Raw genomic sequence first — 72,089 nt, 5'->3', positions numbered from 1 at the left:
AGAAATAATTCAGGTGATGTGTGCATGCATGTTTGTATAAATTTGAACCACTCTGTTATGTGTAATTATATTAGTGCATTGTAGTTTAACATCATAATATAGTTCAGGATGATAAATAGAAACATAAAAATAGCACTTAATGAGCATTCTCCCAGCTCCATGCCTACTCTCTCCTCTCTCCCATACTTGATATTGAAATTGAAACTGGTAATTTCATACATGACATAATATTGTTGGGAGTGTTTTCTTTATTAATTATCTACCACCACCACCACTACATCCCTCTAGACCCTCCTCCATTGCTCCACTGGGGTTTATCCTTCATTATCTAAAGTCCCTCTTGTATCCTAATTACTCCCTAGCTTCCACATTTGAGAGAAAACATAGAACCCTTCACTGTCACTGACTGGGTAATCTCACTTAACATAATGTTCTTTAGGTCTTTTCTAAATACTGACAAAAGGATGAAAATAAGATAATTTCAAATTAAATAAAGATGGAGTGTATTCAAAAGGATAAAGTATTAGAAATTTAGTATATGAGGAGAATGTAATTTATAAAAAAGCATTGGAAATGATAAATGTGTGGAAAATAATGACATTTCCTTCATTTTATTAAACAAATAGATACTTAAAAATAATTTACTTTGTAGTTTATAACATATGGAAATATAAAATACAAAAATCACAATGTCTGATTGAGATCAATTGAAACTATACTGCTATAAAGCTCTAACATTATGTATGAAGTGACATGTCCATCCTATATCATGACAAACTGAGAATATGGATTTGGCCAATGAGAAAACTCTGGTGTGGGAGACTAGAAACAAAAGACTCTGGGGGAAATTTTTATTTATTTATTTATTTTGTGGTACTGAGGGTGGAACCCAGGGCCTATTCAACCTCCAGGCTATATTCCCAGACCTATTTTATACTTTGTTTGAAAACAATGTCTCACTAAGTTGCTGAGAGCCTAAGTAGCTGAGGCTGGCTTTGAACCTATGGGATCATCCTTTCTCAGCCTCCCAAGCAATGGGATTACAAGCTTGTATCACTATGCCCAGCTAGATAAAATTTTTAATGTTGAAGGTAAAAAACTGTGGAAAAAAATAGTCATAATCCCCCCAAGAAAGGTGCAAATAAATGAACACTAGTAGCAATGGAGTGTTTGATCTACATACATAGTTTTTCATAGTTTTGATAGACATAAGCCAACTAAATATTATAAGGAATGATTTGTCGCTACTTTAAGATACAAAACTACACCATAAAGCAAACAATTATTAAACTTGAAATAGCCTTAGTTGTAATATTTTAATAAAATTTCCCCCAATTAAGTATTTAAAGAAACAGCTTCCTTTAATTGGAATTGGAGACCCCCTGGAAATATTGACTGCCAGTTACTACCTAAGAGATACAGCATTAGTAGAATTTATACATTGTTAGAATTCTGTACAGATTTGTAAAGCAAAACAAAGTTTGGCCTCTCATATACATATAAAAGCAACTGATAATATTACTTTATGTCCTGCTGTACACATATTTTACACAGTATTCCTTTATGCCCTGCTATATACATATTTTAAATAATGTGAATATAATTTTATTGAAAAAATGAAAGTTTCTTATTCATTCTCTCTGAATTCAACCAAAGAAATGAAAACATGTCAGTAATTCCTACCATTGATTTGTCCATAAAGATTTGTATTTTCAGGATTCTTTTCAGTTGTGTAACATCTGAATTTTTCTGTGAATTCGAAAAATAAATAAATATTTTTGATTTTTTTATTATTTCTTATTTTTTATTTTTAAATTTTTTATTGGTGCATTGTAGTCATACATCTTAACTGGGTACAAGATGGTGGAGGCATACATGCACACATTACCAAATTTTTACATTTTAATTAAATGCTGCATATTCTGTACAACCACAGGGAGAAATACACACACACACACACACACACACACACACACACACACACACACATACATAGATATACAAATATGGATTAAAAATGAACAGATATTTAGTAAGAGTATGGCCGATCACTTAGCAGGTAAAATCCCAAATAAATCTTAGAACAATTTAGGAACATTTTATTTTATATTCTTAATAATTCGCATTTTCAAAAGTCACTGAAATAAAAGAGCAATACATTTTTCTTCCTCTCAAAGAATTCCTGTATGACTTTTAGGAAACTCCCAATGCAGGAAACTTCTAGAAATACAGATTTCCTTCAACTTTTTCATTAATGTTTACATTATCATATTAACCTTATTAATGCTTTCATCAGTGAAATACATTCATTTCATGTACATAGGTATATGATGTATAGCCGATGTACAGAATCACGTAACCATCTCCACAATTAGGAGAGGGAACATTTCCATCACTTTTCTTTCATGTCAATAGTTCATACTGCCCAAGAAAAATAGTTGACTTTACCCAACATAGTTTAGAATAATCATTTGTAGAATTTGCGTATATAAAATAATATTGTATATCTCCTTTTATATCTGATTTAATTCACTAAGCATTCTTACATATTGTTATGATTATTAGTAGTTCTTTAGTTTTCCTGAGTTGTATGTAATTTTAGAGATACTTGCCTGTTTGTACAGTACCCTGGTTAAAATTTATTTAGATTTTTTAGCCATTATCAAAATGAAAAGTCCAGCTTCCCTGAATATTCATATTCATAGGTCTTTTGTTGTTATTTTGTTTCCATTTTCTGAGAAAGTACTTAGAATTCCTTAGTTATATGGTAACTGTTGAGTGTGCAAAGACGATTGAAGAGATTAATGACTTTCCAAGGTAATTTAGTCATTATGCATTCTCACCAAAAATTACAAAGAGTTTCAGTTGCTCCACATCCTGGTATTTTGGTATTCAGTCTTTGGGGTTTTTTGTTTTGTTTGTTTGTTTGTTTGTTTGTTTGTTTGTTTGTTTGTTTGTTTTCAGGTCTGGAGATGGAACCCAGGGGCATTCTACCTCTGACCTACACAACCTGCCCTATTTTTTAATTCTTTATTTTGAAACTGGGTCTCACTGAGTTACAGAGGGCCTCACTAAGTAGCTGAGGCTGTCTGCGAACTGCGATCCTCCAGTCTCTCAGCCTCCGGAATGCTGGGATTACAAGCTTGTGCCACCACGCCCGGGTTGGTATTCAGCCTTTTTCATTTTATCCAATCTTTTTGTTCTGTATAGATACCTCACTGAGGTTTTATTTGCATTTCTCTGATGATTAATTATGCTGAACATCTATTAAAAACTTTTCTTGGTGCACTGTAGTACATCATAGTGAGCTCCACAGTGATATAATCATACAGCCATACATTTCTGTATATATTTCTAAACATTTATTATTTCACATATGTATGGTTCATTAATTTTGCTTCTCTTAAATTTTCTTCTAGATGTTTCTTTTAGTTTTGGCATTTAGCTATATGTTTAATTTAATTTTTGCACAAGAGTCATACTAGATTTTATTCTATAGAAATTTCCCAATTCCTCCCGTAATTCCCTTTATTTGTTAAAAAAAAAATAGTTGGCAACCATATGAAGAATCAACCAATTATTTAAAATTCTAACTTTGTTGTCTATTCTGTCCTGTTCTGTATGCATATCCTTATGTCATCAAACTCTGCCACTATCGTATACTAAACTGTTACTAGCTCTAATAAGCTTTGTTGCAAATTCTTAAGGGTTTTCTATGAGCAGGGTTAAATCATCTTTAAAAAATAGAATCACTTTTTCCTTTTTTACTTTTTTTGGTGGTACTGGGGTTCCTGGAAGCCCTACTACCTCCGGGCTACACTCCCAGACCTTTTTTTTTTTTTTTTAATATTTGGAAACAGCGTCTCTTAAGCCAGCGCGGCTGGCTTCGAACCTTCGCAATCCTCCTGTTTCCACCTCCCAAGCATGGGGATTACAAGTGTGTGCCACCACTCCAGGCCACTTTTTCCTTTTGAAACTGTGTGCCCTTTAGCATTTTCTTTCCTGTGGCACCATTTAAAAACTTTGGTAGGATTGATGAATAGAAGAATTAACGATGTATATCCTTACTTTTTCTAGGGCTTTTGTAACAAATATACATACAATGAGTGGATTAAACAACAAATATTTATTTTTCACAGTTTTAGAAATCCAAGGTCTTGGCAGATCCAGTATCTGAAAAACATACTTTTTCTGATTTGCAGATGCCTGTCTTCTCCTTGTATCTTCACAAGACAAAGAAAGAAAGAGGGGTTTCCCTTCTCTTTTTGTTTCTATATCAGAGTGTATTATATCATGAAGTCCCCCAAATTCTAACCTAATTTAACTGTAACTTAGAAAGACCCAACCTCCAAATACCATTGTGTTCAGGGGCAGGATTTCAAAACAGAAGTTAACTGACAAACAAGCATGCAGTCCATAGAGGGGCAAAGGTTGTCATTTGCCTTCATTGTATTATATGTCAGATTTTATGGTAAATGTTTCCAAATTAGATTAGAAAGATTTGTTTATATTCTTTTTAAAATTGTAATACTTGAATGTTTTTTATTGGAAATAAATGGTATATATTTAAACTGTACTTGGTGCCCTCTCCTCACCCCCCATTTTCCCTTCCCCTCCTTCCAACAATGAGTGTCCAGGGTAACCATACTATAGTCATATTTTTACACATATTCGAATGCAGCCACTCATTAATCAAGTTCAGCCTTCGTCCTTCCATTCAAACTTTACTGAGATTTCCCTTTGATTATCTGTAGTCCCTCTGGTATCCCCAATGCACCCTAGTTTGGGAATATTAGAGGAAACATATGTCCCTTCTCTTTCTGTCCTTTGCTGATCTCACTTGACATAATGCTCTACAGGACTTTCCATCCTCTTGCGAATGACATGATTTTGTTCTTTTTATAGCTGAATAGAATTCCATTGTGTGTATTTCCCATAATTTTGCAATCCATTCATTTGTTGATAGGGACCTGTGTTGGTTCCATATTTTGGCTATTACAAATTGGGCTGCTACGAACATAGTTATGCATATATTCCTGTAGTTTTCTAATTTTAACCCCTTTGAAAAATAACCAGGAGTGGTAGAGCTGGATCATATGGTGAATCTATTCCCAGTTTTCTAAGAAATCTCCACACAGATCTTCATAGTGGCTGAAACAGTTGGCACTCCAACCAACAGTGTAAAAGAGTTACTCTTCCCCCACATCCTCAGCAGCATTTGTTGTTATTTGATTTCTCTATGTTTGCCACTATGATTAGGGTTAGCTAGAATCTCAGTGTAGTTTTGATTTGCATCTCCCTGATGGCTAATGTTGTAGAACCTCTTTTCATGTATCTATTTACCCTTTGTATCTCTTCTTTTGTAAAGTGTCTATTCAGTTCAATTTCCCATTTCTTGACTGGGTTGTTTGTTTTCCTAGTATAGAGTTTTTTGAGCTCTTTTTATATCTGGATGTTAGCCCCCTATCAGAGTGGTGGCTGGTAAAGATCTTCTCACATTCTGTAGGCTTTCTCTTTAGGTTATTGATGGTTTCCTTTGATGAGAAGAAACTTTTTAGTTTGATACCCTCCCACTTGTTAAATCTTGCTTTAATTTCCTGAACTTTGGGGGTTTTGTTGAGAAAGTTATTGCCTGTACCAATATGTTGTAGTGTAGAGCCTATGCTCTCCTCTAATAGCTTCACAGTCTCTGGTCTAATTTCTAAGTCATTGATCCATCTTGAATTGATTCCTGTACACAGTAAGATGTAAGGATTTAGTTCCATCTTTCTACAAATGGATAGCCAGTTCTCCCGGCACCATTTGTTGAAAAGGCTGTCTTTTCTCCAGCATATGAGTGGATCTGTTTCTGTATCTTTTAGTCTGTTTCACTGGTCAGTATTTCTGTTATTGTGTCAGTACCAAGCTGTATTTACTACTACTGATTTATAGTATAATTTGAAGTCTGGGGTCGTGATGCCTCCTACATGACTCTTATTGCTGAGAATTTCTTTGGCTATTCTGGGTCTTTTCTTTCTCCATATAAAGTTCATCATTGATTTTTCTAGGTCATGAAGAATGTCATTGGTATTCGACAAAATCCAACACCCATTTATGTTAAAAACACTGCAAAAAATTGGAATAGAAGGAATGTATTTCAACATCATTAAGGCAATATACAACAAACCCAAAGACAACATTATATTGAATGGGGAAACCTGCAAGAATTTCCTCTAAAATCAGGAACAAGACAAGGATGCCCACTATCACCATTCCTTTTCAATTTAGTCCTTGAGACTCTTGCCACAGCAATAAGACAAGAGAAGGAAATCAAAGGAATTCAAATAGGAAGAGAGGAATTAAAATTATCCTTATTTCCATATGACGTGATCCTTTATCTAGAAGACCCAAAGAACTCAACCAAAAGACTTCTGGAGCTGATTAACAAATTCAGCAAACTTGAAGGACACAAAATCAACCTAAAGAAATCAGTGGCTTTTCTTTATGCCAACAATGAATCCACAATGAAAGAAAACAATTCTCTTCACTATAACCTCTAAACCAATAAAATACCTAGGAATAAACCTAATCAAAGATGTAAAATACCTCTATTACCAAAAATATAAAATATTAAAGAAAGAAATTGTGGAAGACCTTCGAAGATGGAAAGATCTCTCATGTTCATGGATAGGCAGAATAAATACCATCAAAATGACCATTCTGCCAAAAGTGATCTATAGATTCAATGTTTATATTCTGAATTTAATCATTAGTGAAAGTAAGTTTTGTGGAATTACCATTATGATTCTCTAGTTTCTACATATATCCATTTAATTATGTGACTCAATTGTTTTTCACTGTAGTGACTTAAATAATATTTACACAAACACCAGTAGACTTTCTCAATGTTCTCAGAACCTTTTAAAAAGTAAAAATAGCCAGGCGTGGTGGCTCACGCTTGTAATCCCCACGCTTGGGTGGCAGAGACAAGAGGATTGCACAGGTTCGAAGCCAGCCACACACGCGCTGGCTTAGGAGACCCTGTTTCCAAAATAAAAATGTAAAAATAGGTCTGGGAGTGTAGCTCGGAGGTAGAAGGGCTTCCAGGAACCCCAGTACCACCAAAAAAAAAATGAGTAAAAATAATGTTATATTTTAAAGGAAAATTAATAGATTTAAATAGTCATTATGCTTTACATCTCATAATGAAGCCATACTTGACTAACTTATAAGCTCTTCATTTTTCTAGTTTTTCTATATTTGAGAGGAGTAACTTTCTTTGAGGGTAAGACATCCATAAAATTATTTTTTCATTATTTATACATAAAAAGCATATATTAATGACATACTCTATTACTGTTTTATTAGGATTTCTTGAAATTTTTTTTCATTTACAAGCCTTATTTATTTCAACAAAGAAATTTCTTTATTAACTTGAGATATTTCTGGCGCTATTTACTCATGATAACAATTGTGAATATCTTGAAATTTTCCTTTTCTATGTATGAAAGTTCTTATAAAACATTGGATCAGATGATCATGGATGTTGATTAATCATACTCTGCAGGTGAGCCAACAGAGTAGAAATGCAGAAAGAACCAATGCTGCAGCTCCAGTTGAGTCCAAGGACCATTTATTGGATAATTTTTCTTGCTCAGGGAAAGATCAGTCTTTTTGTTCTATTAAGTTTTCAATTGATAGGTTATGGACATCCCACATTCTGAAGCCCAATAAAATTTATTCATAGTCAACAAATATTTATCTCACTTTCAAACATGAAATAATGTTTCTATAACTTTGTAGGCTTCCTGGCTAAGCTAAATGGACACATAATTAACTACTAAAAATTCAAAGGTTTAATTTACCTTGTGTTTTCTATCTCATCTTTTTCTCCATGTCTTCAAAAATTGACTTAATATTCCAAAGTGAGTTATTTAGTAGCATCTATAGTGTCATTCACTAGTTTTTCCTGATACTAACCAAACTGTTTTATATATTTTTTAAAAAGTCATTTTCCAAGAACTTCAGAGAACTTTTAAGAAGTTATGTAGGCATAGGACATCAGGGAGATAAATGGCATATATATGGGTTCATATCATTCTGATTTGCATTTACTGGCATCACTTAACAGAGTGGCTTCTATTTTGTTTAAAGAGATTTTTGTTTTCTATTTTGAAGTGTTTCCAATAATTATTTCTAAAATTGATTAAAGTAATGGAATGACAAAATATATAGAAAGAGAAGATTATGTACATTTATGAAGCAGACCATGCATATGTAACAGGAGCAACTAAATCAAAACTAGGAAAGAAACTGACAAGGATTTAGTTAAATCACATTTGGCTTTGTGTGAAAAATATCTAAACCTATAAATTAAATAATTGAGATTTGGAAACTGCCTACTTCAAAATATAGTGTAAGTAGTACATACTTATAATCCCCATACTTTTGAGGCTGAGAAAAGAGGGTTTAAGGTTCAAAAGCAGACTCAGCAACTAAGCAAGACATTCTACAACCTATCAAGATCTCATTTGAAAGCAAAAAAGAGAAAGTTCTGGCAGTATAGCTTAGACTATAGACAGATGATAAAAAGATGATAGGTAGATATAGAGAGTAGTGTTTGATTTTTATTAAAAAAAACATAGTTTGAGAACAAATGTTTTCACAAGTGTTCTTAACCTATTGATATTTCCCTTTTTGGAAATGAGTAAATTTGGTTAACTGTGAATTATAATTAATATTTTGCATCAAAGAGGAAGAAAGAAATGCAAAAAAATATTTATGTTTTATAGTTCTGCCTAGGTACAAAATTAAGTAGTACAAATTATGTTCCTCCTCTTCTTAAAAATAAAGTAGCATTCATTGCCTTTTAGCCTGTTGCACTGCTGTTGGGAATCTGCATTCCATCTGAAGCTTGATCATGTATCAGGATTTCAATTTTATTATGTATAAGTAAAAAATAAATTTGAGAATTTTTCTTGAAATGCTTTGTGGTTGTTTTCAACTCAATTTTCTGCTAATTATTAGTGGAACTTTGATTATTGCATTTTATTATTCTTTTTCATTTATTTCTCTTAGTTCTCAAAATTTTCTCTCATTTGTCTTTATCCCTTACTTTGTGTCTATTGGAGTTTTATCTTTAAAGCTCCTCATTGAGTTTCTAAAATATTTTTATATATTTTTTTTAATTTTCAAAAACGCTTTACACTAGGAATATAATATTTAAAACTTTATTAAAACATTCACCTGGGCATGGTGGCACATGCTTGTAATCCCTGTGCTTGGGAGGCTGAGACAGGAGGATCACTCAGGTTCAAAGTCAGTCTCAGCTACTTAGAGATGCTCTCAGCAATTTAATAAGACCCTGTTTCCAAATAAAGTGTAAAATAGGTCTGGGAGTATAACCCAGAGGTAGAAAGCCTCTGGGTTCCACCCCCAGGAACACAAAAAACCCAACCAACCAACCAAACAAACAAACAAAAACACATTTGTGGCAGTCCAGGTGTGGTGGCACATGCTTGTAATTCCAGCATTCAGGAGGCAGAGACTGGAGGATCTCAGTTTGCAAACAGTCTCAGCTATGTAGTGAGGCCATTCAGAACTCAGTGAGACTCTGTTTCAAAATATGAAAATACTAAAAAGTATGACTGGGTTATAGCTTGGAGATACAATGCCCCTGGGTTTCATCCCCAATACTAAAAAAAAAAAAAAAAAAAAAAAAAAAAAATCTGTGGCCATATAGTAGTTTATGGACTAAGGTCCTTATAAAGTATAATTTTTTGGAATGTTTCTGTGAAAATTCTGCCTTAATATGGCAACTCTGCCTTCCAATATAACATCTAGAATGCCTAAACTTGCTTCCCAATGTCAAATGTGTCAATGTTATCAAAATAGTTTCATTATTTTTTTCACTTCTGTTATAACAGAAAGTGGAACATTTCTACTTGGCATAGTAACTTCAAAGATTGCCCCCAGACTCCGCCCTGGTTGCCGCTGCCTCCAGCCTGAGCCCATGCCCAAGCCCACACCCACGCATTCCCACCTGGGCAGCCCAAGGCTTGGCTATGAGAGTGTGGCCTGGCCCAGCTTATGACCCAAAACAGACTCAGGAATATGGCGGAAGAAATCCAGTAACTCTGACCTGCGATATTCACTGCAAAAACACACACACACAAAAGCACAACTGAGCTGTAAACCACTGGTGCCATATTGAGTTGCCAGCCCAAAAAGGATTTTTGGGCACTGCAATCCTGGCAAGCCATAGAGCTCTAACATCTTAAACTGCGAGTTCACCAGAGCACTTGAGGGGCACAGTTTGCGCACCAGGGGAGGCACCCTCAAAGGCGCGGGGAGACCTTCAGGTTCAGGGATCTGGACCAGAGAATCAGTGTTATATGGAAGAGCTCCCAGCCCTTCAGAGCCCAAGAATGGGGTGCCAGGTAACAGCGTGAGCTCAAATGAGCCACAATAGTCAATGCACACAGAGTGAGTGCCACCAGACACTGCGATAACTGAGGGTGCCACTGTGCACCCAGGGGGACACCTTCAACTCAATTGACACAGCAAGGGTGCTTAAGGCGTGATACATGCACAGGGCCACAAGGGATCGCTCCAAGCAAATATGAGACATTGGCATATACACCGTGTATTAGTAAAATAGTAGGACTGTTTTTTTTTTTCTTTTTTCACCGAATTTTGTTTTTGTTTTGTTTTGTTTTGTTGGTTTTTGGGGGGATTTGTGGTGTTTGGTTTTTGGGGGAGATTATTAATTTTTTAAATTTCATTTGGGTTCCTTGTTTGAATCTTACACTTCATATCAATTGGTTTATAGTTCATTTTATTTTATTGTATGATCATCCTATTTATTCTCTTAACACTTTTTGTTCTTTCTTGGCACTCTATTTTTGTTTTGTTGATGTTGTTGTTTATATGTGAATATAATAGTCTTTCTACCTTATTTTGTTACATTATGTTTGTGTTTTCTCTTTTCCCCACTTCCTTTATAAAAGTCTACAACTTAGCCTATCAGCTATCTTTCCTCAAAACTTTCTCTCTGTTCCTTAACTGTATCCCTTTGTTTAAGACACAAAGTTTCTCACATCACCATACTTAAATATTCTAATAAATACAAGAGTCCTACTATCTAAACATCTCCTACTCTCAACCTGATTCAACCTTATCATATTTAAATTCTTCCACAACCTAATTGTATCCTCTACATTACCTGACTCTTGCCCCCATCACCCTAGCTACTCCACCATCATCTTAACATAACCACTCTAAAAAGTACCGCTTACCTGTTGACTCCTCTAAATTTCTACTACTAAGACTTGACTAAACATAATACCCACAATTTATTGGAAGACATCAGAAAAACAGGCCTGAGAACTTTGAAAATATGAGAACTAGGAATAGTGGAGAAACAACAGAAGTCACGAATACTTACCTTCAAGAAATGCAAGAAGGGGAGTTCCAAATCTTGATCTACAATATGATGAAAGGATTTAAAAGAAGTCTAGAAGAGTGTAAAGATGAGTTAGAAACACTAAGAAAGAATCAGAAAGAGGTCTGGAATGAAATGAAAGACTCAATAAATGAAATGAAGACAGCAATAGAAAGAAATTCTGGGAGATTAGATGAAATAGAAAGTAGAATTTCACTGTTAGAAGACAGTTCATCTGAAACCAAAAACACAGTCAACAGTATACAGAAGTCATTACATCAACAAAACCTAAACACACAAGAAATTTGGGACAACATGAAGATACCTAAATTATGGATAAAAGGCATTGAAGAAGGAATACAGGTACAGACCAGGGTCATCTGTAATATCTTCAGAGAAAAAATTTCAGATAATTTTCCAAACATGGAAAGAGACTTGGATCTTCATGTCCAGGAGACATACAGAACATAATTAAGAGAAGACCAAAGAAGGACCTCCCCACACCACATAATAGTCAAAATGACCAACATAAAAGCCATGGAAGGAAACTTATAATCAGTGAGAACAAAAGGATGGGTGACATATAAATGCAGAACAATAAGAATCACCCCAGACTATACAACCCAGGCCATGAATGCTAGGAGACACTGATACAAAGTGAATCAGACCCTGGAAGAAAATAACTTCCAACACAAACTACTATATCCAGCAAACTACTATTCAAAATTGATGGAGAAACATAAGTGTTTCAAGATAAACAGAATCTCAAAAAATTCATGAATTCAAAGCCAGCACTAGAGAAAATTATTAAAGAAATAAACCGTAAAGAAGAAAAAAGAAGCAGACTTCAGAACCAGAGAAGAGAAGAAATTGATAAGGACGCTATTTAAGTAAAGAAGAAAGACCAAACTACCAAACACAAGACAGAATACAAAATGACAGAAAACAAAAATCATATTTCAATAATATGTCTTAATGTCAAAGGACTTAACTCACCAATCAAAAGACACAGACTGGCAATGTGGATTAAAAAAACATAAACCAAATATATGCTATCTACAAGAAAATCACCTTAGAGCCAAAGATATTCACAGACTGAAAGTGAAAGGATGGAAAAAGATACACCATACTACTGGAGACCAAAAAAGAGCAGGGATAGCAACCCTGATATCCAACAAAACACACTTTAAACTACAACACATCAGAAGAGACAAAACAGGGCACTTCCTTTTCTTAAAATAAACAATGCATCAAGAAGATATAATGATAGTAACTGTTTATGCCCCAATAGTGGGTGCAACCACATTCATAAAACAAACCCTTCTGGACAACAGATCTCAAATAGACCCAAATACAATAATTCTGGGAGATGTTAATATACCTCTCACACCACTGGATCGATCTTCAAGGCAAATGATAAGTAAAGACTCTTTAGAACTGGTGAAAACTATAAACCAAATGGACCCAGTAACATTTACAGAATATTTCATCCAGCAACTACAGAATACACATTATTCTCAGCATCCCATGGAACATTCTCCAAAATAGATCACATCCTGGGACACAAAGAAAACACCAGCAAATTCAAAAGATGTACTATAATTCCTTGCATCTTTTCAGATGATAATGGAATAAAAGTAGAAATCAACAACAGTAAACTCAAGAGAAACTATTCAAATACATGGATATTGAATGGTACACTATTGATTGATGAATAGGTAAGAGCAGAAAGAGGGAAGAAATAAAAAATTATGGAAACAAATAAAAACAGAGACACAATTTACCAAAATCTATGGTACACTATGAAAGCAGTATTAAGAGGAAAGTTTACTGCCTTGAGTGCCAACATAAGAAGGACAGAAAGTCACCAAGTAAAGAACCTAATGACACAATTCAAGGACCTAGAAAGACTGCAACAGTCTAATCCCAAAGCCAGCAGAAGGCAGGAACTTATTAAAATCAGAGCCAAAATAAGTGATATAGAGAACCAAAAAACAATTCAAAGAATCAACAAAATGAAAAGTTGGTTTCTTGAAAAGATTAATAGAATTGATAAACCCCTGGTCAACCTAACCAAAAAAAAAAGAGAATCAACTCAAATTATTAAAACTAGAAATGAAAAAGGAGATATCACCACAAATAGTGGAGAAATTCAAAGGATTATCAGAAACTACCATAAAAATTTATACTCCAATAGACTAGAAAACATGGAAGAAATTGATAGATATTTAAGCACAGTTAACCTACCTGAACTGAACCAAGAGTACATAGCAAGCCTAAATCAACCAATTGCAAACAAAGAAATAGAAATGGTGATAAAAATTCTTGCATCAATGAAAAGCCCAGGCCTAGATGGGTTTTCAGCTGAATTCTACAAAATATTCAGTGAAGAGCTCATACCAATACTTCATAACTTGTTCCAGGAAATTGAAAGAGATAGAACTCTCCCAAATTCCTTCTAAAAGGCAAATATCAAATTAATCCCCAAACCAAATAAAGATACCTCAAGAAAGGAAAACTACAGACAAATATCCTTAATGAACATAGATGCAAAAATTCTAAACAAAATACTAGTCATACACTTTCAAAACCATATCAAGAGAATAATACACCACCACCAAGTTGGTCTCATCCCAGAAAAACAAGAATGGTTCAACATATGCAAATCAATTCATGTTATTCACCACATAAGTAGAACCAAGAACAAATAACATATCATCATAGCAATAGATGTTAAAAAAAGCATTCGACAAAATTCAACACCCATTCATGTTAAAAACACTGTAGAAAATTAGAACAGAAGGAACGTATTTCAACATTATTAAGGCAATATAAAGTAAAACCAAGGCCAACATTATACTGAATGGGGAAAAACTACAAGAATTTCCTCTCAGGAACAAGACAAGGATGCCCACTATCACCACTGCTTTTCAATATAGTCCTTGAGACTCTTTCTGCTGCAATAAGACAAGAGAAGGAAATCAAAGGAATTCACATAGGAAGAGAGGAACTAAAATTATCCATATATGCAGAAGACACGATCATTTATCTGGAAGACTCAAAAAACTCAAACCAAAAGACTTCTGGAGCTGATTGACAAATTCAACAAAGTTGCAGAATACAAAACCAACCTAAAGAAATCAGTGGCTTTTCTTTACACCAACAATGAATCCACAATGAAAGAAATAAAACAATTCTCTTCACTATAACCTCAAAACAAGTAAAATACCTAGAAATAAAGCTAACCTAAGATTTGTAAAAGATCTTGACAACAAAAACTATAAAACATTAAAGAAATAAATTAAAGACCTTCGAAGATGAAAAGATCTCTCATGATCTTGTGTAGGCAGAATAAATATCATCAAAATGAACATTATGCCAAAAGTGATCTATAAATTCAATGGAATGCCCATTAAAATACCATCAACATTCTTCATAGCCCTAGAAAAAACAGTCATGAAATTTATAAGAAGAAAGAAAAGACCCAGAATAGCCAAAGAAATTCTCAGCAATAAGAATCATGCAGGAGGCATCTCAATTCCAGACTTCAAATTATACCATAGAGCAATAGTAGTAAAAACAGCATGGTACTGACACAATAAGGGGTATACTGACCAGTGGAACAGAATAGAAGATACAGAAACAAACCCACACATCTATATGTCAATTGATCTTTGACAAAGGGGCCAAACTCATATGCTGGAGAAAAGACAGCCTTTTCAACAAATGGTGCTGGGAGAACTGGCTATCCATTTGTAGAAAGATGGAACTAAATCCTTACATCTTACTGTGTACAGGAATCAATTCAAGATGGATCAATGACTTAGAAATTAGACCAGAGACTGTGAAGCTATTAGAGGAGAGCATAGGCTCTACACTACAACATATTGGTACAGGCAATAACTTTCTCAACAAAACCTCCAAAGTTCAGGAAATTAAAGCAAGATTTAACAAGCGGGAGGGTATCAAACTAAAAAGTTTCTTCTCATCAAAGGAAACCATCAATAACCTAAAGAGGAAGCCAAAAGAATGTGAGAAGATCTTTACCAGCCACCACTCTGATAGGGGGCTAACATCCAGATATACAAAGAGCTCAAAAGACTCTATACTAGGAAAACAAACAACCCAGTCAAGAAATGGGAAATTGAACTGAATAGACACTTTACAAAAGAAGAGATACAAAGGGCCAATCGATACATGAAAAGATGCTCTACAACATTAGCCATCAGGGAGATGCAAATCAAAACTACATTGAGATTCCACCTAACTCCAGTCAGAGTGGCAAGAATAGAGAAATCAAATAACTAATGCTGCTGAGGATGTGGGGAAAGAGGAACTCTTACACTTGTGGTGGGAATGAAAACTAGTTCAGCCACTTTTGAGATCTGTGTGGAAATTCCTTAGAAAACTGTGAACTGATCCACCATATGATCCAGCTCTAACACTCCTGGGAATTTTTTCAAAGGCATTAAAATCAGAGAACTACAGCAATATATGCATAACTATGTTTATAGCAGCACAAACATGAGCAGAAGGAAGGGAGGAGGGATTGGGGTGGAAATTGAGTAAGGGCTAAATGAGTGATGTGTGCATGTGTGCATCTACCAATTTGTACCCCATTAAGATGTTTGACTACAAAATAAAATTTAAAAAAATAAAAATAAGCAGTGCGCGGTGGCATATGCTTTTAATCCCCGTGCTGGGGAGACTGAGACAGGAGGATCACACAGGTTCAAAGTCAGCCTCAGCTTAGTAATGTTCGCAGCAGCTTAGTGTGACCCTGTTTCCAAATAAAGTATAAAATTGTTCTGGGAGTATAGCCTGGAGGTAGAATAGCCCCTGGGTTCCACCCCCAGTAGCACAAACAAGTTAATTAATAAAATAAAATATAATAAAATTAAAAAGCAGGCCCTTTATTATATCTTATTTGGCTTCTGGTTCGGTTTACCAACTATCATTATACTGAAGTTGATTTGTGTTTTAATTTTATATATGTAAAATATGCCTGAAATATAAAACCTTTAGTTTCCAATTTATTTTTAAAATGTTATATTGAAGATATTTAATTTGCTTATTTGTGCCTATAAAAGTACTTGTGCATGCATATATGCTTATTTAGGTGTATAGTTTCAGGCCTATTAAACTGATGTAAAAGGCAGTTTTTGAATTACCATTTGTTTTCTATTTTCTATAGTTTCCACATAAAAGAGAAAAAAGGACTCTTGGCTTTCTAATACTGACTCATATCTTTTTTTTTTTTTGGTGGTGGTGGTGGTACTGGGTCATTCTACCTCTGGGCAACACTCCCAGAATATATATATATATATATATATATATATATATATATATATATATATATATATATATATATATATATATATGTATTTTTTTTTTAACAGGGTCTCTTAAACTAGTGCAATCCTCCTGTCTCAGCTCCCAAGCATGGGGATTACAAGCATGCACCACCATGCCTAGCCTGACTGATATATCTTAATATAATCATCTCTACTTCCGTTCATTTTTCTGTAAAATACATTATTTTTTCTCCTTTATGGCTGAGTTAAATTCTATTGTATATTCCACAACTTCTTTATTAAATTATCTGCTGATGGATAATGAGGCGGGTTCTTTTTTTTATCAGTTAGGAATTGTGCTGCAATAAGCATAGTTATGCATACATCCCCATGATATCCTACCTTTAATTATTTGGGAAAATACAAAGGAATGATGTCAGTGGGTCCTGTGATGGTTCCATTACTACTCTTTTGAGGAACATCAACCCTGATCCACATTCTATTAATTTACAACCCACCAACAGTGTATAAGAATTCCTATTCCTCCAATTTATCACCAGCATTTTTTATTGCTTGTTTTTTTTTTGATGACTGTCATTCTAATTTGAGTTAGATAAAATCTCAGTGTATTTTTCATTTGACCAGTATGCCTATCTTCTTAGAACTTAATTTTATGAATTGAAGGTTTCTTTTTCAGTGAGTTGTGGTTGCTGTATAAAACTGATTGCTATTTATAAGTTGATTCTGTATCTGGCTACTTTGTTGAATTTGTTTATCAATTACAGATGTCTTCTAGTTTCATTTTTTTGAGTTTTCAAAGTGTAGAGTTGTATCATCTGGAAACAAATAATTTCTTTTTTTTTTTTTCCTGTTTGTATTTCTTTAATTTACTACTCTTGCCTAATTGTTCAGGCTAAAATTTTGAGTACTATATTGATGAAGAGTTTGGTTTTTGATTTACAGAAAATGCTTTTTTTGTGTTCAGTCAATATGGTGTTGATTTGGGGTTTATCATATATTGCCTTTGTGATATAGAGGTACATTTCTTCTATCTCTAAGTTATTCAGTGAATGTGGCATAAATGTTAGATTTCTCACATGTTTTCTGTTACATTTACCAAGTGTTATCTAAATAAACTATAATAACAATTTAAAACAAATCCTACAAGAGAAATTATTACATGCAATGAATATAACTTTAAATTTATTTTTTATTTTTAAAATATTTTATTGGTGCATTGTAGTCATACATCTTAATGAGATAAAAGATGGTTGGAGTCAGGCGTGGTGGTGCATGCTTGTAATCCCCATGCTTGAGAGGCAGAGACAGGAGGATAGTGCAGGTTCAAAGCCAGCTTATGAGACCCTGTTTCCAAATAAAATATAAAATAAGTCTGGGAGTGTAGCCCAAAGGTAGAAGGGTTCCATCCCCAGTACCACACACACACACACACACACACACACACACACACACACACACACACAAATATGGTGAAGACATATATGAACACATCACCCAGTTAGCCCTTACCCAATTCTCACCCCAATTCCTTCCCTTCCTTTTTCTCATGCTTGGTTTAGTGAGTGAATTTGATATGTTAAAGTACATCATGAGCATTAAAGAATTTTCCTCTTTTCCCTTCCCATCCGCTCAGGTCTCCTTATTTGTTCATCTATAGAATCTTCTTCTTTATCTAGAGTTCCTCCTATGACCAATTTCTCTGTAGCTTTCACATATTAGGAATAGCATCAAATTTCTTTTTTTGTGTGTGTAACTGACTACTTTCACATTGCACAATGTCCTCCAGTTCCATTCATTTCCCTGTAAATGATGTAACTGTGTTTTTCTTTATGAATGAGTAAATTCCATTGTGTATATATCTTACAGTTTTTTAATCCATGCATCTGTTGATGAATATCCTGGTTGGTTCCATAGGCTGGCAATGGTGAATTGTGCAGCTATGAACACGGATATGCATACATTAGTTTAGTAGTGTGGTTTCTTTTATTTTGGGTAGATACCCAGAAGTGGTATTGCTAGATTGTATGTTAAGTTCATTCCCATTCTTCTGAGGATCCTTCATAGAGATTTTAAAATTGGTTGCACTAATTTGCAGTGCCACCAACAATGTTTTAGAGCTCCCAGTTCTCCACATCCTTGCCAGAATTTTTTTTTTTTTTTTAATGATGGCCATTCTAGTTAGAGTTAGGTAAAATCTCAGGGTAGTTTTGATTTGCATCTCTATGATTGCTAATGATGTTGAGTATTTTTTTTCATGCAATTTTTGGTCATTTGGATTTCTTCCTCTGTGAAGTGTCTATTAAATTCACTTGTTCACTTGTTCATATTTTGATTGAGCTATTTGTTTTCTTAGTGCTGAGTTTCTTGGGTTCTCTCTGTATTCTACTTATTAGTCCTCTATCAGAGGAATAGTTGGCAAAGATCTTCTCCCATTCTGTTGGCTCCAAGTTGAGTCTTTTGTGTGTGTGTGTGTGTGTGTGTGTGTGTGTGTGTGTGTGTGTGGTACTGGGGGTGGAACCCAGGGGCTTTCTACCTCTGGGCTATACTCCCAGACCTATTTTATATTTGAAAACATGGTCTCACTAAGTTGCTGAGAGCCTCACTAAGTAGACAAGGCTGGCTTTGAACCTGTGTGATCCTCCTGTCTCAGCCTCCCAAACGTGGGGATTACAAGCATGTGCCACCACGCCCAGCTCTGGTTGAGGTTCTTGATAGTTTCCTTTGCTGTACAAAAGCTCTTCAGTTTCATGCAATTCCACTTTTAGTTTGTTGTGCCCTTTTGGTCTTGTTGAGAAAGTTTTTTGATTGTTTTGTTTGTTTGTTTGTTTTATCTGTGCCTATATGTTGCAATGTTGGACCTATGCCCTCTTCAAGAAGCCTTCAGCCTCTGGTCTAATTTCCAAGTCTTTTATTCATTTTGAATTGACTCTTGTCAGCTTTTCTGTACACCAACCATAAATCCACCAAAACAAACAAACAAAAAAATCCAGAAACCACTTTTACTCAAGATAGTCCACAAAATAAAATAAAATACTTGAAATAAAACTAACCAAGGAGGTAACAGACATCTACAAAGAATATTATAAAACAATGAAAAAAGAAATCAAAGAAGGCTTTAGAAGGTGGAAACATCTCTGTTTATGGTGGAATAAATATGAAAATGGCCATACTTCCCAAAGTGAAGTACAGATTCAACGTAATACCCATTAAAAATTATCAAGATCATTCCTCACAGACATAAAAATCAGTTCTTAAATTCATTTGTAACAACATAAAAGCCAAAATAGCCTAGTTCTCAGCCACAAAAAAACATGCAGGAGGAATCACAATACCTGATTTTAAACTATACTGAAAAACCACAGTAATTAAAATAGTAGGGTACTAACTTCCAATTTATTTCAAATCTCAAAATTTCAAAACTATATGAATTGTAACACATATAAAAATCATAAAAATTACTCACTTCTGATTTCACAAGATTCCTGTAGGACCCATCTACATATTTGGGTTTATAAATATTTTTTGTTATAGATGGATAGTCAAATATATGATTGTTTATTTGATAAACTATATGTTCATATGCAGCTGAAGATTCCAAAGGTTCTATTCCATAACTCATATTCTCTAACTGAAAATATCCCCTAAATTTTCAAATATAGAAACAATAAAAACATAATTAGTGTATATTTCCAACTGAGAAATTTAAATGAACACCATAAATATTTTATATAACTGTGATATTGTATTCTGTTAGTCAATATCTATGAATTATTCTTGCTTATGTAAATTCATATCCATCTTATGCTTATAATAGCACATAAGAAGAACTGCTTTTCTCATGTGGCTAAGAAGTTTAAAAACTTCATGCTCGGAAATTTTTCTCCAAAAATATTATAAAAGCAAACCATAAAGAAGATAAAAATGTAATAAATGGCCATGGAAAGGGGAGGAAGTAAAGTTATTATATTAGTAGAAACACAATCGATGTATCATCTGATCCCTCAAGAAGGTGCTAAAAATTAAGGGCTGACATAGATCTCAATGTTCACCTTGAGAATATGCTATTACCTGAGTCCAGAGCAGGTGTTCAGAGTCAAAACTGATTTTTTAATATTTTCAGCATGTCCTTGATAAAAGCAATAGCCCTAAGAAGGAACATAAGAAGATATATTTATAAGTGATTTCTAAATGAAGTAGTATTTTATCTTTACTTCTAGTATACAACCAAACATTCAGATTTAGTCATGATATTATTCATCAAAAGTTTCGTGTACTTTACTCTTTCATCTGAAAGTTCTTCCTCAAATCCACTTCTGTGCATAAATAATTATGACAACCTCCCTCAAATTCTTGCTACATTCTTAATTTTTGAGAAGCATATTTCAAATTCGTATCTTTTTACTACCAACCATATTTCATAAGTCTTTACCTATTAGCTTGTATTCAGCTGATTTCAACTGTGAATATTCTATTTTTTTTCCTGAGCTACCAATCCAAATGTTTTTGTTTTTATTTTATTTTGATTTGCCTTGTTGCTTTTTATTTTTTAACTAAGAATCAAATGCAAAGGCTTTCTATCTTAAATTCACACACTTATATTTTGAATCAGGGTCTCATCAGTTGCTCAGGGTTTCATTAAATTAATTAGACTAGTCTCAAACCTGCAATTCTTAGCCTCTCAAGCACTGGTATTACAGGTGTGTGTGACTGTGTCTGGCATAAAGTATCTTTATTGACATTTCCTCATGTTGATTTCTCTTTAATATATCACTTTTTTAATAATAACTGGCCATCTCGGTTCAAATGTTTTCTTCATTAATTTTTACTGTGCTAGTCTTTCCCAGGTCCATGCTTGCCTTTAATTCTCTTCATGTGAATTTATCTTGTCCTTCCCTTTAAATTTTAGTGATCAACTACGTTTTGATATTAGTCCAGTACTGTGAAAAAAGTAGTGTCATTACATTTTTTTCTTATGAATTCTTTAATATATTGTTAGCTTTCAGATATACACTGCCATCATTGGTTATTTACTATTTAAAAAATTTACACATAACCCTGACCCCTACTCACTGAGAGTGACAGGCAATACTATTCTCAGTGGTAGTCGGTAGAACCAAGGCAAACTATCCCATCACCATCCAACACTAGGTTGACAGCAAAATGCCTAACCCACCCATATCATCATGAATAACTGTCCAACACCAGGAATATCCATACACTGCTTTATGTTAAGCAATAGAAATAGCCACCTGAAACTCAACTAGTACAAGTAGAAATAAGAGCTATAAGACTGTCACAAAGAAGTACAAGTCTAATCAGGTCACAAACCACTACCCAGCAATAGAGAGCAACCCCAAATAAGTAATTCATTGACATGTTCTTAGTAGAAGTTGATTTTTGTAAGAGGTTTTTCTAATACCTGCACATTAAATGCTCCTGTGGATAGGAGCTTTCTTTTCCAAGGGACATAAGAAAAGATAGAAAGAAGCACAATTACAATCTTTGGGAGGAGAAAAGCTAGACAAGATGCTATAAAATTCTATCCATCCCATGAAGTTTTCAACACCCATGTCCCATATCAATACCATCTGGCCTAGGGAAGAAACATGTGTGCTACATTTGAGCCATTTAAGATGCAGCAAGAACTTCAGAGAAACAGAAGAATAAAGCACAATCCAATTAATACTGCAAGTCCTAAGAAAGCTAGGTTGCCAGATGGACTTGATGCCACATATCTTCAAATTCAGTACTTGGGAGACTGAGGCAGATAGATCACTGGTTTGGTGTGAACAAACTCAGCAAGTTAGCAAGACCATTATCAACTTAGATAAGACCATATTCTACAATTAAAAAATAAGACAGTCTGAGGTGTAGCTCAAGAATACCCTTCTGTTCAATCCTCATGTCATTCACAAGAAGATGGAAAGACCATGAGAACATTATGTTAAATGAGATCAGCCATAAACAGAATGAGAAGGGACATATGTTCTCTCAAGATGCCCAAACTAGGGAGCATTAGGAATACCAGATGGACTCCAGATAATGGAGGGAAAATCTCAGCAAAGCTAGAATGGAAGACTAGGAAAGAAAGAAGGCTGAAGTTGATAAATGAAGAAGCTACATCTAAATATGAGTAAAAATATGAATATAGCATTGTTAACCTGGACACTCATTATTAGGAGAAAAGGAAGGGAAAGTAGGGGGCAGAGGAGGGCACCAAGCAAAGTCTGAATGTATGCCATTTTTAATATGTTCCACATAAAAATAAAAAAAATTAAAATATAAATTAATGTGAAAAAAGGAAGAAAAAAAATTTAAAAAGAAAGAAAGCAAACAAGCTAACTTATCATGTAAATAGCAAAGCACACAAACCCTAAATATAAATTGAGTGACTGCTTTTGAAAATGAAAGACATAAATAAAATCAAGATTTATCTTGAGTAAATGTTATGGATAAAATAAAAATCACTAATTATACTCATTACCAAGAAAATCACATGGAGAATCAGTAACAAAAATCAATTGATGGACTTCCAGGAAAATGGGTGAATAAAAGAAGCAGCACTTATAAGTCCTGCTGACATATGATCTCCATTGCCTCAAAAACAGTTCTCTACAAAGCCAGAAAATAATATCATTAGAGGAATAAAAATGATAAAAACAAGGGACAGAGAAAAAGAAGATTAGAAGACCGACCAGAGAGCAGAAAAGAAACCCACTAGCCTCGTAGCCAAGGGTTCCACAGCAATACCATCTTGCCAGCAGCAGGCAAGTCCACCACACCCACAGGGATCCAGAACAGTGTGCACCAAAATTATAAATGAAACTGAGATCCCCACAGGAGAACTCTCAGCACTGAGCCACCAGGGACTCATGCAATCATAATAAACTCCCTGGGTCTGAGAATTTGAGGTTGAACTCAGTGAAGGAGCAGTGGTGGCAGAGATTACCTCACCCATCACAGATTCAGAGAGGCATTCAATAACACTGTAAGTGAAGTTATTTTATTCAGACTCTAAATTCTTTTCTACAGTTACATTCCTGATTTGACCTCCTCGAGATCTCTGCGATTCTGTGTTGTCCAGTTCTATAATTGTGGAATTGTGGGAGCTCATTGCTCTCTTGTTGTTCCTCCTTCTCATGATTTCAGAGGTTTGAATCTGTTGCTTTTGATAGATTTCTCACAGTCTCTAGCTGTCAGCTGGTATATCCAAGGGCAGGTTGTATTGTATTCAACAGTGAAGTTTGAGGAAGGAGGAAAGTGCAGGAGTAAATGGAAGAATAGGGTAAAGATTCAGAGAGGGTCAAATAGAATGAGCGTATGAGTTTGGTAAATAGTATATACTATAAATTACATAGTAAAAAATGTAGTAGTATTTTAGTAACAATGTAGAGTTTCTGGTATAGTAGTATGAAGTGGATTTGATCTAAGACAAGGGAGTGATTTAAAAAAGAACAAAGGTAGGAGAGGGCTAGTGAGGTGAGAGTTGGTATGTACCAAGGAAGAAGCTTGGGAGAGGGTTTGGGAAGAGGGTAAAAACAACAATAAAAAAAAAATCAAAGAAACAAACAAAACCCAACCAGGCATACACACTCACACACATAAAATAGAATAAAATACCAAAACAATCCCAACAATGAATAAATGCAACTCTAAAAATAAATGACTATTCAGCAGATAGGTTCTCTGCAGTTTCTCTCTGCAGATACCGAGTGTTACTGGCACCCTTTCTGCTTTGAGTTTGGTTCTCTGAGTTTTTCTCAGTCTATGCAGATGGTCGATATCACTGGGACTAGATCTAGTATTAATCACAGGTCACCCTCGACACTTTCCTCAGATTTGGAGTTTCAGTCTCCCCCTGCCACCATTGGTCATGTATGCCTCTGAGACCAAACTCAAAGTAGGAGTCTCTTTTCTCCACAGCTAGGGCTGTTCTGGTCTGACTTCTCTCAGTTAACCACGATTGGGAGGTCTTTGGTGATCCGGTAGCTCCTATTATTTGGGTCTAGTGTTAAGGTCCCCAACACTTTCCACTGATCAGAGCCTGTGTCTGTCTGAGCTTCTGTTATATCCAACATAGCCTCCACTCCCACTTTCTCCAGGTTGTAACAGAATGTCTCACGCTCGCGTTGTTTCTTGGAGCTGTGCAAGTCCCTAGAGGCACTCTGCTGGGCCTTTTCCCACAGGAACCACATCTTCACCTACAGTAATATTGAGGACCACTCTGGGTCTATGAAGAGTGTGATAGTATCTTTCACCACTACTCCTTCACTTGGTTGAACCTCAAGATTTCATACCCAGGGACTTTATCACAGCTGCAGAAGTCCCTAGGGGCACAGCACTGGAAGTTCTCCTGTGGAGACTGCAGTTTCACTTAAGATTTTGGTGCAAGCTGGTCTGGATCTCTGGCAGGCCTAGTGAATTTGACTACCATTGGCATGATTGCACCACCCCAGTGCCCTTGGCCAAAAGGCTTTCAGGTTTCTATTCTGGTGTTAAGTTTCATTCTGGATTCCTGGAAGGCATGCTGAGCTCCTGGATGTTGTTGCAGGTCTTTGGGTGGGAAGAACTGATGACTTACAACCCATGGATCTGCAGCTGCTCACTTTGAATCCTTGTTTTCCTTTTCATCTCTGGATTGTGGTGCTGTGAGTGAGGATTGTGCCAGTGCAGTGGCCATCACTACAAGGTAGGGTGGGTTTAATTTTTGTTGTTGTTCTCTGGTCGGTGGTCTAATTTTCTTTTCTTCTGCCCCTTGATTTTCTTGTTTTTATTCCTCTATTGATAGTATGTTGTGGTTTTGTAGAGTGCTGTTTTTGAGGCAATGGAGATTGAGTGTCAGCAGGACTCATATGTGCTGCTTCTTTCGGTCACCATCTTGGGCCCTCCTCAATACAATGATGACACACAAGATCAAAAAACCATTCAGACTTTGATGACAGATGCCCCCCCCTTATTCTTTTGATTGGGGAATTGAGGCCATTGAAATTCAGTATAATTTCTGAGAGGTAATATTTATTTCTAACATTTGAGTTTTTACTTCTGTTTGAGGTAGTGTCTGTTCTTAGCTTAGTTGTTAATTTGATGGAAACCATTTTTTCTCAATTCTGGCATTTATTTTTTATTTCTTGTTTTAGCAGAAAAACTTTATTTTTATCAAATTGGAAAGTATGAATCAATCTTCAAGCAAGATAACCAGAATGATCAATAATACAATCAAAAATTAGGATAGCATCTACAAAACAAAATACAGCATTAGATACTTTGAACTGAGCACAGGCCCCAAAGCAAGAGAGTTAACTGTCATAGTGAGCAAGAAGCACTGACTTATATCATAAATACCCAACTTAACTTGAGGTGAAATTTCACAGGACAGTAAACTGGAGATATCGACCATCATTGGGTTAAAACAAAACATAACAACAATAGAAACAACAAACTGGTTTGAACTTGATAGTGATAACAGTGAAATGCCATTTTAAATCAACAGTATCCCCAGATATCTGTTCATCTCTTAACCAATAATATAGCCCAGGCGGGGGTCACATGGGGCACGCCAGACCCCTGGAAAAAACAGGGCCCAGGTTGCAAGGCCCTGGGCCCCAGGCGGAGGTCACGCGGGGCACTCTGGACCCCCAGAAAAACCTGCGCCTGGGTTGCAAGGCCCTGGGCACGAGGTGGGAGGGCTTGCGGGGCACATTGGACCTCCAGAAGAAACGGAGCCCAGGGTCCTGCAGTCTGGGCCCCAGGCGGGGGTCGCATGGGGCACGCTGGACCCCAGGAAGAACAGGGGTCTGGGCCGCAAGGCCCTGGGCCCCAGGCGGGGGTCACCCGTGGAAAGCCGGACCCCTGGAAGAACCTGGGCCCGGGCCGCAGTGTTACCAAGTTCCTGATGCCACAACCTCCACAAACCATTCATACTGTCTCCTCTTATTTTAAAAAAAAGGGAAAGAAAAAGAAAAAAGAAAAGAAGAATATCGGAGAGGGGTCAAGAGGGCTGCAACAGTTGCCAGAATACTGGAGATGCAGACAAGACTAATCCAACTGAACTGGAACTTTTGGAAAAATTCCCTGCAAAGGAGGACTTTTTCTTCTCTACATCCTCAAGAATCCTGGGCATCACCTGTAAGGAGAGAGTTTAGTGGAGACCTAGGAGGAAGGAGGTGTTGAAAGCGGTCGCCATGATGGCGGTGGATATTTGTATTCGGGAGAGGCAGAAATCTGATCCTACCAACCTTATCTTCTGGAGAAATTACCCCCAAATGTCAAATGCTACCATCGCGCATGCTTAGGAACAAGGGACAACATGCAGAGTGGAAAAAGAGCTTGGGAAAGATTTGAAATGGTGGAGGCAGTGGCAATGGCAGAGGCCAGTACTCAGGGGAGGCAGAGATATGATGCATTACACCTGGAACTTTTGAAGAAATAACCCCAGAAGCTAAATGCTACCACCATGCACCCTCAAGAATGTGGGACAACCTGCTGGGTGAAGAGGGTTCTCGGATCAGAGCCTACTGAGGGGTGAGGCAGGTGATGGGGACAGCAAAGCCAGAATTGGAGCCTGCCATGAGGCAGGGCCAGTGCTGGGGCCTCCGAGGCCAGGATACAAGCCTACTGAAGGGTTAGGCTGGTGCCAGGGCCAGCGATGCTGGAATTGGAGCCTGCCATGAGGCAAGGCCAGTGCTGGGGCCTCTGAAGCCAGGATAGGAGCCTGCCGAGGGGTTAGGCTGGTGCCAGGGCCAGCAAATCTGGGATCGGAGCCTGCCGTGAGGCAAGGCCACTACTGAGGCCTCCGAGGCCAGGAAAGGAGCATGCTGAGGGGTTAGGCCAGTGCCTGGGCCAGCAAGGCTGGGATCAGAGCCTGCCATGGTGCCAGGCCAGTGCTGGGGCCTCCAAGGCCAGAATTGGAGCCTGCCGATGGGTTAGGCTGGTGCTGAAGCCAGCGAGACCAGGATTGGAGCCTGCCGTGAGGCAGGGCCATTGCTGGGGCCTCCAAGTCCTGGATTGAAGCCTGCCAAGGGGTAAGGCCGATGCCGGGGCCAGCGAGGCCAGGATCTGAGCCTGCCATGAAGCAAGGCCACTACTGAGGACTCCAAGGCTGGGATTGGAGCTTGCCGAGTAGTTAGACCGGTGCCAGGGCCAGCGAGGCTGGGATCGGAGCCTGCCATGAGGCAAGGATGGTGCTGGGACCTCCGAGGCTGGGATCGGAGCCAGCCGAGGGGTTAGGCTGGTGAGGGTGCCAGCGAGGCCAGAATCGGGGCCTCCCATGAGGCAAGGCCAGTGCTGGAGCCAGTGAGGTCAGGATCAGAGTCCTCCCACTGGACAGGCTACTACTGGGGCCATCAACAGTGGGATCGGAACTTGCAATGCGGCATGCACAGAGAAATATCACAGAAAATAAAAACCAAATGCTTCCCCTAATTAGCAAAAACTAGGAGGAAAGGGGTAACAGAAAGAGGTCGAGTTATAGAAAGGGCCGTATAGCGAAACAATTAAAGTGATCAATCAGAGGGGATGGGATGGGGGAAGATGGAACTTCTTTAAAATTCAGGAGGTATGTAAACAAATGTATCAAAGATAATCACCAATCAAGCATGGGATTGAGGGAGGAAAAGGGAATGGCATGGGGATTGGATGAGGGCTAATTATATTATGTGTGCTTGTATATCCTCTCAAGTCCTGTATTCCAATGTGATGTTTGATTACAATGCACCAAGAAAAATAATTTAAAAAAAATAAATAAAACAATAATCTATAAGAATCAGTAGTACAATTTCTCATAAAACTAGAAAAGCCCTCTGAGCACTAATATTTTTTGGTGTTTATAGAATGAATGAGTTCTCAGTTTTCTTCCCTTTATTCTCCTCTATGTTAAATACAAAATAGTTTGTTGACCAAGAAAAGTCTTCAAGGTGGACTGTTCCTTGGGAAAAACTGTTTTAAACAAAAAACCTTATATTTAAAGTGTGACACTGTACTTCCTAGAATAGCTCAACCATTACCAGAGAAGGAAGTTCATGTCCATGCCATATAAATTTTTGGCTTTTTCATTGAAAGTAAATGTTATACATTTAACCTGTATTTGGTGCCCTCTCCCCCCCCTTTGTTTCCCCCTTCTCCCCTCCCAATGCTTAATACCCAGGTTAACCTTGCTATATTCGTACTTTTATTCCTATTTGGATATAGTCGCTCATCAATCAAGTTTAGCCTCCTTCCTCTCTTAGTTTTACTGAGATTTCCCTTCCATTATCTGGAGTCCCTCTGGTATCCCCAATACTCACTTGTTTGGGCATATTAGAGGAAACATATGTCCCTTCTCTTTCTGTGTTTGGCTGATCTCACTTACCATAATGCTTTCCAGCCCTTTCCATCTTCTTACAAATGATGTGATTTTGTTCTTCTTTATAGCTGAATAGAATTCCATTGTGTGTATTTCCTATGACTTTGCAAACCATTCATCTGTTGATGGGGGCCTAGGTTGTTTCCAAATTTTGGCTATTAGAAATTGTGCTGCTATGAACATAGGTATGCATATGTTGCTGTAGTTCTATGTTTTCAACCCCTTTGGAAAAATACCCAGGAGTGGTAAAGCTGGATCATATGGTGGATCTATTCCCAGTTTTCTAAGGAATCTCCACACAGATCTCCATAGTGGATGAACTAGTTTGCACTCCCACCAACAATGTAAAAGAGTTCCTCTTTCCCCACATCCTCGTGCCAGCATTTACTATTGTTTGATTTCTTTATGCTTGCCACTCTGACTAGGGTTAGATGGAATCTCAGTGTAGTTTTGATTTGCATCTCCCTGATGGCTAATGATGAAGAACATCTTTTCATGAATCTATTGGCCATTTTTATCTCTTCTTTTGTAAAGTATCTATTCAATTTGATTTCCCATTTCTAGATTGGGTTGTTTGTTTTGCTAGTGCAGTGCCACCGCCCCTCCCCCTCAGCATATACGAGCGCGAAAACGCCATATTAATTGGCACGATCCAAGGAGGCCACGCCCAGAGGAAGGAGGTGTCATCTCTGGCAGAAATACTCCCTGCTCTTAGATGTCTGCACTCAAAAGCTCCAATGATGTAAAACAGGATCCCAAGAATTAGGACCGTGGAAGAAATTGAGTCCATGAAAGATAAATTCTCTAGTAAAGGGCAGCCAAAATTCAGGGGCTACAAAATTCCTTTTGGTCCCCCCCCACCCCAAGGCAAGTCCTTTGATCTAAAGATTACCTCCCAGCACCTCTCTACCAGCAGGGAAAGCTGCAAACCTACCTCTTGCCCCATTTCCCAAAGAGATGTAAAACTGTCTCTGGAACCTGGGCCATTTGTTTTTCCTCTTAAGAGATGCTAATAAGCTCTTATCTGGCTTTAACAAGCCTATAGTTAGGACTCAGCAGCAGGACAGTAAAAAAAACTCAAAAGTCTGCCCCAAAATCATGCATTAAAGAACAATTATAGAAATCCAATCACCTGTGTTATAATGTTTTTGCCCTGTTTTACTAACTGTGATATAAGTATTGCCTCATAGGGGATGGTGGAGCAGACAGGACCAGACAAATCTGCAATGCAGCCCATGGATCTAGATAAAGGAGGGCCTGGACTAAGCCCTAGCTAGAGACAAAAAGACTCTGGAAGGATCAAAGGAGATCCTAGAAGACTGAATTTCCCCAAAATGGACTTTGGGTGTGAACCCCCACTTTACAGATGCCTGCCTGTTCCTGATGTCTTTCAGGACTCCAGACCTTGCCCCCTAAGGCTCACCCAAGGCCAGAAACTTGATTCCAATGACAAAGGCCAAGGGGTGTGACTTTAATCACCTAGTCCCAGATGAATCTTAAACTGTGAAGCCATGGATTCTCTTTTATCCTGTTTATCTTGTTTACACTTAATGCCTGACTATTGTCCTTTAGTGCACACATGGGGTATAGGGTATAAATACTGGTGATGGAAATAAAAACTTTGTCAACTGCATAGAAGGCGGTTGTCCATGTCAATAATTATTTCAGATTTTTTTCCCGGAGAGGAAGCTCCACCTTTAGCACCGTGAACAGGAACTTAAAGGAGTTCATTTCATAAAAGGGAAAAATTGCTGCAGATAAGTGATGGCAGAACTGTAACTGACCATTGTCCATCTTTCTGAGGATCTCAGTCTCAAACGGACTCAGTGTCAGATTTCCCCCCAGGACTGAGCAAGATCATTTCTGCAGTGCAGAGTCTTTTGAGCTCTTTGTATATTCTGGGTATTAGCCCCCTATTGGAGTGTTGACTGGTAACAAGCTTCTCCCATTCTGTAGGCTTCCTATTTAGGTTCTTGATGGTTTGCTTTGATGAGAAGAAGCTTTTTAGTTTTATGCTATCCCACTTGTTGATTCTTGCTTTAATTTCCTGAGCTTTGGAGGTTTTGTTGAGAAAGTTACTGCCTGTGCCTATATGTTGTAGTGATGAGCCTATGTTCTCCTCTAATAACTTCACAGTCTCTGGTCTGATTACTAAGTCTTTGATCCATCTTGAATTGATTCCTGTGCATGGTGACATAGGGGGTTTAGTTCCATCTTTCTATAAATGGATAGCCAGTTCTCCCAGCACCATTTGTTAAAAAGGCTGTATTTTCTCCAGCATATGAGTTTGGCCCCTTTGTCAAAGATTAATTGACTGTAGGTGTGTAGATTTGTTTCTGTATCTTCTATTCTGTTCCACTGGTCAGTGTACCTGTTATTGTGTCAGTACCATGCTGTTTTTACTACAATTGATCTATAGTATAGTTTGAAGTCTGGGATTGTGATGCCTCCTGCGTGATTCTTGTTGCTGAAAATTGCTTTGGATATTCTGGGTCTTTTCTTTCTCCATATAAAGTTTATATTTTATTTTTCTAGGTCTCTGAAGAATGTCACTGGTATTTTAATGGGAATTGCATTGAATGTATAAAATCATTTTTGGCAGAATGGCCATTTTGACGATATTTATTCTGCCTATCCACGAGCATGGGAGGTCTTTCCATCTTCCAAGGTCTTCTTCAATTTCTTTCTTTAATGTCTTATAGTTTTTGTTATAGAGGTCTTTTACATCTTTGGTTAGGTGTATTCCTAGGTATTTTATTAGTTTTTTGGTTATAGTGAATGGAATTGATTGTTTTATTTCTTTCATGTGGATTCATTGTTGGTATAAAGAAAAGCCTCTGATTTCTTTAGGTTGATTTTGTATCCTGCAACTTTGCTGAATTTGTTAATTAACTCCAGAAGTCTTTTGGATGAATTCTTAGGGTATTCTAGGTAAAGAATCATGTCATATGCAAATAAGGATAATTTTAATTCCTCTCTTCCTATTTGAATTCCTTTGATTTCCTTCTCTTGTCTTATTTCTGTGGCAAGAGTCTCAAGGACTGTATTGAAGAGGAGTGGTGATAGAGGACATCTTTGTCTTCTTCCCAATTTTAGGGGTACTTCTTGCTATTTTTTTCCCCATTCAGTATAATGTTGGCTTTGGGTTTGTTGTGTATTGCTTTAATGATGTTGAGGTATGTTCCTTTTATTCCAATTTTTTGTAGTGTTTTTAACATGAATGGGTGTTGGATTTTGTTGAAAGCTTTTTCAGCATCTATTGCTACGATGATGTGGCTTTTATTTTTGATTCTATTTATGTGGTGTATGACATGTATTGATTTACGTATGTTGAACCAACCTTGTTTTTCCAGGATGAAACCAACTTGGTCATGGTGTATTATTCCCTTGATATGGTTTTGAATACGTATGGCTAGTATTTTATTTAGAATTTTTATGTCTATGTTCATTAAAGATATTGGTCTGTAGTTTTCCTTTCTTGAGGTATCTTTATTTGGTTTGGGGATTAATGTGACACTGACCTCGTAGAAGGAATGTGGGAGAGTTCCATCTCTTTCAATTTCCTGGAATAAGTTATGCAATATTGGTATTATTTCTTTACTGAAGGCTTTGTAGAATTCAGCTGGAAACCCATCTGGGCCTGGGCTTTTCTTTGATGGTGAGAATTTTTATTGCCATTTCTATTTCATTGTTTGCTATTGGTTGGTTTAGGCTTGCTATGTCCTCTTGGGTCAGTTTAGGTAGGTTAACTGTGTTTAGGAATCTATCGATTTCTTCCATGTTTTCTTGTCTATTGGAGTATACATTTTTAAAGTAGTTTCTGATAATCCTTTGAATTTCTTTACTATCTTTTGTGATGTCTCCTTTTCCTTTTCTGATTTTAGTAATTTGCATTGATTATCTTTTTCTTTTGGTTAGGTTGGCCAGGGGTTTATCAATTCTATTAACCTTTTCAAAGAACCTGCTTTTTGTTTTGTTGATTCTTTGAATTGTTTTTTGTTGTTGTTGTTGTTGTTGTTGTTGTTGTTCTCTATTTCATTTATTTCTGCTCAAATTTTAATAATTTCCTGTCTTCTGCTGGCTTTGGGATTGGACTGTTGCAGTCTTTCTAGATCCTTGAGTAGTGCTAATAGGGTCTGCACTTGGTGATTCTGAGTCCTTCTTATGTGGGCACTCAATGCAATAAACTTTCCTCTTAATACTACCTTCATAGTGTCCCAGAGATTTTGGTAAGTTGTGTCTCTGTTTTCATTTATTTCCAAAAATTTCTTTACTTCTTCCCTAATTTCTGATCTTACCCATTCATCATTCAATAGTGTATCATTCAGTCTCCACACATTTGCATAGTTTCTTTTGAGTCTCCTGTTGTTGATTTCTACTTTAATTCCATTATGGTCTGAAAAGACACAAGGAATTATATTACATCTTTTGAATTTACTGGTGCTTTCTTTGTGTACCAGGATGTGATCTATTTTGGAGAAGGTCCCATGGGCTGCTGAGAAGAATTTGTATTCTGTAGTTTCTGGATGAAATGTTCTGTATATATCTATTAGGTCCATTTGGTTTATAGTTTTCTTTAGTTCTAACGAGTCTTTACTCATCTTTTCCCTTGAAGATCGATCCAGAGGTGTGAGAGGCGTATTAAAGTCTCCCAGAATTATTGTATTTAGGTCTACTTGGGATCTTATGTCCCGAAGGGTTTGTTTTACAAACGTGGTTGCACCCACATTTGGGGCATAAATATTTACTATCATTATATCTTCTTGGTGTATTTTTCCTTTTAATAAAAGGAAGTGCCCTGATTTCTCTCTTTTGATGTGTTTTAGTTTAAAGTCTGTTTTGTTGGATATCAGGGTTGCTACCCCTGCTCTTTTTTGGTCACCGTTGGCATGGTATATCTTTTTCCATCCTTTCACTTTCAACCTGTGAATGTCTTTGGCTGTGAGGTGAGTTTCTTGCAGCCAGCATATATTTGGATTATGTTTCCTAATCCACATGGGCCAATCTATGTCTTTTGATTGGTGAGTTAAGTCCTTTGACATTAAGGGATATTATTGAAATACGATTTTTGTTTTCTGCCATTTTGTGTTCTGTCTACTCTTGGGTGGTTTGATCTTTCTTCTTTACTTAAATGGCCCACTTATTAACTTCCTCTCTTCTCTAATTCTGAAGTCTGCTTCTTTTTTCTTCCTTATGGCTTATTTCTTTAAGAATTTTCTCTAGCGTTGGCTTTGAATTCATGAATTTTTTGAGATTCTGTTTATCCTGATAGTCTTTGGTTTCACCATTGATCTTGAATAGTAGTTTTGCTCTATAGATTAGTTTGGGCTGGAAGTTATTTTCTTCCAGGGTCTGAATCACGTCATACCAGTCTCTCCTAGCACTCATGACCTGGGTTGTATAGTCTGGGGTGATTCTTATTGTTTTGACTCTATATGTCACCCGTCCTTTTGTTCTCACTGCTTTTAAGATTCCTTCTTTAGCCTCTATATTGGTCATTTTGGTTATTATGTGGCGTGGAGTGGTCTTTCTTTGGTCCTGTCTCAGTGGAGTTCAATACGCCTCCTGGACTTGAAGGTCCAAGTCTCTTTTCACATTTGGAAAATTCTCTGAGATTATTTCCTTGAAGATATTACAGATGCCCTTTGTCTGTACCTCTATCCCTTCTTCAATGCCTATGATCCGTAAATTAGAACACTTCGTATTATCCCATAATTTCTGGATGTTTAGGTTTTGTTGCTATAAAGATTTCTGTATATCTCTGACTGTGTTTTTGGTTTGGGATGTACTGTTTTCTAATATTGATATTGTTTTCCATTTCATCTAATCTTCCAGAATTTCTTTCTATTGCTGTCTTCATTTCAATTATTGCTTCTTTCATTTCATTCCAGACCTCTTTCTGATTCTTTTTTAGTGTTTCTATCTCACCTTTAACCTCCTCTATACTTGTTTTAAATCCTTTCATCATATTGAACATCAAAATTCTTTTTATTTATTTATTTATTTTTAATTGGTGCACTGTATTCATACATCATAGTAGGATACATACTTTTGTAGACATACATGCACACTTTTCCCAGTCAGCCCCCACCCAATCCCCACCCCATTCTCTCCCTATCCCTCCCTCCCATGCTTGGCTTAGTAGTTGACATCTAGTATTATGGCAATTTATCTAATATTAAAAATGATAATCTCACATAACAGTTTCATTTGTCTGATACCAAGCTTTTGATGACTTAAAGATAACATTTCAATATTTCTTTTTGCTTTCTTTCTTACCAGAGAATATTTTTTTTCTATTTTTTAGGTGAAACTATCATATATTTATATATTTATTTTTCAGAAAAAAATCTATCCTAATATGGAATATGGATTCTAGGGAATATGTTACTCCAAGCCCTTCTGGCTCTCATAACTTGGTTTGGGAAGTCTGGAGTGATTCTAATTGGTTTGCCTCTGAAAGTCACTTGGCCCTTTGCTTTTGTTGCCTTTAAGATTCTCTGCTTGGCTTCCACATTGGTCATTTTGACAATTATGTGGCGTAGGGATCCTCTTCTCTGATCCTGTCTAAAGGGAGTTCTATAAGTTTCCTGGACCTGTGTATCGACCTCTTGCTCTATGTTTGGAAAATTTTCTGCTATTACTTCCTTGAAGAGATTGTTGATCCCTTTGGTTTCACTTTCTTTTCCCTCCTCTATTCCAATTATTCTTAGGTTAGCTCTCTTAAAATGGGCCCATATTTCTTCAATATCAGATTCCTGCTGTCGGATATTTTTTCCTAGATTAGAAACTATGCATTCATTTTTGGATTGCTCATCTTCTAAGAGCGAGATTCTGTTCTCCATGTGTTCTAATCGGTTGTTTGTGCTTTGAATTGAGGCCTTTACTTCATTAATTGCATCCTTTATCTCTTTTTGGCTCTCTCTGAGTTCTTTTTGAAGCACCTCTATTATTTCTACAGTTATTTTCCTGATTTGATCTTCTAGAAATCTCTGATTTTCTGTTTTATCGGGTTCTGATGTTGTGGGGTTGTGTGCATTCATTGCTCCGGTATTATTCCTCTTTCCCATGATTTCGGAAGTTTGTGCCTTCTCTGGGTTCTTCCCTTGGGTCACTATGACTTCGCTTAAGGTGTTCTGGATCTCGAGTCAGTAGTATCTCAGACCCCACTACTCCTTTACTGGGTTGTATCACAGAGTCTCCGACCCAGAGAGTCGATAGAGGCTGCTTTAGACTCTGGGGGGTGCCAGGTTGCACGTTCTCCTATGGTGTGATATCTCTGCCACTGCCCCTCCCACACTGGGTCAAGTCCCAGGGAGTACAGTACTGGGATTTCTCCTCTTTGGCCCGCAATTTGACTCACTGTTCTTGAGTACGCAGATGTAGCTGTACTGGCCTCGCTGAATTCGGTGCTGCTGCTGCCGCCGGTAGCAATATGGCGCCGCTGCTACGCCCTCGGCTGTGGGGCTGGTGTTTTTCTTCTTGGTTTTGATTTCCACTCTGAATCCCTGCAGCTTGTGCTGAGCTCGGCCACTGGGAGCTTTAGATGCTCTCTGCTCGGAGAAATCCCGCCTGGCTGTTCTGCAGTGGCTCACCTCGGCTTGCTGTAGCCGTCCCGTGAATTCGCCGGTGCCGCCGGCAGTATGACATTGCTGCCGCGTACGCCGTGTCCTCGGGCGTGAGGCCGGTGTATCTCCTCCTTGGCTCTGTTCTCAGTCTGCTTTCTCTCTGGAGCCTGGTGATTCTTTGTTTCACTGGTGATGGTGTTTTCTGGCCATGAAAGGCGCTGATTTTGTGGTAATGGAGATTTGTTGTTAGCGGGGCTCTTAAGCCCCGCTTTTCTCAGTCGCCATCTTCCCGGAAGTCCAACAATTGAACATCAAAATTCTGAACTCCCCTTCTTGCATTTTTAGTAGGTCAGTATTCATGATTTCTGCTGTCTCTTCATAATTCCTGGTTCTCATATTTATAGCATTCTCTGTCCTGTTTTTCTGATTTCTACCCATCATTCATGAGTATTATGCTTAGTCCAATCTTAATATTAGGAGTTTAGGGGTATTGGAAAGTCAGCAGAGCCTTTCCAGTGTTGAGGGTGGGTGATGTGGGAGGAGCTGGGGTGATGGGTAAAGGAGTTGGATTAGGTAGAGGATATGTTTAGGTTGAGAAAGACTTTAAGTATGATAAGGTAATATCTTGCTAGGAATGAGAGAGAGTTAACTAGTAGGACTCTTGTTGTTAGTAGAGTAATTATGGATATATGAAATACTTTGAGTATTAAACCAGGAGGTATATTATGGGGAAAAGTTTTGGGGGAGAAAAGTAAGTAGGTTAGTGTGGGAAGGTTTGTAAATAGGGGTGATGGTAGGAGCAGACAAACATAACAAAAAAAAATCCATACAAGATACCAAGACTATTATGTAATCCAAGAAAAAGAAAGGAAAAACCAAAGGAGGAGAATGAAAAAAGGAAGGAAAGAGGAAGAAAGAGGAAAAAAGAAGAAGAATAAAATAAAAGGAACTAGCAGCTGTGTGAAATCAGAAAATAAGGCAAACTATCAAATATATATATATATATATATATATATATATATATATATATATAATCAAGTAAAAGAAGTGTGGGTTAAGAAAAAAATATAAAACAGCAATAACCATACCAAAACAAAAGCACTGTAAAAGCAAAATAAAACAAAACTTCCACATTAAAAGTAAAACAAACAGTCCTACTTATTTACGAATATGGGATCAGGTCCATATAATATGTGCATATCTGATTGCTTTGGTAGCTTTCAGAATATAATCCAATGTCTCTTAGTTTTCTTTGTACTCTATTTTTATCTTCTTAGGTCACTCTGGGTGTTTGGACACCTTTCTCTCCTTTAACTGCTTTGGGTTTATGTGTCCAGTTTCACTGTTATTTGATTCTGTACAATTCACATGTTCTGCGAAATTCCAACCTGTAGTCAGCACCTCTGCACTCATCACCCTAGACTCCTGCCTGTCTCCAAAGTATAATTGGAACTTCCCTCTGTGGTCCTGTGCAGATATTGTGTCTTGACGGATTTTCCTGTGTCTCTGGAAATTCCAACTGGGCTAGCCAGTGTGGTCCCAAGATGTACCCTGGGCAAAGGGATGCCGGTTCCTGAATGCCCACACTTACTGCCAGAGCTCTGCCTATTCCCAGAGTGCAGGCTGGGTGCGCTGCTATTACTGGACCCAGGTGTGAGTGGATGCAGCTGCCTATTGCTGCTGCTATGTTCTTCCACGGTGTATTGAGCTGTGTTCTCAATTAGAACTAAGCATCAGGCTACCAGGTTGGTGGGAGCTCCCAGCGGTGGGCCAGGGGTACCGGATAGGTGCTCAAGGGTCCGGGTGCACAGGCAGTGCGCAGTGTCCAGCAATGATCTCTGCCTCCATCGGGACGTAGAAGCTGGGGGGGCCCCGAGGAGATTTCCGGGGCACACAGAGCTTTCGCCCTTGGAAGGCAGGCTCTGGCAAGGTGGCAGGGGCTAGACACACAAGGCAAGGTGGCGCAGGCACTGACTACTAGCAGGGGAACGAGGCATAGACAGGGTGTGCGAGGACTGTGCTGGGTTCCGAGGCTTGGGACCGATGCCCCAGGCCAGTGCTGGGGTTGGGGCTGGGGCACACGCTAGGACCCGCACTTTCCCTGGACGCACTCAGGTACCTGGCTTCCTTGGTTCAGGCTTCCATGAGAGTCTCTGTACTGTTGTGATCCAGTCACTGGTGAGCACACAGAATTCTGACGTGGGTGCTGCTCGCTGCTTAAGATGAGGTCCTATGTCCGTTTTCAGTCCCCGATTATCTTGCCGTGGTAATTTCAGGCAGGCAGATGCTCAGGCAACCCGCTGGCAGGCGTTCTGATTGTATCTGCAGCAGGTCTTATGTCCGATCTTTCCTCCTCCTCCTCCTCCTCCTCCTCCTCCTCCTCCTCCTCCTCCTCCTCCTCCTCCTCCTCCTCTTCTTCTTCTTCTTCTTCTTCTTCTTCTTCTTCTTCTTCTTCTTCTTCTTCTTCTTCTTTGAGTTCAGGGTTCTGCCGAGGTACCTGGATCTGTTTTGGTTCCTGGTATGTATTTATTTTGTTGATTAAGACACTGCTTTCTAAGTATTTGAACTTTATTTGTTTCAGCTACTGAGAAGTGCTGTGTCCCTCAGTTGCCATTTTAAGTGGGCTCCTACTTTGATCTTTATGTAAACTTTTACTCGTGATTTCCTCCACTGTTCACAACATGTCACTTAAATATTCTCAGTGTATACTTACACCTCGACTCATTTTTACCTTTTTTCTCAAACTTTTAATACATACAACCCTAGTTTAAGTGGTTATCCTTTTTGGATAAATTGTTCTAATGTTTAAAATTTTTAAATTCATTTTTTATTCAATGTCCTTTTTTAGAAATTGCTAGATTAGCCGGGCGTGGTGGCGCACGCTTGTAATCCCCGCGCTTGGGAGGCGGAGACAGGAGGATCGCGCAGGTTCGGAGCCAGCCGTGCTGGCGTAAGAGACTCTGTTTCCACATAAAAATGTTAAAAAATAGGTCTGGGAGTGTAGCCCGTGGGAGTGTATACCGGAGGTAGAAGGGCTTCCAGGAACCCCAGTGCCACCAAAAAAAAAAAAAAAAAAAAAAAAAAAAGAAATTGCTAGATTATCCTGAAAATAACACAATTTTATTCTTCTCTTTGGATGAGAAAAAATTATATTGTGTGTATATGGATGGAACTAAAAATATGCTAAGTGAGATTAGCCAGTTTAAAAAATGGATAAATATGATTTTTATGTGGAAACTAGATAGAAATTGATAAATAAGTGTTACATCAGATAGAAGAGCAGAAACAAGAATGGAGTGATGGAGGGTCTTTGAGGAAAAATGAGAAGGACTGGAGATATAAAGAATGTAACAGTTGAAAGAATGCTATTTACCTATATAAAACTACCATTTTTAATCTCAAAGACATGTACAGGGAAGGGGAAAGAGGGAGATGTAACAGAGTAAAGGACTTCAAGAGTTGTGTATAGATATGTACCTAAAAATATAAACCTCATTATGACATATAATTAAAACAAACATAAAAGTATATAATACAAAATAATAAAATACTGCATTTTATTTGTTTGTGATTTGATTTCAAATTAACACTGTGGACTACAAACCCATTTATTTTCTTCCAAATGATAGCATCTCAATCACATTAAAAAGTACAATTTGGCAGGTTAGAAACAAAAACTTACCTTTATAAGTGAATAATCTTTATGCAATCTCCCTAATTTGTTGTACGAATAGACCAGAAAATGTGGATGTAAAAATGACCTATTTTAAACAAGATAATAAAATTCCATTGTAATAATATCATTAAAAATCCAGAATAATAAAATATAAAGTTATTTACAGCTTTACAAGTCCAATCGTCTAAAAATTAAACTAAGTTCTCCACAATATTTTTCTTAATAGTGTATTATACACATAAAAATTAAAAATAACAATTATTAAAAACAATTATGGGTTCTGTGAAAAGTTCAAAATGATAAATCAATAAACAACAATAAAATACAGCTATATTTGGGCTTCCAAATTTCAAAAATCTTATTTTAGATCAATCATGCATCTTATGTATATATAAATATATGCGTATATTTATATATGCATATGTAAATATACATATGTGTTTGTGTGTTTGTGTGTGTGTGTGCATGCATGTGTGCGCATCTGCGCATGTGTGTGCGTGTGTGCGTGCGTGCATGTGTGTGCGTCTGCGCGCGCGCATGCGCGCGCGCGCGTGTGTGTGTGTGTGTGTGTGTGTGTGTGTATGTATTGCTCTACTGGGGCTTGAACCCAGTGGCATCTATCTCAGAGCTACACCCCAGCCCTGTTTTTTATTCTTTATTTTGAAACAGAGTCTCGCTGAGTTGAAAAGGAACTCACAAAGTAGCTGAGGACTTGTGAACCTCCTGTCTCAGAATTTCAAGTACTGGGATTACAAGTGTGCACCAACATGACCATCATAAATATTTTCATTAGTATTGCTAACAAGTATCATTGGGTTGATCTTATATTTTTATAAAATTATACTATTTTAAAAACAAATCAAAATCTTTAGCACCTTCAAAAAACAATGAGTGTCATTCACAAGTGTACTGAAGATGGAACTCCAAGTTTTCTTAATTGTGGATGTGAGGATCAGGCATGCCTCACCCTGGGACATGCATTTCTTGAAGCAGAATGGAGAAGAAATTGCATAAGTACTCATTACCTCAAAAAACTAATCAGTAAAAAATGTTGATGTTTCACTCAACTTTCTTAATTCAAACAATTTGTATAGACAAACAATATAAATGTGGCAGAGGCACATCATTTTCTTTCTATAAGACAGTGATTAGTGAATATTAAGCAGCAATCTACCTTCATTAATAATTTTTGAGTAACTGAGATTGTCTGAGGGCTCAAAACATCAAGAGACATTTCAAGGCCACAATAGAGCAGAAACTGCTGCACTCCTGAAGTACTCTTTTTTACCATCATCTCCCTTAATATCTGTCAAAATCTCTAACAACAGTTATGAAAAATTAAGTGACTCATATTAGAAAAAATTAATAAAAAGCAACCCAAATCACACTCATTCAAGAACACACTGAAACATAAACACACTGTAAAATATGCTGGAAAGTTAATTTAAGATGGAATATATAGAACTAAAAAAAGTTATAATAAAAAAATAACTAATCAATCCTATATAGTGCCAAGGTCTTCATTTATTAAAAAAAAAAAGGGAAATCTTCAGATATGCATGGACTCAAATCATGCTATTCTATTTGAAGAAAATAAGCTAAAAGTATTCTAATTAAACAATATCTACATTAGCATAAGAATCTGCAATGTGAAGAAAAATAAGAAAGGAACAGTAATACACAATAAAAGAAGCATTCAAAGATTTTGAAAATGCAATCCAGCTGTCCAGTAAAAAAAAACTGAAGATGGAAGTGTTGGTGCACCCTGTAATACTAGCACTTGGGAGACTGAGACAGGAGGATTGCAAGTTTGAGGCCAGCCTAAGCATTTTGTAAGATCCTCAACAACTTAGTGAGACCACATTTAGAAATAAAAAAATAAAAAGGGATTAGGATTTAGTTCTGAGAAAGAATGTCCCCCAGTCCAATCCTCAGAACCCATAGCCCTAGAAAAAAATAAAAGCATTATATTTTAAAAACAATTTTTGCTGGGTGTGGTGGCACATGCTTGTAATCCCCAGGTTTGGAAGGTGAAGAAAGGAGGGTCGTGAAGGTTCGAAGCCAGACTCGCTGGCTTAAGAGACCCTGTTTCCAAATAAAAATATAAAATATAGGTGTCTGGAAGTGTAGCCTGGAGGTAGAAGGGTTTCCAGGAACCCCAGTACCACCAAAAAAAGCAATTTTAAAAATAAATGACATAAATTCAAGATGTAAGAATTATTAGATGGTGATCATAAAATTTATAAATATATTTTTATTAAAACTTCATTTTATACGAATAAATCCTACAAACAAAATAAAGCAGTTAGTCAATAGGTTTTCCAGCCTAACTGGAACATGCAGAACAAATAAAGAATTAATATAAAAAGTAAACAAAAGTTTCACAAATTGATAGTGGAAAACATTTAAACCAATTGAATAAAAATGAATAAATCAAAGGCAAATGAAAATATATAACTGCAAAGAAAAAACAAATGCTTGGAAGATATAATTCAATTAAAATAGTGTTTAAACATTTTAAAGAATACTCTGTCTATAATAGCAAAGTGCATCTTAAAATAACTGAAGTTACATACTCTATACTTTAATTGGAAATAATAACCGAGTGAAATGCTTACTTGTTAGAAATGTATAAAACAAAATTATTTTTAATTGTTGGTGGCAGTAAAAAATAGCACGAACTCTTTGAAGTAAAATTTTGCAGTGTGTATGTGATTGCTGAGTTATGACCTATCATTTCCATGGGTCAGAAAGTCATGACCAAGAATATTCCCAGCTTTTCTTGCTGATGTGTTAAGAGATAGTCAATGTAGAAATTTAGGATGAGCTAACCAGTGCATTCTGGCTGTGCTCCGTGTGTCTCTGTCATCCAGCAACTTAGCCCAAATGCATTTTCATCAAAGTGACAGCCAAAAAAGATGCGAGCAGAAAATTACTAGCAGTTTTTCTTTTACTTCAAAACTCTAAGTTAGTGAATATCTCTCTGGCCACAATGAGTCGGTTAGTTTGAGGGACCCAAACTCAAATAAAAATGCAAGTCCACTTATTTAGTCATTAAGGCTTTAACTTTTTTTTGGTGCACTGTAATCATACATCTTAATGAAGTACAAGATGATGGAGACATGCATGCACACATCACCCAATTAGCCTTTACCCAGTTCCTGCCCAATTCCCTCCCCCTCCCTCCTTCTCATGTTTGGCTTAGTGATGGATATTTGTATGTTTGTACATCATATCCATTAGAGAATTTCTCTCTTTTCTACTCCCATCCCCTCAGGTTGCCTTGTTTGCTCATCTATAGTATATCATTCTATTTCTAGAGCTCCTCCTATGACCCATTTTCTTTCTAGCTTTCCCATCTGATTTCTTATTTTTTGACTGACTAATTTCACTTAGTATAATGTTCTCCAGTTTCATCCATTTTCTTGTAAATGACGTAAATGTGTTTTTCTTTATGGCTGAGTAAAATTCTATTGTGTATATATCTTATACTTTTTTAATCCATTCATCTGTTGATGGACATCTTGTCTGGTTCCATAGTTTGGTAATGGTTGATTGTGTAGCTATGAACATAGATACACATGCATTAGTTTGGTAGTTTGGTTTCCATTCTTTTGGGTAGATACACAGAAGTGGTATTGCTGAATCATATTTGTTCCCATTCCTCTGAGGATACTCCATAGAGATTTCCAAAGTGGTTGAATTAATTTCCAGTGCCAATAATGTAGTAGAGTTCTCACTTCTCCACATCTTTGCCAGTATTTGTTGTTGTGTTTTGAATGATCGCCATTCTAGTTGAAGTTAGTTGAAATCTCGGGGTAGTTTTTATTGGCATCTCTCTGCTAATGATGTTGAGCATTTTTTCATGCATTTATTGACCATTTGAATTTCTTCTTTTGTGAAGTGTCTATTTAGTTCCTTTGCCCATTTTTTTATTGGATTATTTATTTTCTTAGTATTGAGTGTCTTGAGTTCTTTGTATAGTCTAGATATTAGTCCTCTAATAGAGAAGTAGGTGCAAAAAAAATCTATTCTGTTGGTTCTCAGTTGAGGTACTTGATAGTTTCCTTTGCTGTATAGAAGCGATTCAGTTTAATGCAATCCTACTTATTGATCTTTAAGTTTCTTATGCCTTTGAGGTCTTCTGCAGAAAGTTTTAAACTTGTGCCCATGTATTGCAGTGTTCGACCTATGCCCTCTTCAAGTAGTCTTCATATCTCTGGTCTAATTTCCAAGTCTTTGATCTATCTTGAATTGATTCTTGTGCAGGATGAGAAAGTGTGATTCATTTCCATTTTTTCTGCATATGGTTAACCAGTTTTGCCAACACCATTTGTTGAGCAGGCTATGCTTTTTTCAGTGTATTTTTTTGCTCCTTTGTCAGAAATCAATTGTCTGTAAGTGTGCAGACTTGTTTCTGAATTTTCTGTTCTGCATCCTTGATCTATGTATCTGTTTTTGTGCCAATACCATGCTGTTTTTCTTACTATGGCTTTGTAGTGTAGTTTAAAGTCAGGTATTGTGATTCTTCCTCCATAATGTTGCTGAAAACTACTTTGGCTCTTCTGGCTTTTCTGTTGCTACAAATGAATTTAAGTACTAATTTTTCTGTGTCTCTGAGGAATGACCTTGGTAATTTAATGGGTATTGTGTTGAATCTGTAGCTCATTTTTTGAAGTATGGCTATTTTGATGATATTTACTTTGCCATTTATGAACATGGAAGATCTTTTCATTTTCTAAGTTTTTTTATTTCTTTTTTCAATGTTTTATAATGTTCTTTGTAGATGTCTTTTACCTCCTTGGTTAAGTTTATTCCTAAGTATTTTATTTTTTTGTAGAAATCCTGAGTGGAAGTGTTTTCTGGATTTCTTTTGCAATGGATTTATGACTGTTAAACAGAAAAGCTTTTGATTTTCTAAGATTGATATTGTATCCAGACACCATCCTGAATTTGTTTTTGTTGTTGTTGTTGTTGTTTGTTTGTTTTTTTACTGTTAACTGTAACAATTTTATTGGCCCAATAAGTTTCATGGCCAAGCTCAAAGTCCAATCACAGAGAAGCACTTTTCCTACCATGTTGCAAGGATATGGAAGTACAGTGTCAATACTAGAAAGGGAGAACTTGAGTTTGATGATATTTTTTAAATTTTTTATTGGTGCACTGTATTCATACATCATAGTGGGATACAAACTTTTGTAGACATACATGCACACATCGCCCAGTCATCCCCCACCCGATCCCCACCCCATTCTCTCCCCATCCCTCCCTCCCATGCTTGGCTTAGTGGTTGACATCTAGTATTATAGCAATTTATCCAAAATTAAAAATGATAATCTCACATAACAGTTTCATTTGTCTGATACCAAGCTTTTGATGACTTAAAGATAACATTTCAATATTTCTTTTTTCTTTCTTACCAGAGAATTTTTTTTCTATTTTTTTTTTTTTGGTGAAACTATCATATATTTATATGTTTATTTTTCAGGAAAAAAACTCTATCCTAATATGGAATATGGACTCTAGATACCCACACGATCTTGAAAAAGAACAAAGCTAGAAGATATATATTTTCTGATTTCAAACCATATAAAGCTACAATAATTGAAACAGTGTAGTACTGTTCTAAAGGCAGATATATAAACAATTGGAGTTAAATACAAGCCTAGAGCTAAACTCTTCCCTATTTTGTCAAGTTATTTTTGACAAGGTTTCCACGAACATTTGGTGGAGGAAATAATAATCTTTTAACTAAATATTGTTGAAAAATAATAATTACATGGAAAAGAATAAAATTGGACCCTTACCTAATCCCATATACAAGTATTAACTCAAAATAGATAAAAGACCTAAATATAAATCTTAAGACTATAAAATTTTAGAAGAAAATCTGGGTCATAAAACCTCACAACATTGAAATTGGCAGTGATTTCTTGGATAAGATTTCTATGGCACAGGCAACAGAAGAGTATACAAACTCCCTAAAAAATAAAAAAAATATATTGTATATCCAAAGACAATGTAAACAGAGTTAAAAGTTACTAATAGAATGGGATAAAATATTTCCAAATGCTATATCTGAAGGTATATTAATATTCTAACTAGAAATCCTAAAAATTAACAACAATAAAGGCAAACAATACCCTTTAGAGATAGGTAAAAGACTAACATAAATAATGAGTCTCCACAGATAACCAATCTTAGTTGTCTGTTGGATGGAAAATCTTATTTCTCTGGTTCTAGTGTGTGTTACCTATTTCTTCTTTGTAGTTAATCTCTTTGAGTATTTTCTCTAGTGCTGGTTGTGAAGACATAAATTCCTTCAGTTTCTGTTTGTCATGGAAGCTTCTTATTTCTCCATCTAATTTGATAGAAAGTTTTGCTGGGTAGGAAATTTTTGGCTGGAAGTTGTTTTCTTTCAGAGTTTGGAATATGTTACTCCAAGCCCTTCTGGCTCTTATGACTTGGTTTGGGAAGTCTGGAGTGATTCTAATTGGTTTGCCTCTGAATGTCACTTGGGCCCTTTGTTTTTGTTGCCTTTAAGATTCTCTGCTTGGCTTCCACATTGGTCATTTTGACAATTATGTGGCGTGGGGATCCTCTTCTCTGATCCTGTCTAAAGGGAGTTCTATAAATTTCCTGGATCTGTGTATCAACCTCTTGCTCTATGTTTGGAAAATTTTCTGCTATTACTTCCTTGAAGAGATTGTTGATTCCTTTGGTTTCACTTTCTTTTCCCTCCTCTATTCCAATTATTCTTAGGTTAGCTCTCTTAAAATGGGCCCATATTTCTTCAATATCAGATTCCTGCTGTCGGATATTTTTTCCTAGATTAGAAACTATGCGTTCATTTTTGGATTGCTCATCTTCTAAGAGCGAGATTCTGTTCTCCGTGTGGTCTAATCGGTTGTTTGTGCTTTGAATTGAGGCCTTTACTTCATTAATTGCATCCTTTATCTCTTTTTGGCTCTCTCTGAGTTCTTTTCAAAGCACCTCTATTATTTCTACAGTTATTTTCCTGATTTGATCTTCTAGAAATCTCTGATTTTCTGTTTTATCGGGTTCTGATGTTGTGGGGTTGTGGGCATTCATTGCTCTAGTATTATTCCTCTTTCCCATGATTTCAGAAGTTTGTGCCTTCTCTGGGTTCTTCCCTTGGGTCAAGTCCCAGGGAGTACAGTACTGGGATTTCTCCTCTGTGGCCCGCAATTTGACTCACTGTTCTTGTGTACACAGATGTAGCCGTACTGGACTTGGTGAATTCGCTGCTACTGCCGCGGGTGGCAATATGGCGCCGCTGCCACGCCCTCGGTTGTGAGGCTGGCGTATTTCTTCTTGGTTTTGATTTCCACTCTGAATCCCTGCAGCATGTGCTGAGCTCAGCCACTGGGAGCTTTAGATGTTCCTTCGCCGAGAAATCCCGCCTGGCAGTTCCACAGCGACTCACCTCGGCTTGCTGTAGCCGTCCGGTGAATTCGCCGCTGCCGCCAGCAGTATGGCGCTGCTGCCACGTCCTCGGGCATGAGGCCGGTGTATCTCCTCTGTGACTCTGAGCTCTGTTCTCAGTCCGCTTTCTCTCTGGAGCCTGGTGATTGTATTGTTTCTCTGGTGATGGTGTTTTCTGGCTATGAAAGGCACTGATTTTGTGGTAATGGAGATTGGTTGTTAGTGGGGCTCTTAAGCCCCGCTTTTCTCGGTTGCCATATTCCCGGAAGTCCTGAATTTGTTGATCAGTTCTACAAATCTTTTGGTTGAGTTTATTGTGTCTTCTATGTATAGTATCATGTCATCTGCAAATAGTGAAAATTTTAGTTCTTTTTTTCCTCTTTGTACTCTTTTAATTTTCTATGCTTGCCTTATTGCTATTTTATAGTCTAAAGAAGTGGTGATAAAAGACATACTTGTCTTGTTCCTATTTTTAGGGGGATTCTCACAGTTTTTCCCCATTTAATATGATGTCGGCTATAGACGTATTATAGATTGTCCTTATGAAGTTGAGGTATGTTCCTTCTATTTTGATACTCTGCAGTGCTTTTAGCATAAATGGATGTTGGATTTTGTCAAATGCTTTTTCAGCATCTATTGAAGTGATCATGTGATTTTTGTCTTTATTTCTGTTTATATGACGAATTGCACAGATTGATTTTTGTATGTTGAACCAAACTTTCATCCCTGGGATAAACCCTACCTGATCATGATGTATAATTTTCTTGATGTAGTTTTGAATGCATGTTGCTAGTATTTTGTTTGGCAGCTTTGCATCCAAGTTCCTCAATGATATAGACCTGTAGTTTTCCTTCTTTGAGCTGTCTTTATTTGGTTTTAGTATTAATGTGTTGTTGGCTTCATTGAATGTGTTTGGAAGACTCCCATTTATTTCTATTTCATGAAATAGATTGAGGAGTATCAGGATTAGCTCCCCTATAAAGGATTTATAAAATTCACTTGGAAAACCATCTGGTCCTGGGCTTTACTCTGATTGTAAGCTCTTTTTGCTGTTTCAGTCTCTTGGGTTGCTATTGATTGGTTTAAATTTTCTGTATTTCTTAACTCAGTTCAGAAATGTTGTATTTATCTAGAAAGTTGTCAATTTCTTCCAGATATTCCATTTTGTTGTAGTATAGTTTTTCAAAGTAGTTTCTGACATTTCTCCAGATTTCTAAACTGTCAGTGTAATATAACCATTTTCATCTCTTTTATTCATAATTTGGGTTGATTCTATTTTTTTGGTTAAGTTGACTAGTGGTTTATCTTTCTTGTTAATTTTTTTAAATAGCTTTTTTTAATTTTCTCTATTATTCCTGTATTCTCTACTTTGTTGATTTCTGCTTGATTTTAATAATTTCCTACCTTCTATTGGCTTTGGGGTTAAACTCTTTCTGTTTCTCTTGGGCCAACAAAAGAGCATCAAATTAGGTTGCTACTATTTGAATCTGAAACTATCCTCAAACATTCATGGGTTAAATGCTCAATACCCATCCTGTAAGCACTATCACAATGTGGTGGAACATTTAAGATACAGGGCCAGTGTGGAAGACTTTGGGTCTCTTGTCGTGTGTTCTCAAAAGAATTGTGGACCTAGTTTCTTCCTCTTTCTTTGGCTTCTATCTATCAAGTATGTGAGTTTCTCCACCATGTGCTCCCTGTCATGATATGCTGCCTCATCATGGTCCCAGAAGCAACTGGGTCACCAACGATGGACTAATTCCACCAAAACTATGACTCAAAATATGCTTTTAAAGAAAATTGATATATACCAGGTATTTGTTATTTATAATAAAAGGTTATGAGTTAGGTTTACAAATACCCCCCCCCCAAACTGCAAGTGGGCAATGAAAACAGGTTTGGAATCAGGATATAGCTGTAGGGAGTGAATCCCTGGTGATATGGCCAAATGGACCATAGTGGTCCTGGTTTCTTCCTCTTCTTCTCTTTCTGCTTCCTGGCTACTATGAGGTGAGGGTGTTTTCTACTCCTTTACCATGTCCTAATTTTCTGCCACTACATTTCCTGTCTTGGAACTGGTTGATAATGAACCTTTGATACCTCTTAAATTGTGAACACTAAAATAAATCTTTCTTCCTCTTAGTTGTGCTTTTTAAGTATTTTGGTCACAGTGATTAAAAAACTAAATAAAACATTTAGGTGCAGGGCCTATCTCATCGTAGTCACAGTGGAAGTGTAAATAAAAGAAATAGCTCTTTCATAGCTAAACTCAATGGTATTAGTTGAGAATCTGGACATATGAGTGTATGTCTGTGTAAACTCCACCTCTTAATAGAAATTTCAAAGTTTTATGAAAAATATACATAAAGATGTACAAATAATTAACTAAAGTCTTTGTGGCCCACCATATTAAAAGGTATAATTTGTGATAGGATACATAGTATTAAAGCATTTACATATATTTAAAGTAACTTTCAAAATAGTATGTTTTTATAAGCTGAGCATGGTGACTCACACCATTAATACTAGTATTTTGGAGGCTAAATAGCAAATTTCTGGTTCAAAATTAGCCTTAGAAACTTAGCAACAGACTCAGCAACTTAGTGAGACATTTTTTTCAAAATTAAAAAGTGAATCAGGCCTAGCGGTGAAGCTGAAAAGCAGAATGCCATTGGGTTTATCTATCCACTAATTCAAAAATATATTATGCTTTCATAGCTTTCCTATAAATTAATAATATAGAAAATTTGTATGTGATAGTTTTTCATCTCTGTGACCAAAATATCTGATGTGAACAAATGAGAAGATTTTAAAAGTTTCAGTCTTGACTGAAACTTGACTCAAGGTAGAGACATTATGAAAGAAGTATGTGATAGAGGAAAACAGATCATCTTATGGAAGCTGACAAGCAGAGAGAACAAAAAAGAGTCCAGGAACCAGATTACAGCTGTGGAATGAGAAAAGTGAATAGGGTAGAAGAGATGCTTAATACAATTTTACTATCATTTGCCATGTATGCTCTTTTTAATATATGTAAACAAAAAGCTACATATTAATGGTAAGAACTCAACTGTTTGTTATTCTTAGAATTCCCATTTTTCACTTTTAAGCATTTAAAGAAAAAAGCTACATAAAACATTGAACCATCTACTCCAATAGTCAAGCCTCACACAGAAAAATCCAGAGTGAATCAATGTTCAGGAAAATTATGTAGGCAAATACTAACTAAAGTTAGAAAAGTTAAGATAATTAAATACATAATGCATGTATTTAGAGATTCAATTATTGATATCATTTGAAAAATTACTTAATAAGGTTTATATAAAATAATATTAGCCAGACATCGTGGCACATGCTTGTAATCCCAGCATTCCAGAAGATGAAACTGGAGGCCATCTGCAACTTAGTGGCCCTGTTTCGAAATAAAGAATAAAAAATACTGCAGGGAGTGTAGCTTGGAGGTAGAATGTCCCTAAGTTCCTTTCCCAGACCCGCAAAAAAATAATTGCAATATTTAGAAAAAAATTAGTGTATTTTAAGATGTGAGCAATAAACAATGCTTGTCTTTGTAGTTACTTTAAAAATTAAAACATTTACAACATGTAAATTTCGAATATGCCTTGTAAAGACAATGTTTGATAAATTTCAGTTATTTTTGTTGTTGCTGTTTATTGTCTTTTTATTGTTACTTCATAATCCAGAATGAGAGAAAATCTATAGAAGCTATTAAACATAAGTATTTCTATGTAAGAATTTTTATTACAGAAGTTCATAGTGACCATAGTGACCATTCCTGGAAATAGTCAAGCCTTACACGAAAAATCCATAGTGAATCAATGTTCATATCATGTTACATATTATACAATACTAATATAGTAAAGCAGGTTATAAGATATAGATAGATGGATAGATGATAGAAAAAGAGAAATAAAAGTACACTGAACATTACATTATCTGTCATGTGCAGAGCAATGAATTAATTTGTGAAAAAACAAACATTTTTCAGTTTCTTTTGAAAATATGAAATTTACAATAGAAAAATATGGTAGGTTATATACAGACTTAGTACAATTGTTTTTCTCACAGAACAAAAGTAAAAGAGGTTTACATATGTAGGCCCTTTGCAACTCAATGAGAACCTATTTTAAAATAAAGATTTAAAAATACATGTAGCTCAAAGGTAGAATGCCTCAGGGTTCCATCTCCAGTACCACACACACACACACACACACACACACACACACACACACATGCATACACACATGCACATACACACACATATATATGTATGTGTATTTATATATAAATTTATTAATCTCTATATAGTAATGAGATATTTTACCAGAAAAATTTATGTTATAAGAAAAATTCTAACACAATAAAATTTTAAATTTTATCTGAATAAGAAGCATAAAATCAGGATGGTTCTGCAATGATGTTGCTAAGAAGCATTTATCCTGTAAACATGATTTGGAAATTCAACAGACTGACTGGTTAGTTATAACATTTACTTGTTTGGTTTACTTTGTTGGAAAGTCCCTGATCACAAAAGTATGTATTACCTTGCTGCTTTGAAATGGTTGAGGCTGCATTTGTTTTTTCTCTCTTTAAAGCATTTATCAGGAATGACCCAAGTTAAATGTTACTTATGTTTATAATTGAAGCCACATTCAGGCTGCTTTCAAGGCCTACCTATTTTCTTTGCTGAGAAATTTTTTAAGCATGATCTTCATTTTAATTTCACTTTAATATGTGTATTATCAAGTAATATGCTTAAAATCATAGCCAGGCGTAGGGGCATATGCTTATAATCCCAGCATTTGGGAAGCTGAGACAGGAAGATTGCGGTTTGAGGGTAGCCTCAGTTACTTAGTGAGGCCCTCTACAACTTTAGTGAAAAATAGGGCTGGAGGTGTAGCTAGGAGCTAGAACACCCCTGGGTTCCATTCCCAGTACTGCAAAAACAAATTAAAATACCCTAAGATCATAAAAATGTGTAAAATTATATATAAAAGTAAAAAAGGTTAACAAAGATAAAAATTATACCCGTGATTGCTGCACTCATGGTTATATTTTAAGGAGTTACATAGAATGTCTTTAGTCATCAGACATGCAGTAGTATTTATAACATTAAATAAGAATTTGGATTATTAGATTTAAAAATCTCATAATAAGTATTTGAAAATCATGTGTAACATAAATCTCAATGATGATATGGTATGTTAAGTCATTGAAATATTTATGCTGTTATTTAAGCTCACTTTAATGTAGCATTTACAAAAATAACTGGATAAAAAGAAACATGGCTACTTACTGCTTTTCAAGAAGTAAAGTGTATGTTTTCCCATTAATTTTGATAAAATAAGTCATCTGCAGCAAAGTAGAGAGAAAGTGGTTGTTAGGAATTTCAAATCCTTAAAAGTAAAAAATAAAAATGACATTTAATATTATTATACCCGCCGACAGTCATCACCAACCTGATAACGACTTTAGGTAATGAGGGTAGCCTCATAAGTCACTGATTGCTGAAATAGCCATAATTTAATTGAACTTCATTGAGATACCTTCATTAATAAGTGAATACACTCTTTTTGCATCTTGTTTGGGGTACTATTGGTTGAAGTAATGAGTTCTCTATTATTAACCAACATCCTTGACTCTTTTTGTATTTATTTTGAGACAGAGTCTAGTTAACTTCCTGAGGCTGTCCTCAAAATTGGGAGCATACTGCCTGAGCCTCCCAAGAAGCTGGGAAAAAAATCTTAGTAACTGCCGGATAGTAAATAAAGTCAAGATGATTCTGTTAACAAACATTTATTGGTGCATTGTAATTAGACATGATATTGAGATGCAGAGTGGTGCTTTCATAGATGCACAGAACATTATTTAGTCCATGAACTTTCCAGGAGATATCCTTTCCCTGCTCTCCTAATTCTCCTAATCATCTACTATTGTACTGGTCTCTCTTCTAAGTTTTATAAGGGATCTTTTCTGTTTTATTTTTTAGATTCCACTTTTTAAGCTGGGCGTGGTGGCACATGCTTGGAATCCTCACGCTTGGGAGGCTGAGACAGGAGGATCACACAGGTTCGAAGCCAGCCTCAGCTACTTAGTGAGGCTCTCAGCAACCTAGTGAGACCCTGTTTCCAAATAGAATATAAAATAGGTCTGGGAGGGTAGCCCAGAGGTAGAAAAGACCCTGGGTTCAAACCCAGTACCACCAAAAAATAAAAATAAAAACGATTCCACTTATTTAAAAAAAATCAGTGGTTCTTGGTTTTCTGAGTCCTGCTGATTCCTTTACTTGGATTTATTTTCCTGCATATTAGATAATTTTGTTATTCATGACTGAGTGAAATTCCACTATGTGAATATATACCCCATTTTCTTTAACCTCATCTATTGACAGCCACCTAAGATACTTCCATAATTAGTCTATTTTAAGTGGTGCTGCTAAAAACGTGGGTATGCATGTATCCATGTAGTATTTTGACTTTAATTCCTTAGGAAAGATACTTAGTAGTATAGCTGAGTCATATGGTTGTTTTATTTTTAATCTTTTGAAGCATCACTAATTTACAATCCCACAAACAGTGTATAAGGTAAGTTTTTTATGTTTTATGTATTTTAAATATTAGTATGAAAAATATCTGGCAAACGTTTTATCTTATTCTTGGGCTCTCTGTTATGCTCATTATTATTTTTTGCTAGGCAAAAGCTCTTAAATTTGATGCCATCAGATTTATTGATAATTTTAATTTTGTGAACTTTGGGGATCTTATTAGAGACGTTTATACCTGTGATTATAAGTTGAAGTATTGAACCTATGCCTTTATATAGTTATTTCAAAGTCTTTGGTCTAATACCCAGGTCTTCAATCCATCTTGAGTTGACTCTCATGCAGGGTGAGAGGTAAGAATTTAAGTTTTAAAATTTTTTACAAATTGGCTTGGTGTGGTGGCGCACACTTGTAATCCCTGCACTTGGAAGGTGGAGACAGGAGGATCACGCCAGTTCGAAGTCAGCCGTGCACTCTGGCTTAGGAGACTCTGTTTCCAAATAAAAATATAAAATAGATCTGTGAGTGTAGCCCGGAAGTAGAAGGGTTTCCAGGAACCCCAGTACCACCAAAAAAAAAAAAAAAAAAAAATTTTTTTTTTTTTTTTTACAAATTGATAGCCAATTTTTCACTCATCATTTATTGAAATGGTTGTCTTTTCTCCACTCCAAGGAATATTTTTGGTTTCTTTGTCAAAGGTCATCTGGCTGTAAATGTGTGAATTTGACTCTATGTTCTATTATATTCCATTGTTCTATGAGTCATTTTCTTATGCCAATATCAGGTCGGTTTCAACACTGTAGCTCTGAATTGTGATTTGAAATGAGTATTGTGATACCTATGGTATTGCTCTTATTTCTCAGGACTGTTTTGGCTACTCTGGCATTTTTTTCTTCTTCCATATAAAAATTTGGACTGATTTTTCTCATTATATGAAACATGCCATTGGTATTTTTATACAGAATGCATTAAATCTAGAAATTGCTTTTGTTAATGTGGCCATTTGACAACATTTATTCTTTCTTTTAATGTCTTCTACAATTTCTTCAGTGTTTTATAATTTTTATTGTTTAGATTCTTTAGTTTCTTGATTTTTATTTCTAGATATTTTTCAGAACTCATTGTGAATAGATTTTCCACATTTTTTTGCCAGCAAATTTGTTGTAGGCAGATTAAAAAAAACCCTATTTTTGTATGATGATTTTGTATCTTAATACATAGCTAGACTTGTTTTTCAGATTCAGAAGTCTTCCGTTTGAGTTTCCCGTGTTTGCTAAGTACAAGATCATGTCCTGTAAACATGTAATTTCATTTATTCTTTCTTAAATTTACTGTGAATTTTCTTTTCTTGTCTAATTGCTAAGGCTAAAATTTTAAGTAGAATAATAAACAGAAATAGTGATAATATATTTTACTTGGTTTTGTTTTTAGAGGAAATGAGTTCAGTTTTTCCCCATTTAGTATGATGTTGGCCTTGGGCTTGCTATACATTGCCTTTATAATAAAAAGGTAAATACTTCATATCCTTAATTTCTTCTATATGAATGGGTACTGATTTGTCTGAATGTTTTTAATGTATTTATTCAGATTAATGTGATTTTCTTTATTTCTATTTATGTGAGTAATTGTGTGTATTTATTTGAATATGTTGAAAGAAACTTGCATTGTGATGAAAAATCTTCTTGATGTAATTTTAAATTTTAATTGCTAATATTTTATAAAATTCTTTATATCTATGTTTATTGGTTATATTGGTCTATAGCTTTCTTTCCTTGATGTGTTCTAATTCAGCTTATGTATTATGGTGATACTTGTTTCATAGAACACATCTGAATTTATGTTAACCTCTTTCCCTTTCATGGAATAATTTGAGAAGCATTAGCTTTAGATTTACTTTAAAATTCTGTTAGAATTCATATGAAAGTGATCTGATTCTGGCCTTTTTTCTTTGCTAAAAGGCTTATTGTTACTGCTTCAATGTCATTGCTTGTCATTGATTAGTTTATGTTTTCTATATTTTCTTGGTTTAATTTAGGTAAGTTGTATGTTTCCAGCAATTCAATCATTTCTTCTGAATTTTTCAGTTTATTGGAATATAAGTTTTCAAAATAGTGCCTATTCTCTGTATTTGAGTTCTTCTTGATGATATATTCATTTTTATCTTCAATTTTAATAATTTGGGCCTTCTCTCTTTCTTTTGGTTAGGTGATGTTTTAGTCAACTTTTTCATCACTATGACAAAAATAACTGAGAACCACAACTTTTAAAAAGAAAAGTTTGTCTTAGTACTCATACTTTTAGAGGTCATTGTATGATCAGAGGGCTCACTGTAGAAACATTTCTATAGCGGATTTTTATGAAATGGGAGAAAAAAATCTGCTCTTACTTCATGGTATCAGTAGAAAGAGAGATGGAGTAAGGAAGAGAGAGAAAGAGACATTTGAGAGGGCCAGGTAAAGACACAGCCTCAAGCCCATGAGTCCAGTGATATGCCTCATTTAGCTGCAATGTAGCTCTGACCCTTGCTGCAGAGCATAACACATGAACTTCTACAGGTTATACCTTATATCTAATCTATAATACTCTCCCCAATGTCTTCAAAAGTTCCCAAAGTCTTAATATTTCCAAAATTTCTCAAAAGTCCAAAGTATCCTCTGCAACTTAAGTAAAATGTTTAGCTGTAAGCTTCTGTAAAAAATAAAATAAACAACATATTACATGCTTCCATCATATAATGGCACAGTAAAATCATTTAAATTCCAAATAGAGAAATTTGGGGCATGATAAAAATAGGACAAAATTGAGACCAAAAACCTAGTCAGGCAAGTATTAAGTCTTAATGCTCCATGTTTTGCATTTGGGGCATATAGTAGTAAGATGTATGCTCCAAAAGGTTTTGGTAGTTACACCTCTCTGGCCTTGCTAATTGAAGCTGTTGTGGCTGTTCTCTTAGTCTGGCTCCACCACCCACAGTATTTCACTTTCCTTGGCATGCATTACACATTCCACATTCTTAGTATATCTTAATTTCTGGCATTTGAAGTGAAGCTCTGGCTTGACTCTCACAGCTTCACAAACTGCCTTTTTAGATTATTCCTTGGGGATTTTGACCCTGATACATTTTTCCTGACTGCCTAGGCTTTCCTTTGAAATCTTAGTGTAAGCCTCCATAATCCCCTAATTTCAGCATCCTGCCTTTCTACAGAATGATCATCATGTTGGCAATACCAAGGACTGCCATTAGCTCAAACAGTAACCAGATTTCCTGGACTAGGGCTTCAGCAACCTTAGAGTGTCTGGGCAGGTTAGCACAGTGATATGATTTCCAGAGAAACATTTTTCTGGGAATTCCAATAAGAACAGAGTACTCACATAGCTTTTTCTTAAAGCAAGCCATTTTAATCTTCTATTGTTACAACCTTGATCCTGTGATGAACAGGGTCTTGTGAATTCCTGACATGCCCTTATTGCACCTTTTTTATTATCTCTGTACAAAGACAAAAACTTCTCTTCAACAAGACCACCTTTATTGGCCCTAATTTCACAAATTAATTTTGGGCTAAATGGAAAATTTCTTTTAAAAAATCTGCTCTGCTTTCTGCTTCCATTTTTCTCAGTAAACATTATTAAAAGCTGACAATAATATAGGCTACTACACAAATGCTCTGCTACTTTGAAATTTCTCCTGCAAGATAAATCAGTCCATCACCTTTAAATTCAGCCTCACATAAAATCTCATGACTTGGACAAAATATACAAATTCTTTGTCAGAATGTATTGCATGCATCATAATTATACCATGATCCCCTGAGCAGCCTTTGTTAGCATCTGAAATCTTATGAGCAGTTTTTATTTTTCACATCCCTATCTCATTTTGGCCTTCTGAGCTCTTATTATAATTACCCCAAGTGCAACTTATGACATTCTAAGAATTTTTCAACCTGCATCTTCAAGACTTTTCAAAATCTTCCCATAAACTAAATACAAAGTTTACTAAACCATATCATGATATTTATCATAGCATGGACACCACTTCTTGGTACCAATTTGTTTTAGTTAGGGTTTTTGCCACTGAAAGTACACCTAATAACACAACTTAGAGGGAAAAAAAATAGTTTACTGGCTTAGATTTTTAGAGATTTCTGAAGTTTCATGACTCCACAGAAGAATTGGCTAGGTACCAAAGCTGTAGGGCATGACTAAGAAAGAAAAGCCCCTCTCACCTAAAGTTGGTCAGGAAACAGAGAAAGACTGAGAGAAAGATTCAGGGGCAGATACAGTTCTCAATGACACACCTGCAGTAATCTACCTTAGAAATGTTCCTGTAGCTACGATTTTACAGTGGCTGTGTCAGGCTTTCTTACAGGTACTAACATATTGGACTATCCTGTGTTCTGGACCCAGAAAGCTAAAAGTATATAATCCCAGTCTTGTACTTAAATGAAACACAATTATAATTAATAAATAGAAAAAATACAAGGTATCAATTAACCAATTCTTTGAAAAAATAATCAATAATAAACACATTCCACATGTATCACAGTAGCTATGAAACCCTAGCTATATGAACTTACTAAGTTTATAATTGAATTCTGAGACAAGTATTTGAAATTATGCTTTATTACATACTTGGAATTCTTGATTTTTAGGTTCTATATATAGTGCTCAGAATAACCCAATACAGGCATAATTATAAAAAAAAGCTTGAAAAAGGAGTTGTGAAACCATACTTATAGAAACATTTCTAAGTAAAAGTGTTTTTATTGAATTTTGAGAGAATTTGGAATGATTACTTGCATTCTCCTAATTTTGGTGCTTGTTAGTTCCTGTTTTTCTAGGGCTTTGAAATGTATCATTACATTATTTATTTGGGATCATTCTATTGGGGGGACTCAATCCTATAAATTTTCCTCTTTTTAACTTTATTTTACTTATTTAAATCATCGATGCATTGTATTTATACATCTAAATGGAGTACAAGATATTAGAGGCATACATGCACACATCACTTTATCCCTTACCTAAGTGCCTCCCCATTCTCTCCACCTCCTTCCTGCTCACGTTTGGCTTAGTGAATGAAACTGATATGTTTGTGAATGTACAACATGTACATTAGGCAGTTTTCCTCTTCCCCCTCCCGTGACCCCTAATTAGGCCTTCATCTTTGATCATCTATGGTCTCTCCTTCATTTAGAGTTTCTCCTATAACCTTTTTTCTCCCTAGCTTGCACATATTGGGGAGAACATCCAATTTCTTACTTTTTGTGATTGACTGATCTCACTTACCATAATGTTCCCTAGTTCCATCCATTTCCTTGTAAATGACCATAATTTTGTTCTTGTTTATGCCTGAGTAAAATTCCATTCTGTATATATCCCATAGATTTGTAATCCATTCATCTATCAATGGACATCGTGGCTGGTTCCATAGTTTGGAAATGGTGGATTGTGCAGCTATGAACATAGATATTAATGAACTAGTTTTATAGTTTGTCTTTCTTTAGTAGAGGCTAAGAAGTGGTATTGCTGAGACATATGGTAAGTTTGTTCTTATTCTTCTGAAGATCCACCATACTGTTTTCCAAAGTGGTTGCACTAATTTGCAATCCCACCAACACTGTATGAGAATGTCTACTTCTCCACATCCTCACCAGCATTTGTTTTTCTTTGTGTTTTGAATTATTGCCATACAAATTAGAGTCAGGTGAAATCTCAGGATAGTTTTGATTTGCATCTCTCTGCTTGCTGATGATGCTGAGCATTTGTATATTTTTGTTGGCCATGTGAATTTATTATTTTGTGAAGTGTCTATTTAGTTTACTTGGACATTTTTTATTAGATTATTTGTTTTATTAGTGCTGAGTTTCTTGAGTTCTCTGTATAGTCTAGATATTAGTCATCTATTAGAGGAGTAAGTAGGTGGCAAAAATTTTTCTCCCATTCTGTCAGCTTTTTGTTGAAATTCTTGAAAGTTTTCTTTGCTGTACAAAATCTCTTCAGTTTAGGAGGAGATTAAAAAAGGTGACTCCTGGATGCAACACATCTCAGTAGCTGAAACAAGTAAATTTCAACTATCAAGAAGGCAGGATCAAGACAAGCAAAATAAATACAGCTTATGAACCAAAACATAAACAGGAACCATGGCGGAGGTATCCAATAACTGAACTATGAAATACACTGCAAAAAGCCCTGGCCACCAGCACCATCACAGGGCTCAGGTCCCAGGCCCAAACCATGAGCCCTTGTGTGGCAGCCTCAAGAAATCCAGATAAATTAAGTGCTTGCAAGTAGCCACAGACCTTTAACATCTTGTGGTGAGTGGCACCCAAGCCAAAATCCTGTGTACTCACCAAAGGTGGCACCCACAGCACAGCCCTCCAGAGACCTAGAGGAGCAACTGTGTGTGCCCAGAAAAGCCTCAGATCCAGCAGCACTGAAAGCCTTCCAGTGACCCAGACCAAGGCATCCAGGTAATTTTGTGTGCCCAGAGAAAAGACCCTGTGGGCTAGTCTAGCTAGAACCTTCAGAGTCACAGGAAACATGCTCCAGGTGCAGTACCTGCACAAAGTTACAGGAGGGGGCATTCCAAGTCTATATTAGACGCCCTATGCACAAATCTGTCAGAGGTAAGAGAAGGGATCAGGCAGAAAAGGAGTCAAAAGCTGACAATAGGATACAGAGCAAATAAGAGACACTGGAATATACTCCAGAATGTAAAAATGTACCAGTGATAAGACATACAAATATATGGCACTAGCCCCATATTTGTAAATTAGTAGGACTTTTTTTGTTTGCTTGTTTTTGTTTTGTTCTGTTTTTTTTTTCTTTTTCCTTTTCTTTCTTTTATTTAGTGTTTTGCTTTGTTGTTTCACATGGTCACTAGGTCTTGTTATTTTTTTTTGTTTTTGTCCAGTTTTTTCTTTTTCTCTTCTCTTTCTTATTCCTTTTTTCTTTTCTTTTTGTCTTCAAAGTATAATTATTTTGTATCTTGTTTTGTTACTTCATTCGTGTTTGTTTGCTCCTTAATCCCCATTCATTTTACAAGTTTCCTCACACTAGCCTATCTACTTTCTTATCCCAAACTTTACTTTTTCTTACTGTATCTCTGTATTTATATTCAAGGTATTTGGCCAGGCGTGGCGGCGCGTGCTTGTAATCCCCACACTTAGGAGGCAGACACAGGAGGATCACGCAGGTTCAAAGCCAGCCATGCTGGTTTAAGAGACCCTATTTCCAAATTTAAAAAAGTGTAAAATATGCTGGGCATGGTGGCACACACTTGTAATCCCTGCACTTGGGAGGCTGAGACAGGAGGATCACACAGGTTCGAAGCCATCCTCAGCTACTTAGTGAGGCTCTCAGAAACTTAGTGAGACCCTGTTTCCAAATGAAATATAAAATAGGTCTGGGAGTATAGCCCAGAGGTAGAAAGCCTCTGGGTTCCACCCCTAGTACCACCAAAAAAGAAAAGAAAAGAAATAAAGAAGTGGACTTCAGATCCAGAGAAGAGATGAAGTTGATCAGCGGGGTATCTAAGTAAAGAAGAAATAACAGGATACCAAACAGAAAACAGAACACAAAATGACTTGATATGACTTAATTCACCAATCAAACGATATAGACTGGCAATGTGGATTAAAACACATAATCCAAATATATGCTGTTTGCAAGAAACTCACTTTACAGCCAAAGTCATTCACAGACTGAAAGTGAAAGGATAAAAAAAAGATATAGCATACTAACTATACCATAATAATGCAGACCAAAAACGGGCAGGGGTAGCAATGCTGATATCCAACAAAACAATTTAATCTGAAACATGTCAGAAGAGACAAAGCAGGGCACTGCCTTTTGTTAAAAGGCACAATACACCAAGAGGATATAATGATAGTAAATGTATATGCCCCAAATGTGGGGGAAGCCACATTGGTAAAAGGAAACTTTCTGGACATCAGATCTAAAATAGATCCAAATAAAATACTACTGGGAGACTTCAAAAGACCTTTCACACCAATAGATTGATCTTTTAGGCAAAAGATGAGTAAAGACTCTTTAGAATTAAAGAAAACTGTAAACCAAATGGACTTAAGAGATGTATACAGAATATTTCAACGAGGAACAACAGAATACAAATTCTTCTCAGCACTTCATGAAACCTTCTAAAAAATAGACCACATCCTGGGCCACAAAGCAAGCACCAGCAAATTCAAAAGATGTAATATAATTCCCTGCATCTTTTCAGACCATAATGGAAAGAAAATAGAAATCAACAACAGGAAACCCAGAGAAACTATTTAAATGCTTGGAGATTGAATCATACACTATTGAACAGTTACTGAGTAAGATCAGAAATTAGGGGAGAAATAAAGAAATTTCCGGAATTAAGTGAAAATAGAGAAACAACTTACCAAAATTTAAGGCACACTTTGAAGTCAGTGTTAAGAGGAAAGTTTATAGCATTGATTGGCCACCTATGAAGAACAGAGATTCGTCAAGTAAACAACCTAATGACACATCTCAAGGTCCTAGAAAGATTACAACAGTGTAATCCCAAAGGCAGCAGAAGGCAGGAAATCATTAAAATCAGAGCAGAAATAAATCAAATAGAGAACAACAACATCAAAAATGCAATTTAAAGAATCAACAAAACAAAAAACTAGTTCTTTGAAAAGATTAATAAGTTTGACAACCCCCTAGCCAACCTAACCAAAAGAAAGAGATAATCAACTCAAATTATTAAAATCCAAAATGAAAAAGAAGGCATCACCACAAACAGTGGGGAAATTCAAAAGATTATCAGAAACTATTCTGAAAATTAAAACTCCAATAGACTGGAAAACATAAAAGAAATTGATAGATTTCTAAGCACATATAGCCTACCTAAATTGAACCAAGAGGACATAGCAAACCTAAACCAACCAATAGCAAGCAAATAAATAGAAACAGCAATAAAAATTCTGCCATCAAAGAAAATCCCAGCGCCTTATGTTTTTCCAGTAAAATTCTACAAAACCTTCAGTAAAGAACTAATCCCAATACTTCACAAATTGTTCTGAGAAACTAAAAGAGAATTCTTCCAAATTCCTTCTATGAGGCCAGTATCACATTAATACCCAAACCAAATAAAGATACCTCAAAAAAGGAAAATTACAGACCAATATCCTTGATGAACATAGATGCAAAAATTTTAAACAAAATACTAGCTATACTCATTCAAAACCATATCAAGAGAATTTTACACCATGAGCAAGTCAGTTTCATCCCAGAAAAACAAGGATGTTTCTACATACACAAATCAATACATGTTATTCACCTCATAAATAGAACTGAGAAACAAACCACATGACATATCAATGCTGAAAAAGCATTTGACAAATCCAACACCCATTTATGTAAAAACACTGAAGAAAAATTGGAATAGAAGGAACATATTTCAACTTCATTAAGGCAATCTACAATAAACTCAAAGCCAACATCATATTGAATGGGGAAAAACTGCACAAATTTCCTCTAAAATCAGGAACAAGCCAAGGATGCTCACTATCACTACTCCTTTTTTAATACAGTCCTCGAGACTCTTGTCACAACAAAAAGAAAAAAGAAGAAAATCAAAGGAATTTGAATAGAAAGAAGAATTAAAACTGACCTTACTTGCAGATGACATGATCCTTTATCTAGAAGACCCAATGAACTAAGCCAAAAGACTACTGGAGCCGATTAACCAATTCATCAATTCATCAAAGTAGTAGGGTACAAAATCAATCTAAAGAAATCAGCTGCTTTTCTTATGCCAAAAATGAATTCACAATGAAATAATTAAAGAATACAATTCCATTGACTATAACCTCAAAACCAATAAGATACCGAAGAACAAACCTAACCAAAGATGTAAAACACCTCTACAATGAAAACTATAAAACATTAAAGAAAGAAATTGAAGAACACCTTGGAAGGTGGAAAGATTAATTTTATTGATTATATTCTCTAATGCTAGTTTGGAAAATGAGTTCTTTCAGCTTCTTTTTGTTATGAAAAATGTTCATTTCCCCATTGAATTTTGGAAATTTTTTTCTGGGTAAAAAAATTTTCGCTTTCAGTTGTTGTCTTTCAGAGTTTGTTAGTCCAAGTACTCTTGGTTTTCATAATTTGGTTTGGGAAGTCTGAAGTGATTCTATTTATTTTGCTTCTGAATTCCACTTGGTCCTTTGGTTTTATTGCATTTAAGACTCTCTCCTTGGGGCATAGTGAACCATTTCTCTCATCTTGTCTAAAGAGGGTTCTATAATTTTCCTGTACCTGTGTATTGACTTTTTTTTTTACTATATTTTGAAATTTTTTCTGTCATTAAATCTTTTAAAATATTTTTGATCCCTCTGGTTTCATCTTTTATCCAATCTTCTATGCCTATTATTCTTAGATTAGCTCTTTTGAGATGGACCCATATCACTTTGATGCCCAATTCATGCTGTCAATTTTTTTTAATTTTATGGTATGCATTCATTTTTGTAGAGAACATCTAAGAGCAAGATACTATTCTCCATATCGTCTAATAAATTGTTTATAGTTTGTATTGATGGCTTCACTTCAATGATTGAATCCTTTATTTCTTTCAGGGTTTCTCTAAATTCTTTCATAAATCCTGTATTATTTCTAATGTTAAATTTCTGATTTGTTTGCCTGGCAATTTATGCAATTCTCTGTTGTCAGTTTCTGTTATTGTGGGGTTATTAGAGCTCATTGCTTCCTTGTTATTTCTTCTCATGATTTCATAAATTTGTAACTTTGTTGCCTTTGATATATTTCTCTCAGTCAGTAGGTGTTAACTAGTATATACAAGAGCAAGTTGTGATGTATTCAATGGTGATAAAATGCAAAAATAGGGTAAAGTCACAGGATCCAAAAAAAATGAGATTTTGAGTCTGAATAGGTAGTATAGAGATTAGAGATAGTGAATATATAGTAAGTTTCTAGCAATCAATGTATTTAATGTAGTGATATAAAGTGGATCTAATACATGAGAAGGAAGAAAAAAAGAAAGAAAAAAAGAAACAGGGCAAAGGAAGTATATACATTCAAGGAAAGAGATTTTGAAAGAAGTGAATGAGAAAGCAAACAAGCATACACACTCAAATACAAATTTAAAAAAAAAAATATAGTGCAACCCTATAAATATATGAATATTGATCAGACTTGGCTTCTGCAGTCTCTCTCTCTCTCTCTCTCTCTCTCTCTCTCTCTCTCTCTCTCTCTCTCTCTCTCTCTCTCTCTGCAGGCACTGATTGCTACCAAAAACTGTCCTGCTGCAACCTGGGTCTTTGAACTCTCAGAATAGACCTGTCTTTGAGACTTTCAGACTATGCAGGTGGTCAGTATCCTCAGCTAGGGCTGGGTTGTCTGACATCTCAGTCACTACAATTAGGTGATTTGTTGTGATATCTGGAGGTATAACTGAGGCTCTGAGCCCTTGGGATATTGACATTTTTGGCTGATTAACCTGAGGGCTGTCTTTCATTTGGAACCTCTAATATGTCAAACAGGAGACTTTACTCACACTCTCTCTAAGGTGAATTGAAAAAGTCTCAGACCCTGGGTGACTAGAGCTTGCTTTGCCAATCCCAGTGACCAGGCTGGGTGGTCTCCTAAAGAAACAGTCTCCCATGCAAATGGGGATTCACTTACAGTGTTGTTGAGTACTGCTATGTCTCTCTGGAGGGCAGTGTAAACCCAGTCACCACTGCTACAAGTTTTATCCTGTCAGCTCTGGAAGAACTGAAGGCTACAATTCTGATGAGCTGCTACCACTTACTTCATTTCAAGTCACTGGCCTCTGGCAGTCCTGGCAGTCCCAACTCAGGGAGGCAAGATGCCCTGATGGCACTAGCAGTAAAAGCCTTTGAAAGCAGAAGGGCTATTTTTCTTCTCTCTGATCTGCCTTCTAGTTTTTTTTTTTTTTCCTGCCACTTTTGTCTGTGCTCTGTTTAGCTTTATGCTGATTTCTTTTATTTGTCAGAAAGCTGACTTCATGGGGATAGAGTTCAAGTGTCATCAGGACTGATATGTGCTGCTTCCCTAGGTTGACATCCTCCCTGAAGTCTAAACTTTCCTCTTAAAATCATCTTCATACCAGAGATTTTGCTATGTTGTATCTCTATTTTCATTACTAAGACCATTTCTCAGTACTTTGTTTTGATAACCAACTCTCTGAATTTTGTCTCCAGAATTTTCTCCACCTCTGTATTTATAGATTCAGTTGTTAAAATTTTTTGAAAATATTATTAGCCTGTTTACTGATGGTTTCAGAGGTCATAGATTTATACATCTGTTGATGTAGATTTCTCATTCTCTTCTGTGTGAAATTCCTATGGGTTGTGCTAATTTCTTTATAATGAGTCCTAAGTGAAGGCTATAACTGAGTTGCAAACAACCTGATCTATAAAATCAGAATGTAAAATCAACTCCCAATACCTTTTTAAAAGTACATCAAGCTGGGCATAGTGTTGCGTGCTTGCAATCCTAGTACATGAAAGCTGAGACAGGAGGACTGTGCAAATTTGAAGCCAGCCTCAGCTACTTAGTTAGGCCCTCAGCAACTTTGTGAGACCCTATTTCCAAAAAAGAAAAAAAAATAGAAAATAGGTCTTGGAGTGTATCCCAAAGGTAGAAAGCCTCTGGGTTCCATCTCTAGCACCACAAAAAATAAAATAAAATAAAATAAAAGTACATAAAGTCTGGAACTTTAAATTATAATTTAAGAACAAACCATACATCCATATACACAATAAAAGAATGTTGCTTTGATATGCTTATCTAATTATTTACATATATCTAGTAAAATCATTGCTAGTCAAGTAAAGTATTTATAATTGTATTATTTTCCTCTTTCTCTAAAATGAGTAATATATGTATATATTTTATTATTTTTATTTTTATGTGGATTATATTGAAAATAGCATACATTCAGACTGCTTGGTGCCCTCTATCCCCCCTTTTCTCCCCCCAAACAGTGAGTGTCCAGGATCACCAGGCTACATTCATTCTTTTACATGTATTCAAAAGTAGCTCCTCTGTTAATCAACCTCACCTTCTTCCTCTCCTATCCTTCCATTCTAGCTTTGCTGAGGAAAAGGAACTCTTTTACATTGTTGATGGGAGTGAAAACTAGTTCAGCCACTATGGATTAGTGTGAAGATTCCTTACAAAAGTGGGAATAGATCTACCATATGATTTGGGTATCTTTCCAAAGGGGTTGAATTCAGAGAACTACAGTAACATATGCATGCCCATGTTCATAGCAGCACAATTCAAATAGCCAAAGTATAGAACCAACAGAGTAAATAATATTCCATAATTTATACTTGTGTCTATGGATACTTTACTTGTTTCTGTATTTTAGTATTATAGATAATGCTGCAATGAATATGATAATGCAGCTCTCTTTGTGAGCTAGCAATTTCACACAAGACTGAAGTCGTTCAGGGTGGTATAGAGAAATAGAAACACATACACTGTTGGTGTGATTATAAGTTAGTACACTAATCTGGACATCAATTACAGAGGTTCCTCAAAATATTTGAAATAAAATCACCATATGACACAGGTATACCACTCTTTGGTATTTTTCCAAAAGAATTAGACTCAAAATACTTTAGTGACATATACATTCTCATGTTCATAGCAGCACAATTCATAATAGCTAAAGCATGTAACTAACCTGTTTTATCTCATCAGATAGATGAATAAAGAAATCGTGGGATATATACACAATGAAATTTTACTCAGGCATAAAAAAAAGAACAAAAGTGTCATTTACAGGAAAATAGACAAAGCTAGAAAATATATATGCTAAGTGAGATCAGCCAGTCTCAGAAAGTAAAAGGATTCTGTTTTCTCTCATATGAGAAATCTAGAAGGAAAAAAAAAAACAAAAGAAAGTTCAAATTGTTGAAAAGATTATTAGAATAGTGGAAGGAAATGTGCACATGGTGGAGGGAAGAGAGAGAAAGTGAAAAGGAAGACAAAAATAAGAAAGAAAAAGGAAGCACAGGATAACAAGAGAACAGAGTAAATAATGTTACACTCTAATATCAAGGTATTACTACCAACCTAACTAGCACATACAGGGAAGAAAGAGAAAGAAAGTAGGGAAGGGTTTTGAGGGAAATGCACCAATTTAGGTGTGCGTGTATGTTTATAGCACTTTGACTCTTACTGTGATGTATAATTAAAATGCATAAAATTGTAGGATACTTTAGGTATTTGTGGTCTCTCTTGTGGGTCCTCCATTTCTGTGTAAAGTAATATTATTTTGGTCATTTCACTGAATCTATAGATCACTTGGGGTTGGATAAATATTATAACAGTATTAGTTATTCCAATTCATTAATAAAAAATCTTTCGATTTGTTTACATTTAAAAAAAACTCTTTCATCACTTTAGATTTAATGTATAAATGTATCACATTTTAGGTTAATTTTTATTCCTAAGTACTTTATTCTTTTTGATGCTATGGAGTACCCAATTTTATACAAGACTTTATGACCAAACTGCAAACTGTGAAGGCTCTCCAATTTGCTTTCTGCTTTGATAGTCATACTAGAAATGCTATATGCAAATAATATCATAATGCAGTCTTGATATTTTTATTTTTTGAGATTTCTTCCAATATGTCTATCAGTCCATGATCTCTAAATTAATATTTACACACATTTCAGGAAATGGGAAAAATACTGATAAGTTCATTGTCAGAATACAACACATGTGGCCTCTACTTCATTTTCCTATGGTGTCCTCTGCCCTATTAAATTTCCTGAGTGGGAAGAAGGGAAAAATTATTTGCTGACAAATCAGAGAAGGACAGTAAGTTAAGAGTTCAGAATCAAATCCTGGATGGATTCTCTTTGAACAATGAAATCAAATATTTTTAATATTTTTTAACAGTTAGCTTTTCAGGGTCACATTGGCTTATCAGAAGAGATCTATTTCATGTCTAAGTCATCTTAAATTTTTTTTTTTTTTTACTTACAGATGTCAGGTACTCTATTTTTACTTCTTTGGTGAGTAAACCAACAAAAGCCTGTTACTAGTTTACAAGAGGATGAAAGGAACAGGAGAAAATAAAGGAGGAAAAATGTTAGATTTGAAACAGACCATCTGTTAGAAACCAGGGTCAAATCAGGCCACACTTACATTTTTCCCACTGTCAATATCTACTTTTTATATCTATGAAATGGGCATACAGAAGAGATTTTTGAATAAAATGTTTTTACCTGTTGCAATTTTTCCTCCTGGACTTCTAGAGTTTGTTTCATCATGCATTTATAATGCAACAGAGAAGTAAACAGAAAGACACATATACAAGTGCAATAATAATTATGATTCTTAAAGCAATTTGGAAGAGTCCTATGCATCCCACTGAAAGATTTGAGTGGAGAAAGTGACCAAATACACAAAGGTCACCGTGATCCACAGCAGATTGAGCTTTTGGAAGACAAACTCAGCAATCAACTGCACAGTTTGAGGATGCCAATATCTGGACGACTCTAATCAAACTATTGTCCCCTTTGCCTAGAGAGTAATTAGGAAAATGATACAGAGTTTTTAAATACACAAAATTTCTCATCTCATTAAAGCAAGTAATCTAGGTCCCCTGTTTACCAGTATTGGGAAGAGGCTTAAAAAGGTATTAATGTACCACTACTGGGAAAGATTTTCAATTTTTTAAAATATATCTTTGGTAGTAAAAGAAGCCAAGAGCTTCAAAGAAAGAGCTGCAGGATTCCAGGCACCAAGGGCAATTAGCAAGACAACAGAGATAGTTCCAGGGCTTTTTTCATTGTAAAGATAAGATTTCCCAAGGAAGTGGAAGGATGCCATAAACCTTCAGGAGATCCCAGACTTCTATAATCATGAGAGGATGCCATAGGCCTTCAAGAGATACCAGAATCCAATGATCAAATAACACATTTTGGGGTATAACAAAAGGCTTGGGGGTCTGTACCAGAAACAGGACAGACTGACAGGAAGGAATCCCTCATATCCAAAGAACTGGCCCTAGAGGGGGTGGATTTGGTTGGGTCAGAAGGCTGGTTATAAAATACTCTGTATCCTGGAATTATCGGTGACTTCATTTCGGGTCTCCCCCTATATTATTCTACAATGGTATAGAGCTGTAACTATCTTCTTTATTTCTATCTTTGTAATAAACTCACTTAAATCTTCAGCAAGAGTTCAGACTCATGTATATTGATCTTGAGTCTAGAACAAGGCCCTGAGGTTATGGGAATAGTTTCTGGGAGCCTAACAAAGTTCCCGGGGATAGGTTCTCCCAAGCTATAACAGCTCCAACTGTAACACCCTGGAAGAGGCTGTTGTCCAGGAACGGCAGGAGATACCTTTGCTAATTCTTCAGAACACTTCTTTGATTCATGTGTGATGGACCCAGAGTTTTACCTCAGCAAGTTTTAAGGATGTGTGAGCAGTCAAAAGCACATCACAGGATCCTTTTATTTTTTTTTTTCTAGTTGATGTTCAGGTATCTATCCTTTCCATGTTTTGAGCAGAATTCCTTAGGCAGGAAAAAATAGAAAGGTGCTTTCAAACTTGGTAGGGGCCTGAAATATTCTTCAATATTTGCACATACTATTCCAATTTAGTGGGATTTTTTTCTCTGCTATAATCACTCATTACCTTTCCCCAGTGTACCAGAAAGAAAAAACTATCCCCTACAAAATTTCTCTGTGCACTCAATTTGAGCTGACTTCTGGGGTCTACCTGTTTCCAGATAGGAGGCAACTGACTACATCTTGTCCCACTGTAAGTAAGTCTATTGACATAATCTAGCTATTGCTTTCTTTAAAATGATTCAACTTTTTCATTTTTCTAATAAATTGGGGTTTCCAGGATGCATGCAGTCTCCATTAGCTAGCCAATGCCTTACTCACAGGTTGAGTCACTTCTCCAATAAAAGACATCCCACTGTCAATCTGCATAAGTAGAGTGACATTATTTTTATAAAATTGGTCCCTGCAAAATAAACTTTCTTCTATTTGGTAGAATGTAATGAACTGGGTGCTGTGGTTACTACTTCTCCAATCCTTCTGAAGCCAATATCTTTCTTTTATTGAGAGTTTAAACAAAGCAGAAAGAAATGTCCAAAGTGTAGGATTACAAGTTAAGTTTTAGGGAAAAACATTCATGAGCTAGTTTTAGGAAGTGTAAATTATAAGTTAAGTTTAGGGAAGGGCAAAGTAAATCATTTCAGGGAGAATAGGAGTTTTTCAAAGTCTACCTTTTGGTCTTATCTGGTCCAAGAAAGTTTGTCTGCTTGCAAACAATTTTCACTTAGCATGTACTATGTACATAGCTAAGCTGATCCAAAATGATGACCTCATTTGCATGGGCTAAGATGGCTTCCAACATCTCTACCCTTTAGTTTTAGAGACAAGGCCAGTAAAATTAACTTTGGACCTTTATGTCTTTATTACATCAATTGTTTCCATCTGATTATGCAGACTGCACAAAGAATAAAATGTAATATTACATGCAAGATATCCAAACCAAGCATCCCCATTATTGAATAGAAAAAATACTTAATAGGGTCAAGGCTAGAAATAGCATCAGTTAGGATTTTCCAGCAGTGTCTAAAATTTGACACTGTAATTTTAGTACATCAAACGAAGCATTCATGTAAAGGATCTAATCTTAGTAAAATTTTTACATATTATCATATTTAGTAATATTATAATGGCATTTGTAAAGATTGTG

The sequence above is a fragment of the Muscardinus avellanarius genome, assembly GCF_963383645.1.
Source record: "Muscardinus avellanarius genome assembly, chromosome: 14".
Taxonomy (NCBI): domain Eukaryota; kingdom Metazoa; phylum Chordata; class Mammalia; order Rodentia; family Gliridae; genus Muscardinus; species Muscardinus avellanarius.
This window is presented reverse-complemented; position numbering follows the sequence as displayed.